This window comes from Perca flavescens, chromosome 13 (assembly GCF_004354835.1).
Source record: "Perca flavescens isolate YP-PL-M2 chromosome 13, PFLA_1.0, whole genome shotgun sequence".
Classification (NCBI taxonomy): domain Eukaryota; kingdom Metazoa; phylum Chordata; class Actinopteri; order Perciformes; family Percidae; genus Perca; species Perca flavescens.
In genome coordinates this window covers 17,924,858-17,996,946 of record NC_041343.1, presented here as the reverse complement: position 1 = coordinate 17,996,946, position 72,089 = coordinate 17,924,858, and the positions used below count along the sequence as shown (strand labels likewise).

Sequence of the window (72,089 nt, the reverse complement as noted above, 5' to 3'; positions counted from 1 at the left end):
CGCTTCTCCTAGAACATAATCACATTTATACCAAAATAAATGCAGCTGATTCTACAGCAAATCCCATATAAGCCAATGCCACGCTCATCTGGACTTGTTTATATTTTATGCAAATACAATAAATTATTTCTAATAAAACCTACTTAGTGACTGAAGAATTTTAATAATTGGAGACAAGACATTAATACAAAAGGGTTTTAAAGCTGGTAAGTCATCAGTTATAATACATACCTATATTTAATTCAGAATGATGTCTTAAATCATGAATTACAGCATCTTCCATATCTTTTGAAGTGATTTTAAATTATGTTCAAGCATTTTTGTGAGCTTTATTTTTTCATATTTTATGTATGTATTACTGTATTGCGAAAGGAGTAAAACAAATTAATACACCTCAAGGAAATGTGTTTTGTTTATTTCAGATTCCTTGTTAATACAGCTTTAATTTGAATAACTACTTTTGAGACATGTAGATTATGGATTTTATTTTGAAAGTGTTATCCGGAAGCCATTTCTGTCGCTCGCTCCTGTTGGTTTGAAATGTGTGTAGCTGCCTGAGGCTCAGCCAGATTTACCCAGCAAGTGAGGTGAACATGTTGATGTATGCAGGCATTCGCACACCCATGAAAGTACAGAAGAACTCTCGGAAACTGGAATAAGGACTTTCTTAAACCACTTTTTTATTGTTAGGGTTTTTCTTTCCGGTGATATTGAAGTCCACGGTAAGCCAGAATCATTTGTTGTCTGTCAGACAAGTTCTCTGAAAAGGTAACAGTTTTAAAAATCAAAACCATTTGCTGTTTTCATACATTTAATGCTGGTATAAAGAATACATGTGTAAACTGGTATTTTAAATGTAAATCTGCTGTCTAGAAAGGACTTAAGAAATGCCATAGGCATTTGGTCTTTGTTATTCAGGTTAAACCTGATGGGTTCGCTCAGGCTATTTACAACCTGTCATAGCCGCCAACATCAACATTACTCACATTCATTCATCTACTCTGCCGTAATGCGGTCAGAGTACCTGTCAGTTTGGAGAATGTACTCAAGTTTCCTTTTCTTTCTTTCTCACACCTGCTTTAGCTGCATTTCTTGGTGACAGGTAGCCTACTCTCTCTGTCTCCCATTTAATTAATTGAAGTGGTAATTTTCAAAACCATTAAGCCTAAAAAACAAACCGTAGTACACCAATAACTCATTCTTTAATATGTGTGTTACAACCTGCTAATGTTAGTTATATACATATTGTTTTTGGATTACTGTGAAAACCTTGAAACTGCTGTTTTAACTTTAGTCTAGCTTGGAGATAGCACTTTGGATTTCCTCTGAGCCTCCAATCTTTACTTTCTAGTCTCCGTATCCTGTCTAGCCTACTCCTCACTATGACTGAGCCTGCTGAGCTGCTGCTCATCAAGGACCAGTATGAGTTGGCGTTTCATTCTCTGAGCCGTGGGCTGACTGCTGAAGAGGCCGGGAAAAGAGCAGAGGCCCTGGTGTATTACAGAAAAGGTCGACAGCACCTTACTCAAGGACTGGAAGTTCCCACTGGAGCGGAGAGGCAGCGAGGAGCGGTCTGGGACACGGCCAGGCAGCTTCAACAGAGGATGAGGGACACTCTGAGGACTGTCAACACCCACCTCTCAGACCTGGAGACCTCACAGCTGACAACAGGATACCAGAGGGGCTGCCTGTTGATGGATCTTCCTCCCAATCTTTATCCAGACCTGGCACAGAGCAGCCAGCCTCCCCGAAGCTCCCTCCACCATCTGTACCCCACCGTACTGGCTAACACTCAGAAGTCAACCCCAACAGTCCCTACCTGGCCTCCTTCCTCTGCTGTTCTGCACATGCACACGCTCCCTGCAGCAGCTCCAGGAGATATAGCCATGGCTAACCCAGGGGACCAGCCTCCAGCCTACACACCACAGCCAACTATTGGCCACCGCAGTCTGTCTTACGGTTCTGCCGGAGGCAGCCTTGGGTCAGGAAAGCAGACCGGAGCAGCAGCAGCAGAAGGAGATGGAAACATGCTGCTTTTCATCCCCTCTGGGGTGCAGATGTTTTTTGTGGCACCAAATGGTCAGGTCAGCTCCCTGTCTCATCCAGGCTACCTTCGCATCGTCGCATTTGACAGTCAGCACAAGGATTCCACTGCTGGAAGACCCTCAACATTTCTACATGTGAGTATACAGTATGTTATAATAAGTATGTCACGATAAGTATCTGTATGCTTCCTGTCTAGACCTTGAAAAGATCCGCTACTCAGTTTGTAACTCAGGTGGGAAGTTTCAGAGGGTGTGGGGACCCTTTCTGAAATACTTTGAGTCTTCAGTCAAACTGAAGGTTTTTTTCTTTCCTCTGTTTCGCTTCTTTGCTTGTCTTTCAGTCAGCTACATAGTCTGTATTGGTCTGTCTAAATTCACCTTCTTCTACCCATATATTATTTTTTTTTTAATCAACTTATTTTAAATTTTTAGTATTTACAATTTGCAATTTTGTACTTGACTTCCAGCAGATTCTTGCAGTGCTCCAGGTACAGTGCTCAGTGGGAGGTGTCGTTTGTGGATGTGGCTAGTGGGGTGGGAGGGGGGGGGTTTGTGCTTTGACACTTTGAAAAAAAAAAAAAAAAAAAAAAGAAATTAAAATGAGCATTTCTGTGTTTGTGATTGAACTTCAATAAAATATCGGAGATAAGTATCTGTATGCATGTGGGTGTGGGTATGTCAGCAAAGCTTTTTCCTTGGGCGTGTGTCTTAGAAGTGAGTATGTGTGAACAGCAAACTACCCCAGGTTAAACCACTACATCACTATTAGACCAGGTAAAACTAGTTATGAGTCACTATGTTATAAATTATGTTTCAAATGAGTACTAGTCACAAAGAATTGTTCTGCTTACAAATGATGTTGTTTTTATCTCTGGGTGATGTCCACTTTGAGTTTGACAACACGTGCACATGTTATAATAAAATATATTATATATATAGAAATGGAATATATATATATATATATATATATATATATATATATATATATATTCAATTTACAATGATACAAAACGATGAGAGAAGAACCATTGGATTTTAAACATTTTAGGTTGAAAAAGATTTTATTTAGAAATGTATAATCAAAAATAATCTTGAGTTAGTAGACAAATCAATTAATGCCATTACACTATAACAGTGTTTAGAATATATTTGGGTGATGTGAAACTTAATAAATGTGCAGCTTAAATTGATAACATTGAGCTGTCCCATTGTTGATATTATGTTTAAGCAGTATTACTCTCCACTATGGCAACTGTATTCTAAGAAATGGAACTCCGTTGCTTAATCCCTTGACTTTTATGGCACAGGCTCCCATCCATAAGTATGACTTTATCTGCTCTGACCCTGTGTGTTTATTATTCGTGTGGAGCCTTCTGACAATCAACCCCACTTAATTTTTGTATTGAGTCAATATAGAATGTATAAAGCAACATAATGTATTCTGGCCCTCAACAAAGCGCGTATTATGCTGTGCTTTATACTGCAGTGCAACCCATGACTCTGTTTCTCTCCTGTATTCTGGCCCTGCTTTGTTTCCCAGCAAGACAATGGTCCCATTAACAGATGACTCTGCGCTCCTGTTGTGCTGCTGGTCAGTGTCCTGCGCCCTCACAGGGTTCATTCTGTCAGGCGGCATACCAGTGGCACGATGCAGCAGCAAGTCAGTGTCTGTATTATGTCTGTGTGGATGATTGACATAAGTCCTGATGGGGCTAAAATCCTGTAATGTGTCTTTGAGAGGGGAGAACATTGGGTCAAAAGGAATAAGTGACACTGTGCTTGCTGGGAAATGACTCACGAGAAACTACCTTTTTACATATGAAGTTAATTGTGAAAAAAAGCATTGGACATGGGATGCTTTTTAGTTGACATCTTATGAACTGGAGAAACAAATAAGGACTTAACAGAAGCCACCATGTCCTGATTTGGGGTCAAATTTCAAAGATCTGAGGTTATTGATAAGAATAGTAGATGTGAGTGTATGTCACACTGTGAACATTTAAAATGAATGCAACCTTATTTGGTTATGATGGTACATGTGTGACCTTCATCATTCCCCAACCTCCTTATTTTTGTCTGTCTTTGTGTTTTCAAGGTGTGTGACTGGCAGTACCCGCTGACAGCAGAAACTCCAGTGCTATTGGCTAACTCTGGGATCTTCATGTTCCCGGACATCTTGTCAGAGATGCCAGGGTCCTACGTGGGAATAGTCTTGTCCTCCGAACTGCCTGCTGTCCACCGAAAGACGTTTCAGGACCTCCTTTCACAGCTGGCTGATCTCAGGGTCCAGGTCAGTCTTTACTGTGGAGCAAATGTAAGGATAGGTATGCATGTGGTTGGAGTCAGTGCTGTGGAACAATATATTGAGGCAATTTGTCTCTATTTGGAGAGAAAAGTAGGTGGTTGAAATGAAACATTAGTTAATAATGACTACACCTTCTTGTAGAATCCAGTAACTCATAGTGTGAAAATCTTTTTCTCTTGACACTGCAGGAAGAACTAAATAGTTGTTGGTAAAAACATTCTTAGCAAGCTTAGTCATGGCTCACAGAAATGTACGTCACATGTTTGGGTATATGTACACATTGTAAAAGCATCTTTAAAAGCATATTACCTCTTATGGTTGTTTAGCAATATGAGTTCATGTATTCCCTGACAGGGTCCAGAGGGGGAAGGGTCAGAGGTTGTCAACCTGAGTGAGAAAATCCCCCTTGGTCCCACGCAAGAGCATGAAGGACTGACAGTACCAACAGGGGAGATGGACAAACCACCACTTCCTGGTTGGAGTGAGAAGATGGCACAAGGAATCTTGACAGGTGTGTGTGTGTGTGTGTGTGTGTGTGTGTGTGTGTGTGTGTGTGTGTGTGTGTGTGTGTGTGTGTGTGTGTGTGTGTGTGTGTGTGTGTGTGTGTGTGTGTGTGTGTGTGTGTGTGTGTGTGTGTGTGTGTGTGTGTGTGTGTGTGTGTGTGTGTGTGTGTGTGTGTGTGTGTGTGTGTGTGTGTGTGTGTCCTAATAAAGGAAAAAAAAATCCCAGTGTTATTCAAAGACTGTATGTTCATCTATCTACAAAATGACCACTAGAGGACATTGTTTACCTTTGCAGCAATCTCTCTTGAACAGGATTGAGTGCAGGAAAGGAAAACCTTGTCCAACCACCTCTTTATTTGCCTGTAATAGATATTTTAACAACACAACAATCAATGATATTGCTAATTTACATTTAACACCCCATATTTTTTTGTCTGTAGGAGCTACACGCTTGAGTTTAGAGTTTGTAAAAGGAGCTGAGGCCACTGGTAGGGCCATTCATAAAGGAGCAGCCAAGATCCGGGACCATATCACGCCTGAGGAAACTCCTTCAGAGGTCAGCCCCCGTGTCACAAAAGGTCTGCAGGTGGCTAAACAGGCCACCGGGGGTGCTGTGCGAGTCAGCCAGTTCTTGGGTAAGGATTTAAACCAATATAGGAAGGATTATATTGGCAACAATGATGACAAATATTCAAAATGCTTTTGGGTGGTAATCGAACTTTTCCTATGGCTAAAGAAAACTAAAGACAAAAAATAAACACTTTTTTTTTTTTTCTTTCAGTGCATGCCATTAATCACCTGTACTGTAAACTAATATGACTGATATGTATGTATATTTACAGTTAATGGAGTAAGTATGGTGGCAGGACATGTGGCAGACAAGGTGGCTCCCCATGTGAAGAAACAGGGTGCTAAGCTGGTCCCAGAGTCTATAAAGAAGAGCAAAGATGGTGGACTTTCCAACTGGGATGGAGCCAAGTTTGTGGCAGTCAGCAGTGTACAAGGTATGTACCAATATAATAGAAATATCAGGACCAAGCATAAAGTTACACTATTGCATATATCATAGCTCTATGTAACATAAAATGTCAAAATATTGTGTCATGTTTTGGCATTTGGAAATGTGTTGGCATTTGCTCAAAGATGGATGATCCTAGTCTTTCTTTCTTTAGAGTACTCAAACTCTTTTTAACTTACATCCAAACCAGGTTTCTCTACTGTTTGGTCGAGTCTGGAGACCGGAGCAAAGCTTGTTGGCAAAAGTGTTGCAGCAGAGACTGTCACAACTATGACATACAAGTAAGTGCTGACATTTCCGCTTCTTTATTTAATTGATAGAACTTTCTGATAAACTATTGTAGCTCTTGTTTCCAGCCTATTTCTAATTCTATTTGATTTCTTTGAACAACAGTAGAACACTGGATCAGAAACCAGCTTACTGTGTTGCTTTCTTCTTGGTACGTTGGGAAACTGATCTACTTTTACACCCATTTCTTTTCAGATTTAAGGGCTTAGAAAATCTAATAAAAATGTCCAGCAACATATGACTGCACGTGGGAGTAAAGGCAAAGACTTGTGAACTAACAACTGATCAACTCTTTCATCTACACTCTTTTATTAACCCAGATCAAGTCAGAAAATAACCCTCAGTAAGACATTTTCCAAATCTAACGCAACAGCTAACACAGAATTGTTGTTTATTTTTCATCAGCTTTCTTCAATTCATTTATATCTAGATAAGACATAAAGTATGTGTTTTGGGTTCTTTTTTGACTTGATGTAGTTTAAGCAACTGTTATGTGTCTTTCTGGGTCTGGAAAACTGCAGCTGAATGTCTGCTTGTGTTGGGTGGTGCTGCTCTTGCTATTCATACTATCTGTAGCCCCTTTTTCCTGGTGTGTTACTAATAAAACCACTACAAAGTGAAATATGACTGTTTTTCTTGACCTTCAGTGTTTTTGATGTAAATGACAACAGTACCAATATTACATATCACATTGCTCCAGCATTTTAATTCTGTACCCACCACATTTATGTTCTTACACCAAACCACTCTTCCCCAACCACCTAACCATATTATTCGTGGTGAAGGTATGGTAACAATGCAGGCGAAGCCACTGACACTGGTCTCAAGTCCATGGTCAATGTTGGTGTGACTGCATACAACTTTGACAATCTGGGCATCCTGGCCTTCCTGAAGACTGTAAGCAAGAAGACAGCCAAGGTCACTATGGAAATCCCGGAGGGACAGCCAGCACAAACTGAGGGGAAGGAGGCGCAGAAACGAGACCTTCAGGCAGAGACAAATGGGAAAGTGAAGCAGAATAAAGAGGAGGAAGAGAAAAAACAATAGATTCCCACAGGGTGTTCTATGCTTTCCTTTAAGGTTTTTGTCAGATTGATGGATCAACTTCTCATTAGCAGATATAGGCTACTCATTTCCGGAGTGGATATTTAATTGTAATAACTGTGAATGTAAAAACAACAAGGCTGACATATTGGAATTAGCCTAAGTTAAGTGCACTTTTATTTGTATATATATCACTATACGTCAAGGTTGGCTGCATTGTTTTGTTTTACATGAATTATCTTTTTGTGGTATTATATGCTTGTCATTTTATTAATGTGTACATTTTTTGTGTATGTTTTGTATATGACAAAACATTCCAGTAAACTGACTTAATTGACCACCTAGGCTATATGATCTGTATGGAAGTGCAATAATAATGTAAAACACATGTTTTTCATAAAAAACTAATTTACGCGAGCAGCCTACCAGACATACATTTTTTCTCGAAAGGTGTTCTGATAAAGGGAGAAAAACAAGTTGTGCGCTTGCATGTTTGTTTTTCCAGTTATAATATATTCTGCGAGATAAATCAACTGGCATGTATCTAGGCCAATAATGTTAACTGTTGAATTAAGGAAGTCAATTTTCCTACCTGGACCTAATTAAGCGCGAAATAAGCTTCATGGAAATGTCTGCTTGCAAGAAAACCACTGTATGTGACGAATATGTAATTTACGAGCTATTTATTTGTGTACTGTCATATTTAACCGAGGAAGAGGTTTTCTTTTCAAACCTCCCGCTAATCTGGGCCATTATGTCCGAGGCCGCTTGAACGAGCCGGAAAGAGCTGTCTCCATGGAAACCTCGAGGCACAAACTTTTTTTTTCAGTCGATGTCAGTATTTCACAAATATGAATGGAGATAGCGACTACAGCAAATACGATTTGGTACGCCTGCAGGAAGAACTTGAGCAAGAGAGGGAAATGAAGTAAGTTTGTATGAAGGAAATGTATCACTTACAAAGCTATTAAGGAGATTAAATGGATTTTTTTTTCCACTGCAAAAATAAAATCGTCTTGACTCTTGATAGAGAAATGCTTGAGGAGTCGGTGTCTGATCTGCGGAGCACCATGTGTGAACTGCAAGAAAGACTGCACAGTGTTGATGGGGAAGGTGAGTAACCTTTAAGTGAGTTATTATTATCTAGCTATCTGTCACCGTCCTTCAGCCACATTGGCAAGATTACCAATCAATCCACTGGTTTCTATCAGCCCAGTCACTCTTCAGTGCCGTTTGTAATTTTCCCTTCCCCAAATGTGACTAGCTATTAGTGTGACAGTTCCTCTGTTTATTCTGTTCCAGGAAATGAGTGGAAGACAAGGTATGAGACACAGACTGAGCTAAATGGACAGTTGGACAGACAGATGTCACTCATTCATGAGAGACTGGAGGACCTACGAGGAAACCCCATGGGTGAGTTGAGTGCACAGGCTCGTGCTAGCTTTTAAAAGGGGTTTATGCTGGAAGTACATTTGTTGTGTTTTTATTGGAATCTGTAAACTTAAAATCAAGCTTTACACAAGAGTCAAATACCTCAGAGTACGGTATGGTTTACTTTCTCATCACCAAGATTGAAATCATTGCAGTTCTACTTTTTATTACAAAAAACACTTTCAGGCAAGCTCAAGATTACAGTAGATAAAGCAGCTCAGGGCTGATACTGACTGACACTTAGTCTTAATGTCATAGGCTCCTCTGTCTGCTCTGAAAGAAGAGGGGTATTGAGCAGGATTGGCAGGATGTTAAGCTTACCAACATCCCATGAATGCACCGCCACTGAAGACTCTTTAAGTCAATCTTTACTTTCAACTGTATAGTGTATAAAAACAACTTAAATGCAAATAATTAAGAAGACCACATGTATATATTCACCCCTCTCAAGCAAATTCATATTACTTTTAAAGCATGCACACATAATGTTCTCTTCTTTTTCACAGATCGATTGGCCTCCATCCGAATTTATGATGACATGCTGGTAGTGAGTACAAACATGTTGATTTTCTATTGAGCTTTTTATTGGTCTGTTTTGTATTTGTGTTATTTAGTAAGTTTTTTTGCAGTGCAGATTAACAAACAGAGCTAGAAATGTGTTTAAGGTAGAAGCACATACCAACAGAGAGAGCCAAAGTCGCAGAATGAGGGGAGAAGGGGGGCAGAACAGAAAGGATTTTAATGCCAGCTGCTCACCATCCTCCCGATGATGCAGGCTGAATCAACCACAGTTTAATCACAGCACTACAACCACTGCATTACAAACCATGGGAGAGTAGTAGCCTGCCCTACACACTAATTACAATGCTTCAACACACACTACACACTAAATGTTGTACAATACAGTCTAAATATGTGTGTCTGTGTGCCTTGAGGCAGAAGTCTGTCCTCACCCAGAAAACAACCTTATGGGTCGATCTCGCAAGCAGCTCATGACGACTTACAATTATGTTTCTTGTTAGGCAGCAAACCTCTCGACGCTGTAGTAATAATCATGATAGCAACCGAGTAAATGAAGAAAAAAAAAAAAGTACAAGAGTCCCAAATTCAAGGAGACAGGTTGGGGTGATGGAGGGGTCAGACAAATACAGGACTTTCACTCAGGAGAGGAGAGTCCGTTTCCCATGTGAAACCAAAAGTCAACTGTCATTTTGAAATTAACCAAATTTTACCGACCTTGGTCCGTGATGCAATGACGTCACATTACGTCCTCATTTTAGTAGTTAGGGTTAGGTATCTTAGGTAGTGACTCATTTTAAAGTTATCCCTGATGTTTTACTAACACTAAGTATCTGTGTTGCCTTAACTTAACTAGTTCCATTTCACAATGTTTACTATGGATTTAAAGGTCTCATGGCATGAAAATTTCACTTTATTTTTTTAGTTTTTTTAACATTAATATGCCAGCCTGCCTATGGTCACAGAAATGGCGATAGGTATAAACCGAGCCCTGGGTCTGCTGCTTGCAGGTAGGACTTTTAGTCATTGAAATATGTTCTCAGGGCAGCATTGCATCTTATTGGTTCTCTCAGCCGACCAATCAGTGCCAGGAGGAGGTGTGACATGGATTATTTGAATTTTTTAGGAGGCGGGGCTTGGATTATTTGAAGGAGATTGCAAATAAAAGGAGATCGTTGCAGTCAAGGTAATTGTATGTTTTATGTTAAACTACATTAGAAGATGTCAAGATATTAAAGCATTTGTATTAAAGTAAAGCTTTGATTTTCTATCAACCTGTTATTTAACTAGCTACATAACTAATGTAAGTAAGCTAGCTTGCAACATTAGCTAACTAGCTCTAAGAAATGACAGGATCATAGCTAATGTTAGCTTATATTCTATTAATTACCTTAGTCTGATGAAATGTGTAAGTTTTAATGGCTATGATAGCAAGTTACACTGCTCTCATTGCACATTATGTTAGGTCTAGGGACATTTTTGCTGCTGTATTCTTGCTGCTCTCAGGTCATCTTGTCATAGCTACATGCTAGCTACATGCAACTAAATTATTGGCTGCTCTCAGTGCATTTTTGCTGCATAAATTCTAATACTGCTGTTAGAGCACCTTGTAGTATCTGCATGCAACATTCATTGGCTGCTCTTAGGGCAATTTCTCTGTATATATTCTAATACTGGCTGCTCTCAGGGCACCTTGTAGTATCTGCATGCAACATGAATTGGCTGCTCTTAGGGCAACTTCACTGCATATATTCCAATACTGCTCTCAGGGCACCTTACCGTATCTCCATGCAACATTCATTGGCTGCTCTAGGGCATTTTTGTTGCAGATTTTCTTATGCTGCTCTTAGGGCACCTTATGACATTAGGTCTGCAATTGGCTGCTCTAAAGACATTTTTGCAGCATAAATTCTAATACTAGAATGCAGTACTAGCATATGATGTCCATAAACCAATAGATTTTCTTTATAGAGTTTAGCTAGATATCCCACTTTGTATTTTTCCTTGTTTGGTTAACCATGTTCCTGGGGATTTGGATAATTTCATGATAGAGCCAATGGTAAAACCTAAACTGTAATATAACTGAAAGAACACCAGAAACTGGATTGTTTGTGTCAGGTTTTGCATAACTGTTGTCATCAGAATTTAGTCTTCATTCCTTCATATAACATTCTGTCAGAAAATGATGACATGATGTCTGTTTAAAAAGTTGTAACGTTATATACAATTTCACCACTATAATAAAGAAATTATATGCTTTCTTATTTGCTCCTTAAATAGTTATTTTTTGAATTAATACAAAGTAAACTGAACAGAAAAAACAAGTATTTTGTTTTACTTTCTTTTCTTCCAGTTGGGGCTGAAGGGCTCGACCACTGTTGAGCTGCTGCATCATAGCAGCACAGTGTCTTATCACCAGCTCATGAAAGCTAGAAGTCACCCTGCTGCTCCAGATCTACCTACTGTATGGCTGGCTACAGACTACAACCATCTGCAAGTTTTGTTTGTAGTGAACATCATCAACAGCTGCACTTAAAGTCTCTTGGGGTCATATGGGACTCGGTTGTTCTCCATACTGCATCATACACTATATTATTTTTCTGTTTTGTTATTAGTACAGACAACACTAAGTATCATTATTTAATCACAGTCTATATGATTCTGGTGTACACTGTTGACTTGACTCCCTGCTATTGATTATATGTCACTTTAACTTGCCACTACCTCATAACTTTGCCTTAATTGCTCTTGTATAGTTAATTTATCTTCTACTAGTTATATATACCTCCTATTTAATTTAATTATTCTTAATTTGCGTTGCAATACCTGAATTATCCCTCTTGTGAACACTTATCTTTATTTTAGTTCATATCATTAGCCTGCTCACAACTCACCTGCACCTGGGTCATCTCTCAATATCAATGTTCCTGTTACAGTAAATCCTACCGGCAAAGTGTACTGCTTCACAGGAACACAATACACTTTTTAGGTTTTGTGTCAAATATTGTGCAGTTTGTTACTCATTGTTTTGACAAGGTCAGTTAAAGCCATTTACCAAGTGTCTGCTCTGGTAAATTTAATTGTACTGTTTGTTTTTTTTATAAATGTTACAGAACATGAAAAACCAATTTGCCTTGATCAGGGTTTTAGTTTGTTGCAAATATGAACATGGCTTTAATAATCTGTATCTTATTGCTCTGAAAAACTACAATGATTAAAGAAATATCAGTGATACTTAACATTTATTGAATTGATTGTATATGTCGGCAGACATTACAGGCACCTATTCGTGTAAGCAGAGAAAACAATAGTTTGTTCTCTCTTTTATCACTTGGATTATGCAGATGATGGTGCAGAAACAGAAACTAAGAGCAGCCAAAGTGCAGAAATGGGTGAAGTCCTTGTAGATCTCTGGAACGTTGGGGACAGACAGATCCAGCAACTCTCCACTGTTGTTTTTGTATAGTGTGCTCCTATTTAAGACAAATTCATAGACATCAACACATAATATATTAGGTGTACATAGCTTTCTTTAACATCATTACTAGCTTACCTTACCTTCTATGATTTGGTTTGATTTGATTTGACAGTCATTTTCTCTCCCGGGCCTGGTTGTGCACCCTGTGAATTTAAGCAAGATAAATAAATGATAAGTGAATGTAACATGATGTGTGTGTAGTTGTAGTATTTTAATTACAATTACATTATTATCAGACTTGCCAACAAAAGTGCCGTAAGCGCAGCCAATGAATGTTCAATGGAGATACTGTAAGGTGCCCTGAGAGCAGTTTTAGAATTTATGCTGCAAAAAATGTCCTTAGAGCAGCCAATTGTAGACCTAATGTCATAAGGTACCTTCAGAGCAGTATTACAATGTGTGTAGCAAAAATGCTCTAAGAGCAGCCAATGAATGTTGCACTTAAATACGACAAGGTGCTCTAAGAGCAGTATTAGAATATATGCAGCAAAATTGCCTTAAAGGAACACGCCGACTTATTGGGAATTTAGCTTATTCACCGTAACCCCCAGAGTTAGACAAGTTGATACATACCCTTCTCATCTCCGTGCGTGCTGTAACACTGTCTCACGGCTCCAGCATTAGCTTAGCCTGAGAGCAGTATTAGAATTTATGCAGCGAAGTTGCCCTAAGAGCAGCCAACGAATGTTGCATGCAGATACTGCAAGGTGCCCTGAGAGCAGTATTAGAATATATGTAGGGAAGTTGCCCTAAGAGAAGCCAATTCATTTTGCATGCAGATACAACAAGGTGCCCTGAGAGCAGCCAGTATTAGAATATATACAGGGAAGTTGCCCTAAGAGCAGCCAATGAATGTTGCATGCAGATACTACAAGGTGCCCTGAGAGCAGCCAGTATTAGAATATATGAGAGCTAGTTAAATTACAGATTGATAGAAAAACAAAGCTTTACTTTAATACAAATACTTTAATATCTTGACATTTTCTAATATAGTTCAACATAAAAGATACAATTACCTTGACTGCAACTATTTCCTTTTGTTTGCAACGATCTCCTTCAAATAATCCAAGCCCCGCCTCCTAAAGAATTCTAATAATCCATGTCCCGCCTCCTCCTGGCACTAATTGGACGGCTGAGAGAACCAATAAGATGCAATGCTGCCCTGAGAACATATTGCAATGACTAAAAGTCCTACCTGTATCCTGCTCTGCCTTTAAGAAAATGAAAGCTCAGATGGGCCGATCTGGAATCTTGCTCCTTATGAGGTCATAAGGTCCATTTTATCTGCTTTGCCCGCCCAAAGAATTTGGCCCACCCATGAGAGAGACACATCATGGCTTTCAAATGAGCAAAGTTGGTCAAGGCCACACCCTCAGCCTCTACCTTGCCCCCCTCTTTCTCTCCTCTTCAATGGCTACAGACACAAAAATGGCACATACTAAGGAAAGCTCATTGTGGGACTGGCTCTAGTGGCTGGCATTCTGCACCAAGGCTGAATTTTGGGAAAGAGACTTCAGATACAGTATAAGGGGAACACTAAGGTCTATATAAAAGCATCCAAAGAGCACCATTTAATGACATGCACTTTGGGTTAGTTCCTTTCCTAGCATTAAAGGAAATACTTAAGTAAAGTACAGGTACCTCGAACATGTAGTTCATTTCCATTACATTAACAATTTATACCCTTTCTGTCCAATAAAAACAGCCGTTTTCACTAAGCTGAAAAAGCTGTTTTTCTGAGCTCATGAAAAGTTGACTTTCTGGAGATACGCCATACTTATAGGAGATACGCCATACTTATAGGACAGCAACGCTATACAAACATATGATGCTCTTATAGCATATGATGCATTGCTGTAGATTTAACTACCCAACAGTATATAAAGGAGTTAAATGGTTTCAACCATAAACATAATGTATACAGCAGTAAAATGCAACATTAATGCAGCAGTAATATTCATCCAAAAACATCATATACAATAGTTAAACACTGTCAGGGAACAATTTTCTGCAGAATGAGAACTTTTACTTTTGATAATTTTAATTTTTGCTGATATGAATGCAGGACATTTACTTGTATTATTTTCACAGTGTGGTATTACTACTAAGCAATTTTACTTAAGTAAAGGATCTGAATAGTTCTTCCACCACTGACTGTAACATTTAACTATTTAACTATAAAATACAATACTCAGCAACTGGCTGATCCACAAGTGTTGAACTGGCATGATGCATGTATAATGCTGCATCTTTAAAGGAACACGCTGACTTATTGGGAATTTAGCTTATTCACCGTAACCCCCAGAGTTAGACAAGTCCATACATACCCTTCTCATCTCCGTGCGTGCTGTAACGCGGTCTGACGGCTCCAGCATTAGCTTAGCCCAGCACAGATTCTGCAGGTAACTGGTTCCAACTAGCCTACTGCCCTGAATCGTGACAAAAGTGACAAAATAATGCCAACATGTTCTTATTTACATGTTGTGATTTATAGAGTCACAGCGTGTACAAAAAACAACGTAACATGAGACACAGCCGTCTTCTAACTGTAAACAAACCGGGAACTATATTCTCAGGCGGAAGAATATAGTACTTGGGCGGAGTGATATGCTCGCAGCAAACCTGTATGAGAATATAGTTCCTGGTTTGTTTACTGTTAGAAGATGGCTGTGTCTCATGTTACGTAGTTTTTTTTGTACACGCTGTGACTATACAAATCACAACATGTAATTAGGAACATGTTGGCGTTATTTTGTCACTTTTGTCACAATTCGGAGCAGTAGGCTAGTTGGAACCAGTTACCTGCAGAATCTGTGCTGGGCTAAGCTAATGCTGGAGCCGTCAGGCAGCGTTACAGCACGCACGGAGATGAGAAGGGTATGTATCGACTTGTCTAACTCTGGGGGTTACGGTGAATAAGCTAAATTCCCAATAAGTCGGCGTGTTTCTTTAAACACGCTGCTTACGGTGGTATTCATTAAAGCTGACAGCAACTCTTAAAACTTTTTTTTAAGAAATGGTTCCAAACCCACATATCAAGTCTCATTGCTCTGCTCTGTACCAGAAATCTCATCTAGCCTTACCATACCCCAGCTCTAATATGTTAATTTGATATTGAATAATACATGAGCCTAATCCATTTTTGTGCTCATGTTTTCTGCATGGGTTATTCTGTTATTGTTTGATTTTAGTAGATATCACTGTGTAATTCAAGGACAAATTGATTTGTAATTAGACATGCAATAAAACACCTTTTATACCTCTTTGTTATGAAAGTTGCTAATTGATGGAAACACTTTGCCGCAGGAAACATTGAGACAGCGTCTGAAGCTCCTGACTCAAGAGAAGTCTGACCTCCAGAGTCAGCTGATGGACTGTCGCAGCAGAATTGAACAGGAAGGAAAGGTGTGGACCGTGGCGGTTCCACAGCTCAGTTAGAAGAATTTTGTGTCTAGTATTGCTGGTTTACATTTTTATTATTTCTCAGGCAAGCAGCTTTACATTTTTCTAGGTAATACATATTTCAGTAGCAAATGACCATCATTAGCAAAGGATTGAACAATATTTGGCTGATATTTTTCTTTTGCTTTCTTTGTTTTTAACAACCATTGATGCAAAATTGAACCCCAACCTTTGTCCCGTACTGCTACGACTAGGCCGATATGCTCTTGGTGACTTGGTTCTTTGTTTATTGTTCTGCTCAACAAACAGTGAGATATTAGTTGAATAAAGGTTTAACACGCAGCATGTGCAGCCAGTAATCCATGTTCTAATCTGTTGCTCATTAACACTGAAGACCTCCTGAAATACACTCTAATGCACACAGGCAGCAAACACATAACAAGCACTGCACTCTGAGCAGACAGATTATTACTGACAGTTAGAACAAGTGTAGTCCATGAATGGAAAAATGTGACAATAAAGGCCTCTGTTTCTTTCAAATATCAGGCATTTCATAAAACCAATGATGAGAGGCGGGCATACCTTTCAGAAATTGCTAAGGTAAGCATTCCCTTTCATCCATGTCAGAAGTAGTGCTCATAACATGTAGTTGAGCAAGTAGCTCTCAAACCAAACCTATTGACTACTAATAAAATATATGCCACACTGAAGAATAGCTGTCATGGCTAAATGCTACAAAAGGATAATTCAGTGTAGAGAGCAGACTGGTGTGCTCTCTAGCTTTTCTCTTTCAGGCCTAGTTATAACTTAGTTCTCATTCATCCTCCACTGCTGCTCTATCTTGTTATATAATAGGTGAGTCTCTGTTCAACCACAAAAAGTGAGTCAAGGACTTTCTGCCAACTGCTGAAACATTATTGGTTCAAGCAGGTTTGAAATTAATGTAGCTGCAATGAAACTTCCTTTCTCTCTCAACATTTTAGCAGCAAATCTTTACATTCAAAGTGACATCATGTGACTGGCTCATGCCTGCCATGAACACAAAAGCACACATACATGTGCATACAGCTAAACCAGTGTTTATATGTCTGGCTGTCTGATTGTCATTACTCATGAATTGTCACAGCTGTCCTCCACCCTTGAAGCCCAACGAAAACAGTACTCCGCCCAGCCACAGAGGGCACCCAAGAGCAAACAGAGGAGGTCAGTGAGGCACAACACACACAGCACATGTGATAGACACAATAATATGAACTGTGAACCAACTCAAAAATGACTGTAGAACTGAATTTATAAAAAAACAAAACATAACATGAGCTTCACATATTCACATATTTGTTTGTTTGATTTGGTGTCAAAATGTGTTAATTTGATACCAGCTTTTTTTTACATTTTCACTTTTTATTTGATTGATTTATAAGGGACTGTGTTCGATGATATTAGATGTATTTTAGTCTTAGAGTTAGCAAAGTGCTAATTTTTATCTGCAGTCCATTGTCAGACCACAATAAAACAAACACAAAATTGCACTTGTACAACTAAAAACATGGAACTAAAATGACAAAAGTACATGTAGAGCAAAAAATGCAGAGTCAGTAAATAACACTTAAAGGAGAGCTGCATGAGTGGTGGCTTTAATGCTGACTGCACAAATGCAGTGCAACAAGTTGTTAGGGAAGATATTGAAGGATGCCCTCAGAATTAAGTCACATTACAGAGGAGAAACCAACATTTACAATTTTTTTTTTAACAGTTTATGCACAAGACACACTAAAATCTCTTTTTAGACATCCATGACTCTATAACTACATCTATCATGACATGTAAATTGATTTGCTTTGCAATCAGACTTAATATTGCAGTGTACTGTCTTGTTTTGTAGTTAATAAATAAAGTAACGGTGCTGGACAAATTAACTAAGAATTAATAAATTCTAAATAAATCAAATCTTCTTAGACTATTCATGTTACAGGATTTTTATTGAGAAATTCAGTGTTATTTTATCTCTCTGAAGCACTTTAATAGAAAACATTGTGTATCTGTTACATGTAAATTAACTATATTTTCTGATTACATAGAGAGAGGCAGACCAGCAGGAAGGCAGAGGCTGATTCTAAGAAAGAAAAAGAGAGAGACAAAGATGGAGGAGGAGCGTGTTTGAAAGTAGGAGGTGGTGGTGGTGGACCAACAGCAGAGAGAAGAGAAGAAAAGAAATCTCAAAGGGGGAGATGGTTACCCAGCCTAAAGGACTACCTAAAACACAATCCCTAACTCAAACCTGGTGTTATAACCCTTTTTTTTTAAAGAGGGAACCCCTCTTCTGGGTATGCTGGAATGATTGCAGTAGAAAATTGCCATACCCTTATGTTTTCGGTGCAAGAATGTACTTACATGCTTCCTATGGATTTGTTTCCATTTCTCAAAGGCTGATTGTAAGGAAACAATGCTGTTCCTATGTAATTTGATCAGTTACACTTTACTTGAAGGTATCTACATAAGATTGGCATGACACTGTCATGAACGTGCCATAAACATTATAAACAGTCATAAATGTTTATGACATAACACTTCTGTCATTACGTGTTGTTTGGTTTTTGTCATGACAAGTTAGGGTTAGGGTTAGAGTTAGGGTTCATGTGTCATGACAGTGTCATGTCACTCTTATGTAGATACCTTCAAGTAAAGTGTTACCAGTTGATCTACTCATGTGCCACAGTCAGTATTGCAATTCAGTGATTATTTTACAATTGATGGCAAATACAGTGGTATAAAATGTTACATTAATGATTAAGTCTGGCATTGTTATTTCCTTACACGTTTCTGTGTTTCAACAAAACAAGTAGCTATAAGGAGAAATATTTAAGAGGGAGGAATATTAAAGGCTTTGATTGCAGTAAGGTTGTTTCCTAATGTGGGAAGCCTGCTGAGTCTGACATTTCTCGTGTCACTGCATTTTTTTTATGACTTGCATTATGTAAGCAACATCCACCACTCTCTCCGCATGTAGTTCCCACCCAGTGACCGCCTTTACAAATGTAGGTGTAAGAAAACTGCATGCAGTAGTAAATAGGAACATTGCCAGAAGCTGTTTGTGTTTGTGAAGAAGTGTGGAGGAGGGTTCAGTTCTTGTCAACCTCAGAACATTGAATTGAAATGTTATCTTATACCAAAGACATGGTCTCATAGGCAAAATCAGCATGAATTCATCATTTTGTCTCGTCCCTTAAGCTTTATCAATGTAGCAGTTTTCTTGTTCACCGAGTGCAATGACATCATATTAATTAGCTCATGGATTGTGACCTAAAATTGGGTTTTGAGACAAAGAGGTCATAGAATAATTCATAAAGGTAAATTATGCATTACCTACTCAGAGACTATATGTCCAAGGCTGGCATGGCAGTGTGTTGTAGTGACAAGGGAACTGGCCTTTAACTAGAAGGGCAAAGATCAAGCCCCACTGTCAACAAACATGGCACCAGTTGAACTGTCCTATAGCATGACACTGAATGCTCAGCCCCCTTCAACTTGCTGTGAGGAAAATGTCCTTACATTAATTAATGGAAATATATTTTTAGTGACAAACATGGGTTTAAAAGTATGAGTCCACCCAAGATCACTTCAATGTGATGATTAAAAAAAAAAGTCATCAGACGCATATGAATATGAGAATGTTTCCTTTAAGCTCTATATTTGGATCCTTTATCCTTCAATTAATTCAGTAAACCAACTTCTGTAACACTGTAATTACCAGTCCCGGGAGACTTGATTTGTTTGTGTTTGCTGGTATTGACTTTAATGTCTTAAATCATTGGAACAGCGCAGTGTGAATTCTGTTTGAGGGTGTACTTTACCTTTAGACATCCATTCATATTTCTGATATGGTTGGCTGACTCTGTGTACAATCCTAAATGTGCTGCAGTGACAGGGTTGTTTGTCTTAGATTAATGACTTAATTTAAAGATGGCTGGCCCATGTTTCCTTTTGAAAGAGCACATTTACAGCGCACCACTCTTTTCCTCCTCTCTGTTTCATGCACAAGCTTTAGTACAAGTCTGCACATGGCCCATGAATCACTCTGCCACAGAGTAACCACCTAGATGTCCTCTGCTGACAGGTGAAACACGGTGACAAATTCCGACAGTATCTGTCAAAACACAAGTCACCCTAATGCACATGCTAATTGAGTAAGTTCTGTGCGTGTGTATACTGTAAGTGACTCATTTGCAAGTGTGTATGCGTGCATTCACATGATGGACTACCTTAAAACCTGTAAACTGTCAGAGAGAGTGACAGACTTACGGCCGTCCCTATGTTCCAACACCATATTGTGTTGTGTGGAATTGTAGCATAAAGATGCAGTGATTCATGACAGAATGGAAAGAGTATCTTTGTAGCATCTGTCAACTGTCTGAGTGGGTTTTTTAATTTCTCTCCTGGACTGTGAAATTCAGATGCATTTAATTTTTGGAATTATTCCAGGAGGGATTCACCACAATACGAATCTATCTATCCCCATCTGAATGAACTTTGTGTTTGTTATCATACAGAATGTGTTCACAGAGATGTGCTAAATTGTGCTTTTACTTATGAGTTCTTAGTGTCTCTGAAACAACTTTTAGAGACCAAAAGTCATGTCATAAATTACTGAGAGATGGTCTTGGCATAACAAAGTAATCTCTGTCCTTATTTTGAGGGAGAGCAGATCATAAAACCCTCACACATTAAATGTGGCCACTAAGGCACTTTGATTGCCTTACACACAAATGCCAAAATTCTCCATATCGTCAATTGAATCTCAGGAAATTGCCTTGTCATGCTCAGGAGCAAACGCTATGAAGAATTGCACCCATTTTATTACTTGTATGGATCCCAAGCTTCTATCATTATGATTTTATTTGGGCCAGTCAGTAATTATTTAGCTGCAATGCTGATCCAAATGTGGATGCAGATTAACTGTTATATTCTGTATGCTTGATTACTTGGAATTTTATCCAATATCTTACAGAGTTGCACTCCAGACTGAATCTGCTTCAACCTCTAAAATGGTACAAATGTATTCACGGCAATGCTATTATTTAAATACATGTGGACGTAACAAATATCAGATTTGACTTGCAAATTATTAGGCATTAAGAATGGAAATGTGACCATGGTCCTGCTGTTAAATCCTTCACTGTGTCCTCCATCTTTCTTGGTCTAAAGAAACATTAAATACCATGTGTGCTCTGTTTCCCCTGGATTCATTTAGACAGAACTCCTTGTCAGCCCTCAGTTTGTCACTGGGTCCTTGTGTGTGTCTCCCCAAAATAGAAAAATCTGTGAGGAGGAAAATATTTTTTTTTCACTTTTTGTCACTGTCTCAGATTCTGAAGCATTCATGTGCATATAGTCGAACAAGCAGGTCTGCAATCACATACTGAATTTGACCATTAAGATGTCAGATATATTCATGTAAATTCTGGATTAGCTAAACCAAATGGTATTATGATATGTGACCTTTTAAAAGAAGCATCAAACTAATGTCACAAACATTACATAAATACAAAGAAAGTGTAAAAATCAGATTTGTCACACGACATTTGGATCACTGTGAAAGCTGCTCTGCATAGTTTTGAATCTTAGGTTTTAGCTGCCTTGAGACCCTTACACATTGGAGTAAGTGTGTTACATAACATCTCGTGCAAATATTCTTGCAGGTTAAACATAATGCTGCTCTGTGCTTATAGTCTCATGGTTTTGATGAGATGTGATTGGTAGCCTATACACACCAAAATATGGATTATACTTTGTGTTTTGATGAAAAGTAATTCACATTTGCAACATTTACATAGGCCTAGGCTATAGCGAATATGTGAAATTAAATTAAAGGTAATACATAGATTAATTGAATGATGACTTGGCTAACAATGATCATGGAGTTCTCCAGAAATATTTTTTTTTTGTCACATAGGTTCAAAAAATTAAAGAAAAAAGTATTTTCTCTTGATTTTTGCTCATCTTAATCGAGCGTCGAAGTATTGAAGCTTTAAGGTAAAGGCTCTTAAATTGCCATAAAAGAGGGGAGATCGACCCCCTCAGCAGACGCATGTCTTCGGGGCTGGGGGGTGGTTGCAGGACAAGCAGCATCCCCAGCACGTGTGGGAAGCGTGGGTTTGCATCCTAATGAGGGGTGGGGGCGCTGAATGGAAATCACGACAGAGTGACGTGGAGGAGGAGAGAGAGGAGGTGGGTGAACATAGAATGGAAGGGGAAGCAGCTGCTACCTGCTTCATTTCCAGTCCAGCCTCTGCTTCTCGCTCACCATACACATAAACACACACACACGCACGCACACGCACACACACGCACACACACACTGTTTGGTGGTGGGGCACGTCAACCGGACAACAAAGGGACTCACAGGGGAGCTCACTGCAGCCAGGATAGGATCACAATTACCACCATCCAGTGTCAGCGACCAGCTCACTCAAACTCTTTTTTTTTCATATCCACTGGGAAATAAAGCATCAGTCACACTGGAGGTGACCGTCACAGAAGCGTTAATTGCTCACGTAGGTAAGCTTGTCAATGCGCTCATTACAGATGATGTAAAAGTGATTGGTAAAGGCTATTTAATATCATAACACGTCTTACACAGTTCTCCTAACGAGTCACGCCTCTTGATCTACAGTATGGACTAGAAAGTAAATATAGGCTATATAAATAGTTCATATTTTAATCATTGTTTAAGTGATAATTTTTTGCTTCGCAGTTTTATGTTGGACAGCTCCCTTTATACTGTTGTTCCGGTTGAGTGTGGGGGTTCTGAATATTTATGAAATAATAAGGCTATTATTGATTCGTGACTGCCGCTCTCTCTCCATCTATCTGCGCCTCAGAGCAACTCAGGCGCACTCTGACAGACAGCGTGGTTCGTCATGAGGCAGGCTGTCCACTGCTCGGCTTAAGAGCACTTAATCTGTCATTAGGGAGTTATTTTCAGACAGAGCACCAGCGACGGACACCGGCTGGCTACTTTGCCAAACCTCGATCTCCTCGGCTGGTTTCTTCCTTCTCGGCACCGCTTGTTTTTTGTTTACTTATTATATTGAGAAAACTTTTCACCGCAGCCTGATCCTCCTCCTTGTTTGTCCTCTCAGACAGTACGGCCGTACTTGTGAGCCTCGGCAGAGAGATGGAGATGGAGCATTTCGACGAGCGGGACAAAAGTCAGAGACACAGCCGGTCCAGTGCGAAGATGAACGGGGTGGCGAGTCCTACACACAGCGCCTACTGCAGCCTGTACCGGACCAGGACCTTGAAGACTCTGACCACGGAGAAGAGAGCCAAGAAGGTCCGCTTCTACCGCAACGGAGACCGGTACTTCAACGGGATAGTATACGCCATCTCCACAGACAGGTTCCGGACCTTTGACGCACTGCTGGCGGACCTGACCCGCTCCCTGTCCGACAATGTCAACCTGCCGCAGGGCGTCCGGACCATCTACACCATGGATGGCTGCAAGAAGATCACAAGTATTGAGCAGCTGGTAGAAGGTGGGTAGCCTACATTACAGCACACCCGGGGGACTCATGGCCTGATCAGCAACTCTAATGTTAGGGGATCTAAAATCTAGTGGGACACGTCTGTCTGTAGGCCTACCTCTCTTCCTCTCTCTTAAAGAACAAACACTGCCTGATCTGTCAGCTGCCATGTTATGTGATCTTCCCTTGTTAACTTCCCTGTTGAATAGAGTAAAGTAACAAACCTGAGACTATGGAAAATGTGAAGTGAGCAGTAATTTGCAGGTTTAAAATCAGACTCAACAAGATCTTTTTTTATAGGCACTGCTATAAAACTGGCTAAGCACATTGTAGATTATTATTATGAAGATTATATTACTCATTTAATGACCATATGGTGATACAGACATATGTTTCGGCTCAGATTAGCTCTATTTTCCTCGATCTGTTTTACTCTCTAAGAAGTGACATGGGAAGAGCTACAAGTTGTTCATCATCAGACATCATCTTTGGTTGACATGTGATATATACATATATAGGCCCTATATAGGCCTATAGCCTATAAGAAGTATGAAGGAAAGCATGCTGCACAATATCCCATATCACTATACTACATTTTAATCTAATTATTAATGCATTATGCTGCCTGCTGCTAGAATATCAGTGTTGTTGCTTGGTTAAGAGATGCTGCACAGAGATTCTCATCTATTTTGTTATTTCTGAAGCACATCTCATTTCCTCCAGTGTTTCTGTAAGTAATCTGTAATTGCTTTCTCCTCCTCATCCCTAACCCCAACAGGTGACAGCTATGTGTGCAGCTCCATCGAAGCTTACAAAAAGTTGGATTACACGAAAAACGTGAACCCCAACTGGTCGGTGAATGTCAAGGCCTCGGCTGCATCCTCCCGCGGGCCCCCCTCCCTGGGCAGCGCCAATGCCGGGGCCCCCGAGAGCCGCGAAATCAAGGACTTCATACGTCCAAAGCTTGTGACAGTGGTGAGGAGCGGAGTGAAGCCCCGCAAAGCTGTGAGGATCCTGCTGAACAAGAAAACAGCCCATTCCTACGAACAAGTCCTGACCGACATCACTGATGCCATCAAGCTTGATTCTGGAGTGGTGAAGAAGATCTTCACACTGGAGGGCAAACTGGTGAGAAATCTTTTGTAAAAAAAAATCATCATCATTGCAATGAGTGGACTGAATGTGTCAGAAAAACAGAAAAAGCACAAAATTTGATGTTTTTTTTATGGTTGTAGAAGATAGGCAGTGTTGCTAGTGTTGTGGTGGGCAACTCTACGCCTTTTCGTGGTATTAGAGGACATCAGGCATATCTTTGGCTAGGTAGCCAAGGTAGCAATGTTTCTAAATGATTCTAAAGCTTCCTGTCAGAATGCTGTCTCATGTGATCCAGTGGGAGCTGATGTTTTGTTGCAAATGTCACATGATGAGTGGTTCCATTTAGAGAAATAGACCAGACAAACACTGAGATAAGAGAGCGTTCATGTATTGCTGTTTTGGATGTTGTTTTATGTGCAATAGAGAGACTAAAAATCAAAGTGATTTACAGCCATCCTTCTTTCATAAAAGTGGCAGTTTTGCATTGGTGTTGGTTGATGAGGGGAAATAAAGATCAACAGGCTGATAAGGAGGATCACAATGGTTAAATATTTTATAACAACACTCTAATTTTTCTTTCATGAACTTTCTATGATAAAGAACGTTTGTGTCCCCGTTCACAGCCAGAGCTGTGATGAGAAAGAGTGACACAGAGACCAGAAGGGGTCGAGAGAAGGTAAAGATGAAAGAAATCTATGAATGGAGTCTGGGATCTCACCCACGCTGCAGCAATGTATGCCAGGGAATTGCCTCCGAACACAGAGATAAATCAGAGTCCCAGCCCCCTTGATAGTCCACCCACCTTTTCAGCTCCCTCTCTCAGCTGTGGAGTGAGACGCTATAAAAAGAACAAGCTTCAGAACAGTACCGTACACGCACGTACGTATGCATAGACCCATGCACGTATTCTCTACTACAGCACTAAAATGAATGTGGAAATGGCACTGAACTTGGCCTGCGCTGCAGTTTAATGAGGTCAGAAAAACTTTCTCTGCGCTGGCACATGATCATGTTTGTGAGGGGAAGGCACAGAGAGAAAGACAGCGTCTCTGCCAGCATGTCAGGGTTTCAAGTTATATTTGTGACATGTTTTAGCTCTCTCGTCTCTTCCTGTTTGCCTTCATTTAACCTCTCCATCTTTCATGCCATCCTCCATCATCATTGTTTCTGTCTGTCTGTCTGCTCCACTCTCTCTGCCTCTCTCTAGGTCATGTTGTAGCTCCAAGTTATTTAATGTAGCACAACACAGAACCACTTTCCCCCTGGCAGCAGCATCAGAACAACACCATTATTTTGAAACAGATTGTCTTTGATGTCGAGGGCGTCCTGCCATTTTGTGTCGCACAGTGGTAATCATCTCCTAAATGGCCAATTTGTGACTCATCTTCATGAATATGGTCTTTGCCCTCTGGGCTTTTCATTCTTAATTGCCATTTTAGTACTCTGTGTTAACATTTATCCTACTTCTAAACATTTATCTTCATGTGTTGGCACTGGCAACTTGTCCTGTCTCTGAAGCCATGCAGTCTATTTAATGATCCACTGTTAACCCAATAGGATGTCATTCCAGATTTCCTGACCTGACCTGCTGTTAGATCCCAGCACCAGCCAATAAAATCCCAGGATCAGGTTTTCCTTGAGAAATCTCCTGTTGGGGATTAAACTCACGCTTTTGCACAATGCCTGCTTACTCTGTGGTCGCCATTGGTTATGATTATCTTGGAGATTACACAATGCATGCTGCTCTCACCCAGTTCAACCCTCTGCTATTGAAAGTAAGACTATTATGGTAATGCTATTTTTAGACAAGGTATTGATTGGGCCTGTAGGCATGGTAACATGCTCACTGCCAAATGCGTTGGGCTGGGCTGAGTGCAGAACCAACTCTCATTTTTGTGTGTACTGTATGCGTGTGGGTTAATGCGTGTGGGAGAGTTTGCAATTATGTTATTAAAATAACTGAAAAGTAGAGAATGAGGGACTCTGATAAAAGATGGGAATTAATTATGAAGAAACAGATTTGAAAGTAGTTAGTCGACCTGAGGAAATCCTGGACAAGACCTGGACAGCCTACTGTTTCTGAATAGGATAAATGTCTCAGAAAACACTAGATAAGCTTGTTGCAAATTTAAACCCTCTATACAATGTGGTTAATCCATGTTAATTTGAGCATTACAGGGAGAGAGAGAGAGAGAGAGAGAGAGAGAGAGAGAGAGAGAGAGAGAGAGAGAGAATCAGGTTTATAACAAAAAATAAACCTCAATACCACCTCAATTACATAAACTATGTATGTACTATGTCTAGATATACATCTGAATGAAGAAAATCGTAACAATACTATATGTACGAGTGAAGGCAAGAGGGATGTGATGACTAGTGAACAAATGGCATGTTCATGAAACTTATATGTCATTAACACACACACACACATATATATATATATATATATATATATATATATATATATATATATATATATATATATATATATATATATACATACAATATACAATATTGAAAGTCAGGAGTGCGCTAAAGGTAATTACCTGATGCTTGTGCACCGGGATAAGGTTACTTTAAGGGTTAAGTAGAGTACGTGTGTGACTGCGTGTGCATAGGTGCATTCATGTGTGTGTATGTGTTTTTTGTGTGTGAGCTGCTGCTGTCACCTGAGCTGTGTCAGTCAATGAGCCTATGGCAGAAGTAGGTTTCTGGGCCTGACTCTCCAGTTATGTTGAGTCCCAGCAGAGGCACAGAGCCTAGAGAGAGAGAGAGAGAGAGAGAGAGAGAGAGAGAGAGCATCTGAGCACCGGAGCTCAGGCTCCTTGCCTTCATTAACCCCTGTAATGAGGCCAGAGACAGTGGGCCAGGATGGTAATGTACATCCCCAAAGCCCTATTCTTCTTCTCTAACTCTTTGTCTCCAATCATTCTCATGAATTGCAGCAGCCTGCTATACATGGATTCTTTTTACGTACTATTAATTTATTTCATTCTTTTTTCAAACCTTTTTTTTTTTAGAAGTACAATTCATTTGAAAAATTCCGCAGCATGAATAATGGATAATGTTTTTGTTATTTGAAGTTGAGCTAAGGAATTTAGACTCCAAGTCTTCAATCAAGTATTCAATGCCACCTTTTGACACATGATGTAGGCCAGTGTATATGCCTGCATGTTTGCTATAAAAGAGGTTTTAATGTTTGTTATCACTGTTACTGCATTTCCTATTTTGCAGTATTCTGGAAGAACTGATAATGATAATGAGATGGAGATAGAGAAGAGACAACATATGACTGTGAACAAGTCTCTGTTATACGTGCCATATATTCTGCCTGCTTTGTCCACTGGGACCTTCCTCTACTGTGATCATTTTGGATATCGTGTTTCTGTCTGTAATACGAGCGACTGAGTGAAAAGAATATATCAAGTTCCACCACCACTGCTATATTGATTCTGCCCCTGTCTCAGGTCTCACTGTATCTGATAGGTGATATTTTTAGCTCTGTCCCCTCTCTTTTGGGTTTACCACAACCTCATATTTCCCGGCAAGCTCTTCACATTGGCCAACTTCTATGATGATTTTAACCAGTTGCTTAAGAACTGCCTGACCAGCTGTGATGTCATAAAGTAGCACAGTGTGATGGTGTAGCTTGATTGGTCTGATCAAGAAGATAGACGGCCCATAAGTGGCTTAGAACACGGACATGGCTGGTCTATTATTACATGTAAGCTCTGTTTACACACATGGACACAGACACGCACACATACAGACAGACACTATGTCGGACCCCAGCTGCCAGCTTTGAGCCTTGCAAGGCTCACGCACACTTAGGCACGGATAGTGACACACACTCTTTTTAATGGACTCATGTAGATTTCTGCTCATGCATCACTAGCCATTAACTGTAGGCGATTATCAACCAGTGCATGAAGGGATGCCACTTAGTCATCTCTAAGGTTGGTTGCATTTTGTTTTTGAGTATCTCATTAATGAGTTCCTTTAGTGTATCTTAGTGGGTTTAGCATGGGCAAGAAGTACCATTCCCACACTGAGGGCTTACACAAAACACTTATAATTAATCCGAATGTCAAACATTGTATCCCCCTTTTTCTATAGTGGTATATATGCACATAGTTTTGTTTTTATTTGCCCAGTTTTTGTTTTAGCAATCCCATTTAAAGAGCTACTCTAGCTATTTAGTAGTGCACTTCCATAAAGTTAGGGGACTCAAAAGATTCAAGCAGGAGACCTTTTATGTCCCTAGTATGGTTCCAAGCTCTAAACACTCTGGATCTTACAATTTCCATAAAGCAAATCAATAGACTCTAAACCCATCATCAGGGTTATCTTATCAAACATTGTGAGCAGTTGTCATTGGAACTGTGTCTGGATACTCTGAATAATACACAGTTTATCCAGAGTACCCAGGACTTTGTCTTTGGAAAGAGACATTGCTGTTTTTGTAATTAACTTTAAGGTAACTAAATCACTATTGCAACCAATGCTACAAAGGTGGGACAGATACTGTGAGATACTGTATGAATCATATCGTGCTGTGACTGCTGTTCTAGCTTTTAGCCATGCTAGCACTTAGGTCCAGACTAAAATATCTCAAAAGCTTTAATAGATTGGCATGAGATTCTGCACAGACATTTATAATCCCCCGGATGAAGCCTTTTGTGACTTTTGTGATCATCTGACTTTTCCTCTAGTGCCACCAGCACACTAACTTCTTTGGCTTTTATTGAATGGACTTTATTTTCTTTGGTTTATGACCAAAATCCCATCAGGAATTGCTAATTAGCAAAATGCATGCATCCTTACACAGTAAACTAAGATGTTAAACATAATACCTTCTTAACATCAGCATGTGAGCATTTACATTGTAAGCATGCTGATGCTATCATTTTGCTCTAAGGCTTAAGTACAGCCTCACAGAGTAGCTAATGTAGCTGAAGGCATGCATTCCTTTATTTTGTGCATGTTGTCTGTGTATTAAGTATTCTCGACATCAAATAAATTACCTTTTTTTCCAGACTGATGCACCTGACAACTGTGGAGATGAATTGACCTTGTTAGAGCTGCTTGTTGTCATGCACCGAAGTGCTTACTACCACTGCATATGATGTTACTTGCCATTCAACTTTCTATGATCAGTCCTTGTAGCAACATTCTTAATAGTAAACAAGTTACTTTAGCCTTTATGTCCTTTTCTGTCAAGCATTATTTTTTGTTCACCCAATATTAGACACCCATGTTACATGTTTTCAAACTACTTAAATAGCACATGTTATATAGTGTTTATATGTGGGAGGAGAGTGTGGGGGAACCACTTGTTCACTATCTGCAGTGCAGCTCTCACGTCTGAAACCGCATTGCTGGCCTGTTCTTCTCGTTGGCAAGGCTGAAGAGCTTTTCATATCCTTTTATCTTCTGTTTTCTATACAGCCTCCTTCTTCTCTCTGTCTCCCATTTCATTTTCTCTCCACCCTTAACTGTTTCTGCTACTCTCTCCATCTGCATTATTATTTCTCCTCTTATGTAATGTTTTGTTTTCTTTCCTATCAACAAATTTGCTCTCCTCACATCCATCAGCCTTCAAACTTCCTCTGATCTTCTTTGTCTCACCTTCCTTTACTTTTGGTCGGTCTGTCTCTTGCTGTCAACATGCCGTTGTTACTACAGCTATTTAGTCCTCATTTAATTAGCACACTCGGCATGCACCCCCAAATCCTAGAGCTGCAACATATGGCATCGCTCTCTCTCATCTACTCTCTGTCTCTCCCTCTCTCCTCCCCTCTCCCTCTCTCTGTCTTTGTGTCCTCCGCCACACTATCCCATCTTCATTTTTCATCTCCTTTTCATTTTCTCAATTTGTCTCTTACTTTTTCCTAGTTGTGTTCCCTCCCTGTCTCCTTTGTCGTCATTGGCCTGTATCCAGCTCTGCAGGGACTGTAGAGAGGGTGCTCTGGCAACATCACTGAAAACACTGCGTATTATGAAGTGCAGTGATTATGTTCAGCTCATATACAAATCATTCAGCTGTTTTTTTAATGTTTATTTGATTTATTGTAATGATGATGTCACTTTTTGTTCTGCAGAGGAGGATTGTGGGAAGCAAAGTCCATCTGCTCCTGCTGATCTGCTGAGTCACAGCTGGGAGGGGGGGAGGAGTGTATGAGTGTGTGTCATGCACCTAGTATACAGTGTATATGCCATACAGTGTATTTGCAGTAAATTACATTGATAATGTTTGTAGAGCATTTCAGCAGAAATACTTAAATTGCTGTTTTTGTCTGTAAACAGGTTATTTAGGGAGTGTTGTTTCAGATTGTTTTTCTTTCTGTCTGTCTCTTTTTCATTAAGTCAATTAGCGTGTGAGTCTCTGTTTATCAGCAGAGAGTGACTGTGGCAGATTGGAGGGCTGTCTGTAGTCAGAGGACCTGCTGCCAAATTAGGATCGATGGCAGATGTTTCCAGCACTGGCAGACTGTTGAGAACCGAGTCACACAACTTCATCACACACACACACACACACACACACACACACACACACACACACACACACACACACACACACACACACACACACACACACACACACACACACACACACACACACACACTCACTCAGTCTCTAATCTCTCTCAACCAAATCTGCATTTGAAATATTTTGTCCCAGATTCATGCTTTTAGTTGCTTAAAGAGCGGGACCAACATATCTCAACTGTCAGAGGTAACTAAACTAAGAAACCAACTCACTCACTCACTCACTCACTCACTTGCTCACTCACTCACTCACTCATATTATGTATGTCTTCTTCTGTAAATAATCAATATTCTTGTAACCTGTGTACTTACACATTCAGCTCCTTAATTCAGCACACTTATAATATATTTGTATGCGCACACACACACACACACACACATCAATAACAGGGGAGATGAAAGTAAGCAATGAAGGAATGAGGTTAGGAGAGAGAGAGAGAGAGAGAGAGAGAGAGAGAGAGAGAGAGAGAGAGAGAGAGATGGATAAAAGCAAGACAGCATGAAGACGAGAGATGGGGTAAAACTGAAGAGACCCTAAAAAACTGGAACACTGGAAAGAAAAGGCTTGGAAGAGGGAAGTTGAGGCTGGTGCTATGTTGTGTCTGATATATGTCCTTCTGGGAACAGCGCTGCATAATTCATTATTACTTGTTTTTTTATTAGTTTCATGATTGGCTCCCTTTAGACACATGAAGGACAGGAAAATGCACACATCAACACAGATACAGCTCCAAAAGAAAGTTTGCACTCCCCCTGTGGAGAGCAGAAGCTGTTACATAAGTTGTTATGCAACAGAGTAGCCAGTCTGCTGTGCTGGTTTTAGGCCAACGCAGTAACACCAGCGCCAGCTCAGCCCCACTGCACAGCTAATTGGCCTCATGTCATTGCTGCCCTCTTTTCCTCTATTTGTGTTTCTTCCTGACTTTCCTCATTTCCCGACCCTTCCTGTCATTCCCTATCCCCTGTCAGTCGTCTCTACGTGGCATGCTGATAGAGGCAGCACGAGGTTATGCGGTTTGTGAATTCTCCCTCAGGGGTGCAGATGGTTTTATCCTTCCCTCATGCCTCTTTCAGATCGATTTCTGTCTACCTTTCCTATTGTCAGTTGGTGTGGCTCTTTGTCTGCCTGTGTCTGTGTGTCTCCCTTCTGGCCTGAGGTGATTATTTAAATTCCCCTAGAGAGTAAGAAAATGCATTTTATCAGTTTCATTTTGAGAGTGAGAACGAGAATCTTTCTGCAGATATTTCAAAATGCTATATATTCCTTCTTTCTTCTTTAAGGTTTATTTAAATAGGGACAGATACAAAAAACATAGATAAACTTCAACAGTCATCTGATGTATGTACCATAGTGTTTGTAGCCAAAGCTAATTCTCGACACTTGTTCCTAGTAGGGCTTTTCCTGACAATGACAAAGGATTTGTTTGTGCTAACCCTACATAACCTCCAATGTCAGCATATTTTAAGTGCTGTACTGGAGTCAGATTGGTCTATAGGCTCTATGGATGTTAGTCAATGTATTCGTCAAAAATGGGCATGTGCCATTCATTTACTTAAGTAATCATCACAATAACACAATACAAGACAATATACTCATACAGTGAACATACAGTATTTTAATGACTAGTAAATGTAAATATATTGACCTTTTTTAAAGCAATTAAAGCGATCACTGCTAATTTCAATAAGATTATTGTCATTTCAGGACAGAGAAGAAAAGATTTTGCCACAATATAAAATACTCAATGTTCTTTGCAAATTAATGTTAAATCCATTTAGTTATATTGATTATGCTCGCACCCTTAGGCTACATACTGCCCGCAATTCTGAAACACTGATGATGTCTGTCGCAGCCCCAACACGCTGCTGTGTAAATATTAAAGCTTTGTCATTCCTTTGCACCTTTTTAGTCCTTCACCTCAAAGGCTCTGCATACTTGCAACAAATGCTTTGCCCTTTCTGTTTCTGTCTCCCTTTATCTTGTATTAATATACCCATCTGTTACTCTATGAGTCTTTGGGTATCCATCTGTCTGTCTCTTCGGTCTCTCTGTGGTTAGAGTTTCAGAGCAGCACAACGTGCCCTGCCGGCCAGCTGCAGTTGATTCAGCACCACGGACAGCTCCACGCAGTTTATCTCCCCTGGCAGAGTGCAGCGACAGCTCGTCCCTCCAAAATGTGGTCTTTCTGTGGGCAGGATAATGTTGACCTTACCATGTCCTCTGTGTAACCACTGTGAGTCTATTGTGGCGCAGGAGATTAGTGGTTGAGTCTTCAATCTCTTTTTCTCTTTTTTTTTTCTACTTCTTCTGGCTCTGCAGTCGTCTGTTTGTTTTAGTCTTAGAGAGATACCTCTGTTTCTTATTAGAGAAAGACCAAGCTCACACACACACACACACACACACACACACACACACACACACACACACACACACACACACACACACACACACACACACACACACACACACACACACACACACACACTTCTTCTTACAATTAAATTAAATCACTACTTTTCCTTTCACATCTTTTTCACTGTATTGTGACCAGGGTTGCAATTAATTATATTTTTCATTAACGATACATATTTTTGTATTTTTAATTGATTAGTCTATAAAATGTCAGAAAATATTGAAAAATGTCCATCACAAATTCCCAGTTCCAGTGTCTTCACTTGTCTTGTTTTGTCCAACTAACAGTCCAAACCCAAAGATACTTAATCGAACACCGAGAAAAGCAGCAAATCTGAGAAAATTTGAGAAACTGGAACGATTCTGAAAATTGTTGCCGATTAATTTTTTTTAATTGATTAATTGTTTCGGCACTAACTATAACTAACTTACTTTTGTTTATTTTCTTAAGGTACACATGTACCTTCTCCTAATGGCTGTCAGAAACTCCAACTAAAAAGCGAGGAGCTCACAAGCCCTCAAGTACACCTGAAATCTGACAGGGAGACAGAAATAGCCGATCTACATGAGCAGAGTGATCAGCGTTATCACTGATCATTTGTTCACAGCAGCTGATTCACAGGAGCTGCTGGCAAGAACCAGACGGACTGTTTGAACACAAAATCTAAGATTCTGCACCACTGGGGTGCTCAGAAGGTAGTGCTGGTGTGTACTTAGCTCTATAGTCATTTGTGCATGTCCTTACAAAATATCAGATAAGATTGTGTATGGACATATGGCCATGTTTGTGTGTTCTCATAGTGAGTTGAGATAAAGTTCACAGTATATCTATTTTATTTAACTGTTACAGCTGTTGGTCTCCTTCCACATATTACCCCCCCCACACCTAAAACTGCACCGCAGCTCCACAGTCATCCCTCATGACATACACCAAACAAAGAGCCGCTCAGATTGACAGATAAAGACTAAACATATTGCTCTGCAGAGACCCAGATTTAAAATGCTTTAATCTGTCTGCTGCTGTGGTTGCCTTACTCTAATAAAACCACATGTGGTTTTAAGTTCCTGTGTGATTCACATGTTGATACTTGATCTTTTATGTTGTGTATGGAGCAGAAGTTACTGTATCTCTTTATCATTACTTATCTCTATATATCTCTATATCCTTCTCATTTTGTTTGATCCTTGACTTAAAATCCAGGTGGTAAGTGTGTCTCTACACCATTATAACTTGTCTATCACCATGCTTTTCTGCTGGGACTGCAATTGAGTATTTGTTGTGTTGCCTGTTACAGTAATCTCTCCACACCATGTAGTTATTAAACAGTGCCACCATGTGGCGGCAGTGATTGTCTGCCTCAGTTTGAGCTCCGCCTTTAATGATGTGCAAAGAATATGACTGGCAGTTTCATATCTGCTCTAAACCAGTTGGTTTCTTAAATGTGGTTTGTATTTAATCTCAAAGAAACGTAGAAAGATAAGATGAACAAACAAGGGAAAGAGAGAAACAGACACTCTAGTAGGTATTTGGTTATTGTACACTAGGTGGCGTAGTGAGAACATAAATGGTTTACTGAGAAATATTCATAGTGAACAATCATTCGTTGTATAAGACATTTTCAGGAGCAGATGATGGCCACATCTATAGGTCAGACCTCTTTGTTGATTAAGTAATATCTTTTTGTACTAGCCTCTCTGTTATTCTTGTTTTACTGTAACTAGATAAATATATAACAAATGTCCTTTTGCCCTTTTGTTATGGACAGCAACATGATACAATAGATAGTCAGTCATGGTGGCAGTGGAGAATAATGGAAGAGGATTGTTTGTCGGGCATGTGAGATGTGACACACAATCCGTAAACCTGTCAAACCTCTGCCTTTCTCCTGCAGTCTTGATTCTGTTTTGCTCTAATAATGCTTGAATAAATCGATTATAGATCCTTTTTAATGCAGGGAAGTGCTTTGATCCATTTCGACAACCCAGTATTTGAGCCATTTTCATACTTTAATAAAGATGTGTGACAGAGGTGAGGCAGGGTTATGAACTTGCCAATTTCCACACTCCTCTGCTCTTTTCTCATCAAGTCCCTCTTTAACTCTGTTTGTTTCTTCCTGTTCTTGTTTTAGCAGCGGTGGATGTTGTGTAACCGCGCTGGTTCTCTGTGAGAACGCAGCACCAGAGACATCAAAGCGGCTTGTTTTGTCATTGGGCTCAGAGAAGGGCTCTGAGCAGCAGTCAGGAATAGATCTCTTCCTCGGTTGCTTGTTTCCTCTGTCTGTTTGTTTCCTCTCTAACTCAGGGGATTTGGCTAGTGGTTTCATCTTTGACTGTTTGTGTTTTATTTCTTTTTTCATCTTTTTTCACCTTTACCAGTTCCCTCTCCTCTCCATCATTCACTGGTCTGCATTTAAGGAGAGCTATTCTTCTTCTTCTTCTTTGTCTCAATATCATGTTTTTTAAACAGTAGACATTGCACAAGTATTTTAATATTAACCAGGCCATGTGCCACTTGTATGTGGATTTGTGTGAATGACACAGTTCTGTAGAGTATCGTGCCCATAGTAGATAAAATATGAATGATAGAGCTCTCTATCGCAGTGTGCACATCGCGCAGTCAGTGGCACACACCAGCCATGCACTAATGCCTAGAGGGCATTATCACTATGGCAACCATACTTTTTCACACCCCTCTCAGTATACAGTATGTGTTTGTGTGTTGCTCCATATTAGTTTACAGCTTAAAGGTGCCCTTAAAGGCTGCCCTACATGAAGACCGTCCCTATTTCCCCACACTTTCCTCTTTCTGTCCATCTCTTTGATAACATTCTGCATGTGTTCTTTCCTCCCTGTTTACCCAACATTGGTAGTGCTACAGTTTCTATCTCGGGATGAGCAGCTTCAAAGGGCCTCATTCCGGCAACCTCCTCTTGGTTTCTGTTGCTTGGTTGACTTCAGTAGCAGCAGTCAGACATGTTTGAAACACATGTTCTGTGTAAGAGCTTAAGTGAAAATGCCCTGTGCTCAGTGGACACAGCAGATACTATGCAACAGCAAGCAATATAACATTTATATAAAGATGAAAATAATGTGAACTTGCAGTAAAAAAAAACAAAAAACCCAGCATTATTAGAGGTAGAAGCGGCCGAGGCTGTCCATCAGCGCTGACACACTGGAGAAACGTTACCAGCACCAGCATCTTTATCACAGTTAGCTTGTTAGGAAGTGGAGCCGCTCACCCCTGAAATAATCACCAACACACTGTCAGGGGATATCAGGGAACAAAGCAATATGCACTCTGTTATGAAACTGGTATAATATCCCTTACACACACACACACACACACACACACACACACACACACAAAATAAATAAGTACCTGTATGTGCCTGTGCAGAATCGGGTTTTATGTGATGTGCAGATGAATGTGCAGATGTTACAGGTCTCAGATTGAGAACCCGTAAGTAGATAAGAATGCCTGTAAAACCGGAGAAAATATCAGACAGGAGACGAGTACTTGCGTTCAATGCAGCTTCGCTCAGCAGAATCCTTTACTTGCTAATATGCAAAAATATCTCTATTTTTGTTTCTCTTTTGCTTTTATACATTTAACATCAACACAAAATCCAAAACAAACAAAGCAAAATACCTTAGCTAGTTAGCCTTCTCCTCAGCTTTAAAATGAAACACAAATTACATTTACATTTCGATTATAGATCCTATAGACATAATTTCAATATGTCCTACTACATTTATCCTCATTCAGTCCTATAACTGAGCTAGCATTTCAGTTGGTTAATAACCACTTAAAATAAAGTACCATTCAATAAACATAGCATCTTTAGGCTGTTCACTTTAACCTCACCTCTTAAAATGTGAAATAAAGAAAACACACCTTTTACATTGCCACACACAGCTGTCAGTACTGTACAATTGCTTGAGCTGAAGACTGGTAAAGTTTTAGCTTGTCAAAAATATACATCAGACAAAAACAACATATTAATTGTGCTATATCATCACAAATATGCATTTAAAACCAACCTAAAATGCGCTGGAGCCAAAAACTAAGAAATATTTCATTCTTACTTCACTCTTTTGATCTCAACGGAAAGTTCACTGCGGGCGCCATCTTGAGACAGCTGCGACAACTTTTTCTCTACTTGTACACATATCTATCTTCCCTCCACCAAACCGAGCTAACATTACAAATGTAATTGCTTAACAAGATCTGTATTAAGTATACATGTTTTAAAGCTTCACAAACATGTAAAATAGGAGCAAATATCAGACAGGAGACGAGTGCTTGTGTTCAATGAAGCACAGCGCCACACTGCCCCCTGCCGGCAGCACCGTAATGCTGTATTATAAAGAGCCTTGTACTCTTACCAGAAATAAATGCTTAACCCAGTGGCGTAACGAGCCAACACCGGGCCCTTATGCAGGATTATCACGGCGGGCCCCCCTACTACAGCACGTGATGATGCAATGTCCACGAGTAGGCTACCATGAATAGGACAGGATAGAATCATAGAGACACCGCATATAAGAGATGAGATGACTGACAAAATCAGGAGTAGCCTACGTGCACCACAACAACAAAAAACACTGGTGACGGCGCACCATAACACATTGTTACTCACTGCTATGACTACACACACATAGGCCTAGGTCCAAATACATTAAAGATGCTCACTTGCATTATAGTGGCATTTTCGAGGCTTTCCTCTGTGCAAAGTTGTTGATTAAATCCTTAAGATCCAGATGGCGCACACAGGCATTCTCAATTGACAGTATGGCAAGTCCAGAGAGACGACTCTGTCCCATTGAGCTCCATAGAGAGTGTTCTGACTAGCAGCATCTCTCTGTGGCACGAGAGCACAAACACCTAATGCCTACCATACACTAAAAGACTTTAAACAGACTTGAAAATACTAAAATCTGACACCATCTCACATCTAAAGACAGCCATCTAAAATGTAACTTTAAAGACTGTCACACATTGCAAGACTACAACTAGATTAGTTCTGAAAAAATATAACCTAGCTAGCTAGCTACAGCTAGCATTAGCTGGTAACTTAAGGGAAAGTTTGCAGATTTTCTGTTCTGCCGTACATGCAAATGAATGGCGGCGGAACCCGGAGGTCCTCGTTTATCCACCAGTAACACTCCCGTTGGATGACACTCTCAGAAGGGATGAAAATTGGCACCTCTCCCTCTTTAGCACTTAGCTTAGCGTGGCGCCATAGCAATTGTAAACCACACGGGGGTTGCTTCCTGTTTGGAGCTGGAGGGAGTGCACCCATTGGTTGTTGACAATGTGAAAGGGCGTGTGATAGGGGGCCCCAGCTGTCAATCAATATCAAGGCTAAGCAACCGCGTACCCTGCTTACCAATAGTTACGCCTGTGGATTAACCATTATGGCTCTTATCAAACGTTTTTCTCTCATATAAATAATATCCCACAATAAAACAGACACAATGACATCAAATGTGACCATACATGTTGTGTGCGTCACACAGACACGCACACACATACATACAGCGAGCCTTGATTTGAAAAGTTAAATGAAAATTATCCATACTCCACAGAGAGTCTGAGTCTGAGATTATACTTGTTTTTTGTCTCCCCAACAGCCCATTTGGAGTCTGTGGGGGGTAAAGCAGGATGACTCCCATCTACACATACACCCACACACAGAATGGCCTCTTCTTTGTTTATTAGGTATTTCGTTGATAATGTTAGATTAGCTGTGACTTTCTTTTGGGCTGTTGATCTGTGGCTAATAGGAATCTAAATGGATTCTAGGATGTTAATTGCCATGAAAATGCAATAAAGGTAGCTTTGTGTTTATGCGTTAACTCCAGGCAGTGCTAGACATGCAGGCAGCCTAAATTGTCATAGCTCTTAATAGGTTTTGCAGTGAGATTTGTCATAGTGGATAAATAAACTATTGTCTTCCCATAAATCCCTATCTGACTGTGCACAAAATATAATTTGGAATATTGATAGCTTGGGATTGCAATGTGATGGTTGCCTGTGGGGTGTAATTAAAGTTGTTTGAGTAAATCATGCAGAGTTTAGATCAGATATGTAATAAGCTGTCGACTAAATCAAATAGAAAACAATGAAGAGCTGCTGTTTCTTGGCCTATTTGTCATAACAAACACCCTATTGCTGAGATGTCTTTGTGTAGAGTAAGGGTGAGTTTAGAGATTAAAAAGCCGAATAACAGCTGTCTTGTGTGGACAGAATCAAGATGTTTAAAGATTACATTGAAGATTTATGAAGAATGTGTTACACAAAATTATTAAAATTCTGCTTGCCAACTATTTTACCAAAAACCCTTTCTTATTTAATGATCCTGTTCCTGTTGTGTTGCATTTAGTGACCCAATGTTTTTAAATCTATGCCTGTCAGCGTGTCACTGTAGGTTCGGCATTAGCTTCACAGTATAGAGTCTGTCAAAGAATGACAGTGACTCACTAAGATGGCGTTTTTTTTTCCTGAGTCAAATATAGACTCCCTCTCTGTCATACCACTTTTTAATCTCTCTCTGTAGCTCATAAACACTCTCCCTCTTAGGTTCCTCTCTCTGTTTCTATTCGCTCATTACCATTCGTAAGATGCTCAGGGAACAGACCCCCCACTTGCTTACTCTGGACGTCCGGTGCACGTGCTGCAGCACATCAGTAAATTTGTGAGTCAGCAAGGTCTCATTATAGTCGCTGATAGACTGATTAACTGCAGAAACAATACTGTGCTGAAGCTCAGGGACATGTAAAGCATTCACATAGATATTCACATTCACCAATGAGCATGCAAACAAAACAATCATGCACAAACAGACTCCCCTGCTGTTCAGTGCATGTGCCTTTTCACGTTGGCACATGGAGGGAAAGTCAATTTTGTGAGCATGTGCATGATTGTGTCTTCTTCAGTATGCAGTGTATATGTGTGCACGGTATCAGCCTAGAAGTAAGGAAGATAGACATTTGACTAAAGACTTTTATAAATTTGTAGACCAGCTGGTAAAATGCTGTTTCCCTCAAAAAATAGTTGAGGTGCCATTGAACAAGGCATTCAGCTCCTAACGGTAAAAAAGTAAACGAGCGTGAGAGGGACAAAGAGTAAGTGTGCTCCACTTCGATAATAAAGGATGTGGGAAAATAATAATTGAACTCATCTGCCTGTTTTGTCTACAGGTGTCGTGTCTGCAAGACTTCTTTGGTGATGAGGACGTTTTTGTTGCGTGTGGACCGGAAAAGTTCCGCTACCAAGATGACCTGATGTTGGACGAGAGTGGTGAGGGGACTCGTAGGTCCTCCATTTCCATGCTGACATTTCACATTTGACTGTTCAGTGTGCCCCTCTTATGTTCTCCCTCTCCTTCCTGCCCCTAGCTGTGTTTTCTGATTTTTCTGACAAGTTGTTTTTTGTGTGTGTGCTATTTTCAAGGGTTGAGCAATTTATTTAGTGCAATTACATTGTGATAAAATAGGAGTTGTTTTAATACTAATGTCATTTCAATAACTCTTCAAATTAGGGAATAATTAGTTTTTACATTGCCATGTAGCCTAGTTCAGTGCAGTGGGCAACAATTTGGCTATTTAAAGGTTGTCCACCAGAGAAATACACTGCTAGACTTCTCCAAAGATTATTCTACACTACCTCTTGTAATTAACACATTTTCTATTTCCTGTTTACAGGTTCCACCTATAATGTATTTGTTCGGATGCTCGTGTGCAAGTACTGCTTTTTTAAACCCTTGTCAATTGAGAAATTTTATTTCCTTACAAACACTTTTTTGGAAAGCTGCTACTTGATCCCATAGAACAGGGGTTCTCAATTTTTTCAGCCAAGGACCCCTTATAAGATAACGCATGTATATCCCTTGGAATAATTTCACATAGCCTATTTTTTACATTTCTATAGCCTTACTTAGGTGAAAGAACAACACAAGAGAAATATATTAGAAAGATATTAGACATGTAATAAACACATTTGCAGATTCTAAGACTTATAGGTTTGTTAGATCACAACATAATCTATCAACCATTTTAGATTTAAAAATTTAAATATTATTTGTTGAACTACAAAGCTTAATATAATTAACCCAATTTAAATGAATGAATCTGAAAACTTTTTACAGACCCTCTGGCAGAGTGCCACAGAGCCCTGGGCATCCCTGAATTTGTTTCACACTGGTGGACAAGTATTACAAATAGCCCAATGTGGGTTTGAGTACAGTATCGTAGCAAATCATATAACTACATATCAAAGCCAAATCAATGTCCTACTTTCTGTTTATTAGTCAGAATATGGTTCTCTTCTACGGAAGATTTTAAATGCCTAAATGAAAACAAATTAAACTAAGAACTGAAGTGAAATACAATACACATTGGTATATTCATTCCCCGTTTATATATGCATTGTATTATGTATAACTATGTTATAATTAAATGAAAAACATTTCAACATGGCATAGAAAAGTCAACAATTCACTTGTTAAAGACAAAAAGCTAAATATTTGTCATTTTGAAATATGTTTTTCATGAATTATAATACAGTAGATGAAATAAAATGGAAACACGTTTGACAATGTGCATTGTTTTTCACTTTATTTCTTTGTTTGATTTGTTTTTAATTAAGGCATTTTAAATCTTCCATACTCTTTAGGTTGACTCCTTTTTCCGCCTTTCTCTGTTTTTGTCCCCCATTTGTGTCTTTTCAGTTGCATGGTACTCCTTGTCTTCCCTGTATAAGACACATCTCCCTGGTTCAGGTGGCAGAGGTCTTTGTAGGCTGTCCAGTTTATTACGCTCCGTTGACTCCTCCTCTCCTCTTTTATCCTGTGCTGCACTTAAGCCATCGTCTAACCTCATTGTTCCTCGTCTCTGCCTGTCTACCCACTGAGGTCTACTGAGGATACGTTTTGTCCTCACTTCACCCATCTGTGTTTCACTGTCTGAAGACTCCTGCCATTTAGTGCTCATCTGTATTCTCACCCTCTCATCTCTCGTCTCCTACATGAATAAGTGTGCAATGGCTTTTGTTCAAAGGTTTATTCAATTCATTTGTTTCCCCTGTATCCCTTCATCTGTTAAATAATATCCATCCCACCTGGGTTGCCAACCTCCATCTCCTTCCCCCTTTTGTTTCTTTTTTCTCTTTTTTTTCCTCCCTCTCTTTCCCAATACTGTCTTTCATTTGAAATATATAATGGATAGCTGTTTCCATTACTTTCTTTTTGGTGACCTTGTTCTCTTGTGAAATTCCACAAAACAACCTCCTACGTAGTAACCAGCTATAGACAAGAAGTCAAACACCTCTTATGGTCTGCAAGTTAAGCTCAAATTTCCCTTTCCCTGTCTGTGTAGCCTCGGTGGTCTGTGTAAAGTAAACGTGTGAACATGAAAAACCAAAACAGTGCAGCAAGCATGTCCACTGTTTTCCACTACTTTGGAGTATATTAGGGCTATTTTCTTGATGCATTTAAAGTCTTTAAAGTCTGCCTTTCATGGCAGAATACATCATAGGCACTTGGGATTGGGACAATCCCTCCTCCGAATGTGGCTGAGAAATGTGGCATTCTTTTTTTAATTCAAAGGAGACAACCGGTTTATCTTTTATAGCCCTCAATTTCCCATAATCCATTGTAATCCATTGCATGCAAAATATCTGCATTTATATATCCACATTTGGCTTTAGGTTACGAATTTCACGAATTTCACATTTCTAAAACAGTATACAATGTATTTATAAAATAGGCTAAATGCTAAAAAAATGCTATTGTACACAAATTCAGGCCACGATCATCGTATTAAAAAATAAATAAATCAGCTATGCCTAGTCTTCACATATATCTTTCTTATCTTTTATAAAGTATATAACTCTTTTTGGTTTTGTTATATTGAGGACATACTTTCATCACTTTCTTAAATTCTCTGGAAGCTTACCTTAACCTCAACCATAACCTCTAAATTCCTCAACCTTAACCATAACCTTCACCAAATGCTAAGTCTTAATTTTTAACCCTAAGGTAAATGCTCGTTGTGGGGATTCGTCCCAACATTATCAGTAATACAAACACACACATATTAAAAACATTGTCTCTGTCCCAGATGACAGAGAGCGATTCAGTGCAGGAGGGAAAGCAGAGTGACAAATGTGACAGAGAGACAGTCAGAGTCAGAGCTGCAGACAACTTCGCCTCCTCCCAGCATCACTACAATTATCGCCTCTGCCTCAGCTCTGGCACACTGTCATCATGTTAACACTCTGCATTGTACGTTAATCACTGGGCCACAATGACTGCCATGCAAGCAAATAATAACAAACACACACACACACACACACACACACACACACACACACACACACACACACACACACACACACACACACACAGTATGTATAATTTCCTCTAAAGTGGTAATGAGCTATGTATAATGGGGCTGGGTTAATGAACAGGAGGGGAGCAAAGTTTTGGGGATAAAGGAGGCAGGGAGGGTGTGTGAGTATCATCGCATGGCTCATTTATCAGGATGTGTGTGTCTGCAAACTATCAGACCTCTGTGAGTCAAAGCTGTCACTCCTGAAACACCACAATAATTGCGTTTGGAACGCGAGCCCTGTAAAGGTCAGAACTCATTTTTGCAGGGGACCTGAAGGTAAAACCAATTACAGCTATGTTGATATGTTAGTGGTTTGGTGTTTCCTTGCATGACTAAAGGTCAAAATCAATCAAAATGTTCAAATTTAGTGTTAAAAAAAATTAGAATGTTCAGTCAAACAGAAGTGAGATGTGTTTCAGATGTTATTGTTTGTGTGTGTGTGTGTGTGTCATGTCACAGTGACACACTTAATATTCACTCCCTCAGAGCATCATCTTGTGTGTGCCAACAGCAGGAGTGCAGCAGTTTTCTCTTCCTTCACTTTTAGCAGTTCAGTTGCTACCTTGTTTTGATTTATAACACTATAGGCCCTGGATTTGTAGACTTTTCTAAAATGTATAGGTTTTGGAGACTATTTGGATGAATAAATAAATGTGAAGGAATTTGAGATTCCCAAATAGTTTCTGTCTTCTCTTCGTGCTTGCAGAGTGTCGTATGATGAAGGCTGTGAACTATGGGAAGGTGTCTGGCTCTCTGAGCCGAGGCTCCCCCAGGACTGTCATCCAATCGCAATGCAGCAAGTCCCCTGCATCTGGTAAGTTTATTTCTTCTTCTTGTCTCCCCCTTCTCTCAAGGAACCCATTTGTTAATGGAATTTGGCACAGTGTCATTGTCCATTAAGTATCCTAGCTTCTGCGTGTTTGTGCATGAGGAGTGTGTGCAGTGCCTCAGACCTGATGGACACAGCTGGGAGTTGTTTGTATCCTAATACTTCCTCATGTGATTGCTTAGTATTTTCTAGCTCATTACTAATCAGCGTTGCAGAAAATGAAAACAGTATGAGTAAACACTGCAATGATATCAGAGCTCTGCTGAGTGTCGGGCTGTGTTTACTCTCTGTGTGTGTGTGTGTGTGTGTGTGTGTGTGTGTGTGTGTGTGTGTGTGTGTGTGTGTGTGTGTGTGTGCGCGCGCGCGCATGTGTGAGCTGTGTCTCGTTGCATGCAGAATATGATTTCAAATGAGAATAATTTCACAAGGGAGTGGAGAAAAAGGCAGATAGGGATGAGAGAGGTAAAAAAGAAGGGGAGTGAAAATGAGAAGGAAAGAAGAGGGAAGGGGGTTGGTGACTCAATCTTGCAGCTCCCCACAAGATGTTCTTCACCTGACATACTAATGAAAAGCTTGCACTGCTACCTGCTGCATTGTTTGTACCTGGTAATGATGTTTTTCAGAATGTTTCAAAAAAAGTAAAAACACTCCTTTTGATGCAACAGCAAAGCACAAAAATGGGCTCAAATAAAATAGAGCATTAATTCTAACAATTGAATGCAGCTTTCACGAATGCACAAGTGTGTGTGTGTGCGTGTTTGTGTGCGTGTGTGCGTGTGTGTGTGTGTGTGTGTGTGGCAGACATTCAGTCTGGCTCAAAGCTGTGAGCGCTTGGTGATTTTCCTGATTGCACAGCTTGAGCTGTGGATGTGTGTAAAAAAGCCTAGTTATGCACAGCACACTTGACTTTTCATTCTTACTGGTATTATTTTGGGATTTGATTACACATAGACCATTTGGGTTAGGGATGATTCAATGGGTGATGCAACATACAGAAACTCCCTAAGAGGAAGTCGTTTCACCTGCTGTTGAAGCACAGGAGCATGCACAGACACAATGCGTGAAAAACCACCAGCAGTTCATATGTTTTGTGTCCCAGGAAAAGGTGAGGCAGAGTAAAATGGCTAGGGGGTGAGAAACAGCTGGGGTAAACAGAGAAAGTTCTGGATGCTGATGGCTTGAAAACTTTTGGTAAAAAGAGAGTGAGTCATATGCTATCTGATCTCATTGGCTGAAGCAAGTCTGGAATGAAAGTGTATATGTGTGTGTGTGTGTGTGTGTGTGTGTGTGTGTGTGTGTGTGTGTGTGTGTGTGTGTGTGTGTGTGTGTGTGTGTGTGTGTGTGTGTGAGAGAGAGAGAGAGAGAGAGAGAGAGAGAGAGAAAGAGAGACAGAGAGAACAAGACACTGAGACAGAGGAGGGAAAAAAGACTGACTCGTCTTGGTTGCCATGGAAACATAGCACAGTAGGAGCATATAGCTACAGACACAATAGTCTGTGACAGCCATATATGGCAGTGACTTCCTGTGAAATGGCCTGCAGTGGAGAACGGAGCTGACTGACGCTCGTTCCTCGCTGGATCCCTGAGACAGACCGTCCCAACATTTTCACTTCTGAGAAATGTTCCCATTCTGGCGCTGCTTCCGCCACTTAACACCATCAGATGTTCCCAGATTGCTGTTGACTGTTGTGTATTTATCCAAGAAAACATCCTCAATTTTGGTACATAAAGAGGTCAGAGTGAAGCGAGATGGAAATGACAAATATTTGATTGATCTGCTGTTTGAAGCCTGACTGTCAACAGTCAATATTAGTTACTTAGTTGTTGTTTCGCTTTAAAAACACACCATGCCCGCTTCCCTTGAGGACAATTTGTCCTAGAATTATGCTCAACAACAGCTGATACTGTGTGCTGTACCACATAGCTTATAGAGGTGCCCATTCTGTTATTCCATGTGTTCACAACAAGGCCTCACTGGAGTCCAGCACTGAAAAGATAGTGTGATATGGGAAAGAAACAACACAATTCTTATTACAGATGCGCCTATTAATTAACAAAATGCATTATAATAATTAATGGCCGCCATCTAGTGTAGGTAATACACTGACCATGGATAAGTAAGCCTACCTTATCCAACTACACTATCCCTTAATGTTGTCTAATGCAACTTAAAGCACACTAACAACATGTTAATCTTTTGTAGACCAGAAAGATATTAACCTTAATTGATGGCACTCTTGCCAAAACAGAGCAGTGTGGTTTGTTACATCACTGTGTTCATTGTATTAAATATAATAATGTAAGGTTTTTAGCTCATTAACTCTGCAGAATAATGCATTTAGATAAAAGATGATTAAGTATTCAAAATGTTATCGCTGCATCCGTCAGTTATTTGATTGCAGCTACACTCAAAAGCTCTTTATTTGAGATCTTGGCAATGAAATTCAAAGTATAGATGCAGACAAAAAAAGCTCTGCCTATTTATTGATATTTAGAAACCAGGGCTTGTAGGATTTATTCACAGAGCACAATAAACAACACCATTCATTTTAAACCTTGCTGCAGGTCTGCAGGTATTTGAAAAAAGCAGCCTTGAAGTGCCATATTCATTTTCCATTCAGCCAACACAGGCATTAAAAATATTCTTTATCACATCTAAAAAATCTGGACCGAAGGCGCCGCACAGAGAAGATGTGAAGCGTGAAGCATTTTGTCTGAGATAGTGAAAGAGAGAGAGACGAAGAGAGTGAGAGAGCATGTAACACAGCACATGTGCTGCCAAACACCACCTGTTGTCCTTATGCATGTCTCGCTGCTCCTCATTGTGTTTGTTTGAAGCTTCGACCTCAACACCAGTGAGGAGAAGTGTGTGTGAGGGATGGAGCTCGGTGATGAGGGATGGACAGACTGGTGTGACTAACAAAGAGACAGTTGTTTTGTAACATTGGACATTGACACTGACATTGACGCATCTACACTAAATTTTTTCAAAAGTGATATGAAATTTTAGGTTATATTTAACGCAAAATCCAAAACAAGATTTACTATGCGTATGTAACGTTTCAAAAAATATTTAAATTGTTGAAATATTAAACCTAAAAACCCAGAAAAAAAGCTTTATAACTAAATGTTCTTTTTTTTAATGAAACTAAGCAATCACAGTCACTTCACCTGTTTAATGTGTGAGTACCTCAGCCCATTTATTGCATCACGGCGACAAATGTGTAACGAAACGTCAGTGTAAAACATTACATATGCTTCCAAAATTGAGAGGAAAAGATGCAAAATAAAGGAAAACGTTTCTATTGCAAATTATGGATACAACTCAAAAACTGTCAAATGATGAAATGAAAAAGGACTGTGAAACGTTTGCTTTGTTAGACAAGACATACACTACTACTCTCGTCTAGTCTGTTTCAAGAACACAAGCCTTCTGAGAAATATGCTGAATCAATTTAGAAATGCAGTAATAAAACAAAAATATCAGGCTGCGTCCCAGCCCAGGCACAATGGAACTCTCCTTCCTTGTTGTTATTGAAAAACATCCAGACTTATGTGTTATTCAATAACACATTATTGTTATTAAAAAACATCCACACTTATGTGTTATTGGTATGTTTGGTAGGTGAATCGTACTGTAGGCCTAATGTAGTCGATGAATCATAGGTCTTTATCTAATGATGCATGCAGTAATCAATTCTGCTATAAATGATGAGCATGAGTTAGTGAAAACGTGACACTAAAATGCATCATACATTAATTAATTTCCCCGGATTAAATCTTGAAATAAAATATAAGACCTAACACGCTTAACTCACATTAAAACTTAGAAGGCTTTGAAGAATCTGTGCTAGATCCTTAATGTGGATAATAATATCCAAATTACCTTCATAAAATATATCTTAAGATACAGATTAGATCTTGACTTTTTCTGACCGACCTCCGTTGATTACGACGCTATTAAATACAACATCAGTCACCTTTCATTTTCGAGGTAACAGAGAAATCTTTCAGGTATCCACACTCATATTTTTGAGGGTCTGGTGTGGCATTATGTTCTCTCTGGTTGGTGTGTCTGTGTGGGTAGGTTGCTGCGTGTCAGACTGACATTGTCATCACCGAGCTTCATTCTGTGATGATCTCACAACCCCAGCTGAGTGCCTATGTAGACACAGACCGAAAATAATGTGAGAAAACAATTTGCACTCGTACATACTTTCTCTCCCTGTATCGCCATCTGTCTCCCTGCTCTCCTCTGACGCCTCATGTCAGCTAAAATTAACAGGGAGGTGCAGATGGTGTCAGCATGCATCACTTCAGGGTCTCACCTTTCTCTTTCTCTCACAAGCAACTTCGTATGACGGGAGAGACTTTATGGTGAAGTGTGCGGGGCGGCCAACCCCACACATAAATCCAGTGTATTTCCAGAGGATTAGCTGCTGTGACAGTATGAACTGCAATCGCATAATGTCTACAGCCTTCATGAAGGTATAAGTTTACTTTCTGAAAACAGATAAGCACAGGGACCGTAACAAATAACAGATTAAAACAAATAACAGGCAGCAAGAAAAACAAATTAGCAGTAGGATAATGACATGCATCCAGGCAGCTTTGTCTCTATGAAACATTGTTAAAAAAATCCACTCTTTCAATCATGAAATGATGTTTGAGTTTTGCCTATCTAGAAGCAATTATCCCAAACATGTGTCATGTGGCATACTTCAGCTAAACTCATGTATTTCATGTGTTGAATTTCCCAGAATACCTTTGGACAACTCTTATAGACCCATCACAAACTCCATATATTACCATATGTTTATATTAAGAACCATATTGGTTTGTCATTATACATGCTCCATCTTTACTATACAGTAAGTGTATAAAAAGGTGTGATGATGTTGCATGTGATACAGGGCACATATAATAAGCAATGTACAGGGGAGAGCGTGATTAAGACTAATTAATCCATTAGGGCTATTATGTGTTAAAATGGAGAAGAAAACAACAAACAGCACACTTCTTTTGCATAAAAATATACCAGTAGCCTAATTTTATTTTAATCTACTATTTTTCTTTTTATATTTCATTTATTCAACCACACTGCCTGTCTTTTTGCTTCCGTCAACTTTTCTCATCAGCCTTCACAAATTAGCTTTGTAGTGCAATCCTGAGTGATACTGCCGTTCAATTCTAGCTTTACAGAGTTTTATGAGCATGTATTTCATGATTCATGTCACAATATGTAGCCTATGTATGATACAGGGCCAACACATGGGGTCCTTTTCCATATTCATTGCTAGCACAGCTTCCTTGCGAAGTTTTGTGCAGCCATTTAACACAGCAGGTGGGAAAGAAGCCAAAACACACCATCTTTGGTTGCTGCATTGTATTCTGGTTAAATTAGTATCTTTTTCCTCACCGGATCTCTCCATTTTCCTCACCGGATCTCTCCATTGTGTTGACTGTTAATGCAAGAAGAATATAGAAAGAAAGCATTACATCGGGGATCTGACCACCAACCCTACTATTAAACGGCTGACTGGCTCTACTGCTGTACAGCTGCTTCAAACTCTTGGTGATTCTCTTCTAAAACATTACGTTTCTGATTATCTTTCTGCATTCAACCATTAAGCTGCTTTGCGAATACCTCAACACGACTTTCCATCTTCTATCTTGGCCAGATAACTGCAGGAATAAGAAAAAACCTAAAATGCAGAGCATGCAGCCTCTATAGCTGTTGCTTTGGGTGAATATATTCAGTTTAAAAATAGCAGCATTTGTTTCTTGAGGATGTTTGGACAACGAACAATAGAGCCTTCAAAGTCCATGTAGGACAGGCTGCCTCCCCCTGACCATCCCAGTCTCCTTAAACAACTCTCTCTACTGTATATTCTCTCTATCTGGACTAATTCTCTCAGTTTATCTCCCAGTTCAAAAGCTCAATGCAATTCTCTAAATCTAATTATCTAATGGAAGTAAAAAGCCAAAAATATCCAAATCATAGATGTATTCTTTTGTTTCTACCCTCTCTCTCTCTCTCTCTCTCTCTCTCTCTCTCTCTCTCTCTCTCTCTCTCTCAATTTAAGTCAATTTTCTAATGAAAGGGGCTTTATTGACATGCAAGTTTAAATAACAATGTTGCCAAAACATCAAAATACTATTTGTCCAAATATTCGGACAGTACACAATAAACAAATCTCTCTCTCTCTCTCTCTCTCTCTCTCTCTCTCTCTCTCTCTCTCTCTCTCTCCCCTCTCTCTCCCCCCTATCTCTCCCGGTGCGCGTCAGAGTTTGCGCAAGCAGCCTCGCCTCCCTGTGTAGTACAGCTCTGCTCCGTCTCTTCCATTCACCGCAGTTTACTATCACACGGAGCGCGTGCAGAGGTGCTGTTCTTCTTCTTTTTCTCTTTAGCCCGCGTTGGATTATCACTGTGTTTTTCCATCATGCTGGAAGTGGAAGGTAGGGACCTAAAACGCCATGTTTTTATCGGCTTAATTACGTAAACGGCGTTTGTAATTGTCTCCCGACAGTGTAAACTTTACGTGTTCCGCTTGCGCCTAGATACATAAGAGGGTTTTTTTTTCCACGGATGCGACTTTGAAAACCTTTGACTTTGTAGCATGATGTTAATGAGAGATGTCTTTAAATGTTAACGCTTACCGTTGTGTAACCGGAATGAGGGTCTCTCCGTGTGCGTAACGCTGATGCTGAATTTCATCAATGAAAATGTGCAGGAATTGCTTGAACAATTAGCAATGTCTTTATTTTATTTTTCATGGCCCCGTTTAAAAAATAAGAATAGGCTACTAATGCAGTGGCTGTCGGTGCTATATGAGTCTACCGTGGGCTTCATCATTGAATCATTCTGAAAGTTCTTTGATCTCGGCAGGGGAATAAACATTATACAGTGATTGGTCCACTTTGCTCCCACAGGTTTCACTTTTCTGCTGCTTCAAAAATGGTGCTCTCTTAAAATGTTATTAGGTGATGAAACATTGTTTACATGTAGCAGTACTTACCCTAAATGCTCAAAATGGCAGTAATGAAAGTATTATTTAAAATGTAAAAAGTATTAATCTGTTTTTTTTTTGTATTTGTCCAGTCGATCTTTTATATTTACATTTTTTCTCTTAATACTATGGAGGAGTTGCATTATTGGCCATATTTCAGTACAGTATACTTTAAATACCTTTCACCACCCTACAAGGCACATCATTTATTTAACCAGCTGAAGTTCAATCATAAAGACCATCAAAGCTTCTAGCCCCCCAAATGACATATACCTCCTCAAGGAATAAGCAATTGTTTCTGTTACCAATTATGCATTCTCTAATTACTGCAGATTCATGTTGGACAACCTTGAGTTGACTTGAGGTGAAGCAGTGTCTTGTTGCCAAGAGACAATAACCTAAGACAATAACAGGTTCATGTTTTGTGTGCAGGTTAATGGTGCCATTAGGCTTTTTTTTTTTTTTTTTTTTTATCTGGCTTTTGCTTGACCACACACAGGATTCGGGCTCAGCGTTGATTAATCAAGTGTTCTTGTTTAATGTGGTGGTGCCGTTGGGTGTTTTGTGCTGTGCTGCAGCTGGAAAAGTAGACCGAGCCGAGGTCACAGGTGCATAGAGAATCTGGTTGAAAATGAGGACAGCCTGGTGTTGTGTGTTGACTTCCAGCCATGCACTTGAAGCCTGGAACATGCTGTAATTATTCCGTGTCCGTATATTTAAAGGTTTAGGTTTGACTGGCTTGTTTCAGGCAAATTTTGAGCCACAGATTTGATTTTGGCGGAAGTAAAAATAAAATAAAAAATAGCAGTGTGGACTTCAGTGCTCTTTTCCTTTCTCTCTTACTCCCCCTCTTGCTCTTCTCCTCCTCCTTCTCCTCCTCCACCTCATTCATGTGAATGGAGAGATGCTGATGGCGGAAGTGTGGGCTGCTGCTAGACAAAAAAAAAAAAAAAACTGGTCTTAAAAACACGTGTTCACATTTAAAGGATCATCTAGATTTCAATATTTCTCACCCATCTCATGCACCCTGCTCCATTTTCTCTCTCTTTTTCTCCCTCCAGTGAATGGGACGCCGGCCAGTCAGCTGTCCACTCCTCATTCGGGAAAATCTCCCAGCCCCTCCCCGACCAGCCCAGGCAGCCTCAGCCAACGCCGGGTAAGACAAGAAAACACACACACACACACACACACACACACACACACACACACACACACACACACACACACACACACACAAGCACAAACAGTCACCCATAACATTTAGTGACACAAAATTTTATAACACATCTATCCTCTATGTTCTCAGGAAAAGGACAAATCCGTGACTGAGCATAGGCCGACTACTTCTTAGAATCACTAGAAATACGAAGAAACCACAACATCCCAACATCTTTAGTGTCTCAGAAGGGGTGGGTCAATGACCTTTGACATCGTGCAGTGCTGCTCTGGGATTCCAAGAATGGCAGGCTCATGTTAGGATCCTCTAATGTTACAACTCTTATCTAGTGTTAATACATTTTCAAGGGAAATTCCTCATTTTACTCTGATTTTCTGTCACATTCCCACACAAAGGTCTTTGTTTGTTCCATGAAGTCTATCTGCCTTTGGTAGCTCAACAATTAATGATGATATCACTGACTATTAGATATCTGCCAGTCAGTAATTTGTGCAGTATTTGATCTAAAAATGAGACTGATGGTTGGCTTTGTGAGCTCCAATCTTCATGTCGGTTTTCAATTCTTGGAAAAATTAGATTGCATCCTCTCTTAGCCACCAAGCAGTAAAAACAAGAAGACCCAATCAGTACCGACTGCTGATCTAGGATTACTTTTTTTATCAAGTCATGTCATTTCGTACATGTCCTTTTGTGAAAATAATTTAGAAACACATTTTATATTAGAAATCAGATTATTTCAGTCATCTTTTTATCATGTATTCTGTCATTGACCTGGGTTTAAAAAATCCCTGTTAAAATCAAATCATAATGTATTTTTTGTGTGCATAATCTGTAGCTAACAGATCTGAGATGCAAACACACTATGTATGTACACTGTAAAGCTGGTAGTCACTGAAGAGAAAATACTATTGTGCAGACAGGGAGCATGCAACTCAAATGGAAAAACCTTGACTTCCACATTAGAGGGTTGTTGTGTGTTTGTGTGTGAGCATGTGTTCAAGATCAAAGTATTGGTTAATCCAGTCCTTGATAGTCACGATGGTGAGCTTTAATATCAGCCTGAAATCCTAATCAGGCTCTATTTTCTTGCAGCGGCTCTTTAATTTGCAGGAACTCTAAGCCTGCTGCTGATTTAGTATCTTCTCCCTTGTAAACAAATACTCGCACACTCGTTTCACCTTACCACAGCAGTATATGTGAACCTGTCATGTATTCTGCCTGCACTTGTCTTGTGTGACTAAGCAAAGCATACTAAGCATGTGTTTTTTATTTTGCAACTATTGAGCTATTTATTGGTGCTTTTTTTTTAGGGAAAAGGCACAAATGGTGTCAGAGTCAATACGTTTTAATAGGACACAGAATATTGAGTGGTTTTTCAATAATTTCTGTACACAAATGAGTGTGTATGAGCTAAACTCAGCATAGCATAAATAATTCATCTGTTGGGCTCAGTAGCTTCAGTCTCGTGCTACATCCGATGTGCCAGGAAGAATTAATGGATGGTGGAGAGTCTGGCCCTTCGGCTTCTGAATTATTAGTTATATTGATGGGATATTAAGGGCAGCCAGGGTCAGATCAGGAACAAATCAGATTTGGGATGAGAACAGAACAAGGTGCACTGGAACTTCCACAGTCATCTGTAAAATGAAAGCGGGTCACCAGAGATTTCAGTGTTGAAAGGGAAAGAGGTCGACAAGTACACACATTTATAAACTCTCTTTCTTTCTGTCTACTTGTCTCTGAATGGACACATTCAGGGCAGTTAATACAGACAATTACAATGCCCATTTTCTGCTGCTCTGTTCTTTCCTCCTGGATCATTTCCACAGTTTCAGAGAGAGACGCGGAAAGTCGGGGTTAGAGAGGTGAAGGAGGGCTAACCAGATGTAATGAGAAAAGGGAAAAAAATTTATTGTCCCCTCCCTCTCCACATTCAACCACACTGCCTGTCTTTTTGCTTCGGTCTCATCAGCCTTCTCAAATTAGCTTCGTAGTGCAATCCTGACCTCAGTGATACTGTCGTTAAATTCTAGCTTTACAGAGTTTCATGAGCGTGTATTTTTCAACAAGAGATTATTTGGGTCTTTGTACTCGCTGACACTCTGTACTAAGCCTGCAATGGCTTGGCTGGAAGGAAGGGAGGATGCCTCACAGCCCATTATCTCTCCTCTTCACTCTTCACACATTTCAGCTATATGATGGTGTAATTCTCTCCTCCACTTACTTTTTCTATCTGCCCTGTTTGCAATTCACCCTCTATCCCTTCCCTCCCTGACAGTTTCTAATTTCTCTTTTACTCCACATCTCATCCATTCTCAACCCCCCTCCCCTTCTCATAACTTCACAGGGAGAAATTATATTCCATCATTTCCCTTGTAGATTAATTCTTAGTTTCTTTGAGAAGTAGGCGCCAAGTTTCTGACACTATATTTGGACATTTCCTTTCCCTTTGGCAAGCACGTAACTTTCTCACCCGTTAAACTTAAAACGCATAACTCAATCTAACCAAACCAGGACTCAGAAATAACCCTTTCCTTTCAAATGAAACCTGAATTTTAACATCCGTGTTCTTAAAAGAACATCTGGGGCTAAAAAATGACCTAAATATTTTTGAAATTTCAGCCTACAAAGCATTGAAAGCTACCATAAATCCATCTTCTTAGCAGCCACAGAGCCTCAGTGACCTACTACGAGTAACGCATTTAAATAGTTCACCTCGCTGGACCCTGCATTTAAACACTAAGAGGCACTTTGCTGCCTGATGTAGGTTGCTTGCATAGCTCAGACCATCCTAACCTATTTCCCTGAGCAGAATACACAGCCATAGCATTGCACTGTGGCTTTTCCCTTGCACACATACATAGCTGCAAGCACTCAGACGGGCACACTTCATGGCAATTGCACACAGAATCACTTACATGTTCATGTATGCTTCAGAAAACACTTTTATACATGAAATACCCATTTGTGTACAGGCAGTAGACATCAGCTTGATGCACACTTGCACATGTTATGTGTTTTATGCATTTAGTGCATGCTAGTATGACCCGTTTTAATGAATTAGCAACAGAAGCATGAAAGACTGGTCTACATTCATGATGCCATCCATCCCCCTCTTCTCCTTTTCTTTGGAGTCCTTTTAGGATCGCTTGCCTCACTAAGAGCACCCTAGCTTTCCATATTCATATTGCTTTAGTATTTTATATTATACCTACAGACACACGGATCCACGTAGAAACACACCCTGAATTTCATTTTCTGTCTATAACCGCTCTAAAGCACGTACAGATGAATCGAATGAGCTGGGGAGGTGCCAACTCTTCTGTCTGTTTCCTTCATTAGATTTGAAAAAAAAAAACAGACGGGGAATTAAATCGTAAAAAAAACAATATGCAGAGAGTAGTGACCAACACATTAAAGGAAAGACAAACGGAAGGTCTGTGATGCCAATACAACAGCTGCGATTCAGTCAGGTAGCTGTTTGTGGGAGCGAATGAAAGAAAGAAAGTGCTAATTCTCAACCGTAGTATGTCACCTACATCCTCCTCTCACCACTGAGTCATTCACGTCCGTAATCCATTGAATTGCATGCTCCATCTCACATTACCATCCATATTTTGTTTTGGGTGATTCATAATTAAAGTGTGTGTGTGTGTGTGTGTGTGTGTGTGTGTGTGTGTGTGTGTGTGTGTGTGTGTGTGTGTGTGTGTGTGTGTGTGTGTGTGTGTGTGTGTGTGTGTGTGTGTGTGTGTGTGTGTGTGTGTGTGTGTGTGTGTGTGTGTGTGTGTGTGAGAAAGAGGGAGCAAACTGAAAGTGTGTATTATGAAGGTTCATTCTTCTCATCTCATCCATGTGAGTGTGTTGCTCCTAAAGATTGTATTTGGATGTATTATACTTCTTATGTCATGTTGTGTTGATGTCATTAGATGGCTTGTCCAATTTTTGTTTCTGTATCTGCCAAAAAGACTGGCTGCAGCACATGAGGAAACTGTGGAAGATTTAGCAATTGTGGCTTAAATTAAACATTGTTTCTTGAACATTTTATTCCTTCAAATTGTTCACAAATTATTCAAATCCAGTTCATATTTACATATCTTTAGTCGGTAACATGACATTTTGCACTGCCATTTACATACATGTAAGATATGTAAATATAAAAATTGTGTGCTCTATCACATGCAAATTAAATTTGATAACCTGGCCATATTTTAATTTTTGTCATGCAAGGCCGCCAGCTCTTCTTGGCTCATTTGTTTCTATTTGTATTTTCTTTGCTTAATGTATTAATTTCCATTTGTTGATGTCATCATTAAATCCATTGTCATTTCATTTTTCATTTTGTGTTTTTCTTCTCATAACTGTTGATTATCATATTCATCACATACAAAAAAAACAAACAAATAATTTCCAGCAGATGGATGATGATCGGTTCTCCTTTGTTAAACTTATGTCTGTACTCAGCCAAGCACAGAAGAGATTACAACACAAACTCAATCCCAGAGGTGCGTTCATCTCCCCTGTCCCACTGCTTCGGTTCTGGGTGTTTTTTGTTTTTTTTTACTGGCTTAGGCAACCCAAGTCTCCCACTATTCAATTTTCCATGAAGCATTTAATCATGTTCTGTGATTTCCCGGGATTGCGGTGCATAAGGATCGTGATTAGAACATTTCCCTGTGTCCAACTGGAAGTGCAGAAAGTCAGAATCCCTAAAGACTGTTGATCTCTTCAGATGACAGTCAAATAGATTATGTTTCCTGTCTGTCTAGACACCAAAATGAGAGCCAAGAAATATTATCTCCTGTACCTTGTGTCTTTTATGAGACAGTGTGGGAACTTGGGACAAAACAAAGTACCATGTTTCTATCAAATCTTATTAGATATTATTCTACCAAGAAATCCTGCTTCTGCTGTATATTGCCTGACAGTGAAAGTAACAATACATGCTGCTGGAGAGGTTTGGTTCTCTCAGCCTGAGGGCTGGAGAGAAAGAAGGCTTTCGGATGTGTGTCGTAATCGGATACAAACAGGGTCATTAGGGACAAGGCTAGCATTACTCTTAAGTCGGTTTTGTAAATGTTTGGTGCATTTTTAATGCTGATTTCTTGACCGACTGCCTTTTCATACTTCTGCTTCTACTTGTCAGCATCTCAATACTCAAGACAATACTCCACGTTTAAGGTCAATCATGGAAATCCTGTTTAATTCACATTTATGCGCTGATCAGTAGTCAGTCGCTGAGTGTTGCCCCTGCCAATTTGAAGAGCAGTGGCTCCAGCCATGATGTAAAAGGTTTGTCAGTGTTTTTTAGTTTTTTTTTCTGTGGTGTGAGTCATAGCCAGAGCAAAAGTGTAGAGATGTAGAGCTAAGAATGGTGTATGTTGTGTTGTGCAACATGGAGAAAGCTGGATGGTCTAACAATAACATGGCAGTTCCTGCCAAATGTAATGATCAATATCAACCAGACCAGACTCCATACATCTTTCTTACCATCTCTTTGTTTCATTTTCTCCATCTCTCGCTGCTTCTCAGTCTCTTTCTCACTCTGTCTTTCATGTCATCCGTCTCCATAGTAGAAGAGAGACACAATGTTCATAGAAGGTTAAACATACCTCCCAGCATGCAGACAGGAAATGGCCATATATAGGCTTCTGTCTCCACACTGGAAGTCTCATAAGCTGCCTCTCCTCTCTCCTCTCTGTGAACTATTTCCATAGCAACAGTATTTTGTTTCCCTCGGTGACAGGAAGAGAGAGATAGGAGTTTAAAATGAGAAACCGAGTAAGGATCGGGCTGGATGTGTGATAAGGGCACGAGAGAGGTAAATATAAGAGATGGCATGAGAGAATAAAAGAGCACAAGAAGGATGTTTTGGATAAAGCACATGAGGGTCATCGGCTTTATGGGTATTAAGTGGGTTTTCTTGTTCCGGGATGAGTGCCCGAGCAAAAATAACATTACATAAACCAAATCCAGCCTGACTCACAGCTACATCACCTGGGCGGCTTTCAGGTCACAGCAGCAGAGATGAGTAAACGAGCTGACAGTTACTTGAGCGGAGATACAGGGCAGCTCCGCTTTGTAAATAGTTTTCAGATCTAAGTCATTATGATGGGTGGCCTTTTCCTCTTTTTGCCATGACAGCAAACTCTAAGAGACTCTAATAAGAGGTTATTATTTCTAGTTCCCAGCAAGTATTTTTACATAATTTAAATGTTGATCTGCACTGTTGTTAAAAGCCCACTTTGTAAAATCTGAATTATTATATCAGATGTCATTTGACACAGTTTCAGAAGTTTGAAAACATTTTGTTTCGTGAATCATTTGTTGATACCAAATTTGGCCTCCTTGTTACAAATGCTTGCTAGGTTATTACCATAACAACAGGCAGCATCCATTAATTCAGCAACACTTTTTAGGATCTCATCTTTTCTAAGGAGTCAGGACTGATTGATGTGTGAATTATACTATGTGGTGTGAATTCACCACGAGAGAGCATGAAAAATACTACACCTGCACTAAAATGAGAGATGACAGAAAAATGTATCATCAGCGAGACATTAGTCACCAACAAACTGCTGATGCACTGCTCACAGTTGCACATGTAGATTGGCTAATGCATCACACACACACAGTGCAGACCATTTATAGTGCAAACGGCACTTGTTAATAATTCACTTTGGCCAGCTTATATTTTAGAGGAATTATGACTTCCATCACTGGCCAGGCTGCATGTGCCAGCTGCACCTGCAGGATTTATTCAAGCACTGGAAACCTCCCAAACCACAAAGATTGTTCCCTTACGTAATGAAATTATCAAAATGTAGTAAAATAATTTGAAGCCAACTGCAGGTTTTGGAGAAGAGGACAAAAAGAGGAAAAGGAGTGGAGGAAAGACAGAAATAGGAGAGATAGAGGGGAAGATTCTCATTTACAGTACTGGCTAGTTCCTAGCTCCCCGCCCTTGTTGCTTCCATGACAACCAGACAGAAGGTTATGAGGTGGAAGGCGTAATGAGTTTTTGTCTTTAGACAGATGCCGACGCTGCATCTCTTTTTCCCGTTAATGACCTCCTACTCACCAACCACATGAAAGACAGTATTCATCCGCATTTATCAGTGTCACCAAAACCTGTTTTTAGGTGGTATTAAAGGTAGTAGTGATGAGTAAAATAAGATAGGAATGACTTAGGAACTAATTGGGATGCAATTGTCTGTCCAACGTAGACTTATTCGGTTTACTGCCGAATAAGTAACCAGTTTATATTCAGCTCAGTAGCTTAAGTAAATCTGTTCTGTTTTTTTTGTGTGAGCACAGTGTACACACCGCACAGGGCAGCACAATAAAACAAGACAGACATGCAAATACAAAGACAGACTTAAGGATGTTCTGAGGATGAGATGAGTTGCAAAATGTCCTTTTGCTTATTTTTGGACATACATATTTGTTTTGGCTGGGATTGTAGCAGAAGGGGACTGCTTCATGGTGTTTTGTTGAGTGTGGATTGGATTACAAACTATTTTGGTGATTGTACAGATTTAAAAATGATAATTACCATCCTGCACTCTGTCTCCCCCTGTCCCTCTCTGCAGGGGTCCCAGGGTTCTTCCACCTCTCTGTCTTCCACTAAAGTTTCTAGCTCAGTGGAAGACGGGGATGGACCTGTCACTGAAGGTGAGGAAAATTATCATTGCAAGAATGTCCCATCTGTCCATCAGTGGGCAAAGGCGGTGTACTTGCAAATACCATGCATGTCTGAATCATATTCATGACCTTTGATGAGTCTCTCTCCCTCTCTCTCTCCCATCTCTGTGTTGTACATCCTGTTCTCATCACCTCCTTTTCTCACACTTTTCCCCCTGCTCTGGTGTTTTTCACCATCTTTCTAACTCCAAAAAACTCGGTGACACTACAAACGATGTTTTGGTAAATTATGTGAAGGTTATACCAAGAGTCGTAGCTCTTTTATTTTAAGTAACAGATCTTTGGCAATTTCATTCTGACATCTTCATCTTTGATTTAATTTATCTTTATAAGACCCAGAAAACCTTCTCAAATGTTATACATTGATTAATTAATTCATATTTCACTCAACATTAATTGCATACATTTGCAATTTAATCTACCAGGTAGTTCTGTCAGATGTAGCTAGAGCCCTCATTGATTTTCATCAGCATGTTCATTCATGTCCTTTTCAATATCAATGTTATTAGATGTAAATGATTTAGCCTAAAACAAAGCTCTTTAGGTCCTCTGTACAATGAATCCTTATCAGCCTGAAAAAGGGTACAAACCACTTGAGTCCCTCAACCACTCTAAACCTCGTCTTCCTCCCTGTAGCTGATGTTCCAGTCGATGAGGTTCCAGCAGTGCCGTCCTACATATCGGACCGATACAAGGTGGGACGCATGTTAGGCGATGGAAACTTTGCAGTCGTCCGGGAATGTGTGGAGCACTCCACAGGACGGGAGTATGCTCTGAAGATCATCAACAAGGGCAAATGCAGAGGCAAGGTAAACTATGACTCCAAAGGCAAAAGAGTACTGTGCAAGGCTACCCCACTCAAGTAGGAATACTGTTGCTTGGCTTAAATGTTACTAGGAAAAAAAAAGATAACTTGCGTTGAGTACTGCTCAAATAGTCATTTTTAAAAATAGCTATTTTGAAATTATTCAATGTCAATAAAACTAAAGAACAGTGAAAAAGAACTAAACAGTTTGCAATTCATCAGTTTACACACTTTCTATGCAGGATTAGTGTAACCATTCAACCACATTTTTAGGCTAATTAATCTAAATCTGTGTCAGTTAAAGAGCAAGTGAACACCATCTGAAAATCATGTTTTTGCTGACCTCCAGTGGTTTAAATTCTCACCTTGCTGCAGCGATATAGAAGTGTACTTCAGTGTGTGTCAGTACACCATGACATCATTGTTAAGGTGCACCAGAGCACACGTCTTACCACACCCATCACACCTGGTGTTAAGTTACTCTTTAGTCCTTTTTAATAAATGTGTTTCGCTTGGCTATACAATCAATTTCAACTCTTATTTCTAGGAGCACATGATCCAGAACGAGGTGGCCATCCTCCGCAGGGTTAAACATCCAAATATTGTCCTGCTCATAGAGGAGATGGACACTTACAGCGAGCTCTATCTGGTCATGGAGCTGGTCAAGGTGTGTAGCCATGTTTGTATACTATAATTACAAGGGTTTTTATTATGTGTTTGTGGGTCATTCTCTCCTGGTTATGGACAGGCAGGGATATTTGGCCTAATGGATAGATGTATTCTCTATATATGTCGATGATCATTATCTCCAGCTTGAGCGCGACAGAGAGGAGCAAGGAGGCAGAAACGGCAACAGAGACTGAGCTGCAACATTCAACTAGTGAAGCAAGTGATAAATTGATAACCAGTCACACACTGTGGGATCCAGAGAATTGGTCTGTGGCCCGAAGCGCTCGTGTGTTCACATTCTTTATTCTCTCTTGCTCTCTGAGTCAAGAAATGTTTGTGCATAATTCAGAAGCCAGGAATGTGATCCATCTGTTCATGTTGTGGTGTGGAGTACTACAGAATATAGATGAGAGGCGATCTGTGGAAGAAGTGTGTGTACGTGTGAGTGCTTCCAAAGTAGGAGGATCGAGAGGAGGCTGTGAATGAATGAGGTGCAGAGAGTCTCTGCGAGAGTGGCAGGGACTGAGAGAGGGAAAGAGTCAGATGGATGCATTGAGAGGGGAGGCGAAGGGTAAGAGCAGCGAGAGAGGGAAACAGATCATACAAAATACAGCCAAAAGTATGGCATACATTTTGTGTTTTTTGGTGCTGTTTTGGGCTGGGTCCTTTAGTTTCAATAAAGAGAAAACTTGATATTTCAGACATGCTTCATCACCCAACGCCCATGGCCGACTTCACTAACTCACTAGACTCTCTGCAGCTAGATTCCAAAATCTTGTGGAAATCTTGTGCCTCCCAAGAAGAATGGAGGATGTTATAGCAGCATATTAATGTCTATGCTTTTGGAAATGATAAGTTCACCAAACACATATAAGTGTAATGTCTGTGTGTCCACATACTTTTGACCACACAGTGGGGGTAGAGAAGTGCAAATGCACTGGTTAGAGACTGACAGTGCTCATGTTTAAATAACTGTTGCTGTGCAGGCCGGACGTGTGTCTGAGTCTGCCCTATTCCTAGTCCAGCCCTATTTTAAGCCTCTGTTCCATTTAGTCCACTCAGGGAGAGAGAGGATGAGAGAGACATAGAGAGAGAGATAAGAGGAGGGGTTTTCATACAGAATAATATGAGATCTGAAAAAAGCCTGCAAGAAAAGGTGAAATTACAGGATACATTTAAATGAAAGGGAAATATTAAAGACGGGTAGGAGGAGATGTTTCAACCTAGGGGAGGAATGAGGAAACAGTTTACCCCTCCAGCTGCTGAGCAAACGAAATTCCTCTAAATCCACTTTTTAGTTAACTCTTTTCAGCAGAAAAGATGAGATAATTTGAAAACTTGGAAGTGAACCTGTCAGGTTCTGTATGTGAAAATGCCAAACAAACCCCTGTGACATTGTTCCTAATATTGACATCCCGTCTGCCCATCATGATTTTTCCGCAGGGGGGAGATCTGTTTGATGCCATCACCTCCGCCAACAGGTACACAGAGAGAGATGCTAGCGGCATGCTCTACAATCTGGCCAACGCCATCAAATACCTCCACAGCCTGAACATTGTGCACAGAGACATCAAACCAGAAAACCTGTTGGTGAGTTTACACAGAGTGGGTCTGCATGTGTCTTTATTGTGTGTACATGGTGATATAACTTACTGCAGCATTAGCCACCCTCCTTTCTGAATGAACAGTGAAATAATATCACTCACTCTGGACTCTCACAGAGACGAGAGATGAGTCATCCCTGCTGCCCTCACACCTCCCGCACACTCCTTCTCCAGCCTGCCTTGTATGTGTCTTCCCTCCCTCCTTCTCCCTTATGTTGACCTCCTCGTTGTCTTCTCATCCTCTTCCCTCAACCACTGTTCTTAATCCCCTCCTTTGCCCCATCCACCACACAGAGTCACTCCTTACATGTGATGGTCGGGCCTGACTTGTGGAAGAAGATGTGGGCCATACACCCTAAACAATGAGTTGAAAGATGCTGAAATGTCTGAATATTAAAATGTGTTGTATATGTTTCACAGCAGCTTTAAGGTCATAGATTGTTTGCAGTTATACTATTTTATAAGGCCACCCCTCCCTTACATACACAAACATGTACAGTACGAGCGTTAATTGCAAGTCACTGGAAGTGTGTACTTGTTTAAAGCCCTATGTGTAGGATTTGAAAATGTCAGACCTTGGTGCCCCCCAGTGGTGCTATCAAAAAGAACACTGTAGCAGACATCACTGCACACCGCTAACCGCCAATCCCCCCCACAGATTTGACCCGGGACAGGATAGTAAAATTTTTGTACAAACAAAAACTATAAACTTAAAACTATGTGCCTAGGTGTATGAACATGCAGACGGCAGCAAAAGCCTGAAACTGGGAGACTTTGGATTGGCGACTGTGGTGGACGGACCTCTCTACACTGTCTGCGGGACCCCGACATATGTAGCACCTGAAATCATCGCAGAAACAGGGTAAGAGCATCAGTAGCAGAGTTGAGGTTTCAGGGACAAATCAGAGGAATGACACACAGGCCACACTCAATGTGTGATGAATCATGTCTTAATGCAGTTAGGCGGCAGGTTACAGATATATTAGAAAATATTTCGTACTCTTGCAAATACATTTTGTCTTAAAAAGACAAATGCTGCGCTGCATGTTCCCTTGTTTTTCTTTATCTTTGCCTTGAAGTCATTATATATCTTTGTCTTTGTGCAGGTATGGCCTTAAGGTGGACATCTGGGCAGCTGGAGTCATCACCTACATCCTGCTTTGTGGTTTCCCACCTTTTAGAGGGTAAGAACACTTTTAATGCTTTAAAAGTCACTCTCGAAATAATGTCACACACGGAGTTGTGGATGAGTTCCCTGAATGGCATCTTTACCGCTGTGAACAATGTTAATCAGAGCAATATTCTATTGTTTGCAGGAGCAGTGACGATCAGGAAGTGCTTTTTGATCAGATACTAATGGGACAGCTAGAATTTCCTCTACCGTACTGGGACAACGTGTCAGAGACTGCCAAGGTGAATATTGATGTTAGTAAGACCGATCGGTTTTCCTGTGTTGTGAACAAATCCCCACGTTGGAGGAAATTGACTTGACTCACCAATGTTTGTTTGCTGCTTAAGGAACTGATTCGATCCATGCTGGAAGTGGAAGTGGATCAGAGATACACTGCCCTCCAGGTGCTAGAACACCCTTGGGTCACTGTAAGTACAGAGATAAGTGAGCTCACAAATCTTGAGAATCACATCTATTAAGTTGCTATATTTTCACATAAGCGCTGAATTTTCTTCGTCTCCTTTCCCCTTTGCTCGACACAGGATGAGGGTCTATGTGAGAATGATCATCAGTTGTCAGTAGCAGGGAAGATAAAGAAGCATTTCAACACCAGTCCGAAGGTCAATGACACCACTGCAGGAGTGTCAGTTATTTCTGTAAGTCACCACCACAAACACAACCACACATAATTCAATTGTAATGTTCATATAAAGTTGTAGTTGAAGTGGTTTATACGGAGGTCTACAATTTTCTGCGAATTTCTTTCAAGCTGATTTGTTCTGCCTCATAAAACAGACACGGCTTTCCGAGTGAAGTTTGTTCTGTTTTTTAAGTGAGCTGGTGTTAAGATTAATTGTACTGGTTTCTTTTTATATTCAGTTGGACGACAGTTTTTCTATGCAGAGATCTGGGTCGTTGGATTTCTACCAGCACCCGGCCATGTACTGGATAAGGTACGCCAGGTTTCCATAGAGACACAACCAGCAAGAAATCAAAACAAAGCAAAATAGTGTCTCTGAAATTGCTGCCTCCCTGCTTGCAGCCCTGCTGACTGGCTGCTGTTGTGCTTCTTTGACAATGTCGTTCCTGCTCTGTGGTCTTCTTCCCTTTCATCCCTCACACATATTTCATGCATCCTTGTCATCTGTCTTTTGCCAAAGCCTTGTCCTCTATGTTGTGTCACGGTATATCAATGTCTCCTGGATTTCTAAATGTGTGTAAATAAGGAAGTGAATGTTACCCTTAAAATTAACCTTGTGAATGTTTCTTTTTCTCTGTTGAACATGTACTCATATCTTTGACAACAAAGTAAACAAACTGAGCTGAGGTATTCACTGAGTAACAGTCACTTTCTGATTACAATATTTCTTTGTGAATGCTGCCTTCCAAAGAAATAACCCTGCTCCTCTGTAGGCTTTTCACAATCAAGTGATGTAGGATTGATGTCATACTCCCTACCTGGCTGCCTGTACGAATACCTGAGCTTGCTATTCAAGTTACAACAATAACAACAATTTAGTGTATTAATCCAGCTGCAAATGTTGATTAATAATAATTTAAGAACTGTGATGTTGCATCACAATCTTTCATTTAGGTATTCATTGACAGTTTAATTTAGGTATAGTTTATAGATCCGTTTATAAATTTACAATTTAATCCCTCTTCTGACTGTCCAATAAATATCAATTAATAACTTAATACACATGTGCAAGGCTCTCCTGGTCCTCCATACTGGATTACTGGCTACTGAATCCCTGCATCAGAGGATCTAATCATAATATTCTCCTGTTCCATCCTCATTCAGGCCACCCCTCTTGATAAGGAGGGGCAGGTTCTCAGACGAGGACGCCACCCGAATGTGAAGCCACTGCCTTTGCAGATGATGCTGACAATGACAACAGTAACGACATCAACAACGAAAACACTATGGGCGGAGCCTCCCAGTTGCCTCCCTGGCCTGCCCATGGCCCCTCCCTCTCTGACCCCTGACACTTGCTCTGACCCTTCCCCGAACCCCAGCCTCCCATCTGACTCTGATGACATCTCCATCAGCTCAGCAAGCTACCACCACTCCCCCAACTCGCCTTTCTAGAGAAGAGGCGGAATGGAGGAGGAAGAAGCGAGTGGGGAAAATCCTCATCCAGCTCCTCCCTCTATATGGAGGAGGAGGAAGAGGAGACGTCAGCTTCCCCACAGTCTTCTATCTAAGGCTGGGAGTGAACCGGGGAAAACTGTGGAGGATAAAAAAAAAGTGAAATCAGAGATAACTTTTAGCTCCCCTGAATCCATCTTTCCAAACCTGTAGGAGAGATAGATCAAAGGTTGGATAGAGGAAAAGAGGGTAGAGAGGTTGGGAGAAAGACTATAGAGGCAACAAGACACAAAGAACATGAGGGAAAAGGCGGAATGGGGCAAAATACTTTTTATTTATTTATTTTTAACGTTCTCTCATCCGAGCACATGTTGCCAAGCTTAAGGAGCGAGAAAGGGCGACAGTATTGTTTACCCTTCAGTGATGATCCAGGCTCAACATGGAAACTTCCTTATGGTGGAGCAGCTCTACAAGGCAATATGAGAATATGGACCAATGTTCATGTTTTATTGAACCTTATTTAATCATTCCTTATTCACTGCATTTTTTCTATGTGTTTCCCTTTCTCATAAAGGATATGTTTTTGTTGATTTGTCCTAAGAGCTTGGTGTAAAGAAAATAATTGAAAAGTGTGTAAAAGTAGAGCTCAGAAATGTTAGGCTACTGGAGACTAATGTGGGAAGATCAGAGCTACAGTGTGTAGAGAAAGGAGTTTTTCTTACAAATGTGTTAAATACAGTGTTCATAGGAAGATAAATCATCAAAGACAGCACTTGTGCTAAATTATAATTCTGTGCTCCACACAGTATTGGCGTTGCCTTCCTGTAATGTTGGATTGCAGTATTGCAGTTTACATTTTACACAGACTGCTATTAAGACAACAATGGTGCATTTGATCCCTGCTTGTAATTTTGTCAACTGCTTCATTCATGACATATTGATACACAAAATTCAGCAGCATTCAGGTGCTTGTGTAGCAAACTCAACATTTTTTCATTCATTTTTTCACAATCATTCTGAATTGATATCATATTAATTTTGATATTTTGTGATGCTCATATTCACATAAGCCTTGTTTACATTTTCCCCAACACTGAAGGCTTATTTCATCCACATATCCCAGCAGTAAAGAAAGGTATAATTGCTGCAGCCTAGGTGTACCAGTTGTATGGGTTTGGAGATATGTTTTAGGTTGTAAATGTATACAATTAACCGTTTATGAGGGCAGCCTATTTGCACAAAGTACTGCAGTCTAGGTGCAGTCAAGAAAGACAGTATGGATGTCGGAGAACCAGCAGCACTCTTGGAAAGCAGAACAGTTTAAAGGAGAGAAGAGGATATATTTTAGCTCTGTACAACCTCATTCATGGCTTCATTTATTCAGATGAAAGCATGCCAGACATACAGTAGCCTATTCTTATAAAAACAAAACAGTTTGTGATGAAGTATTGTTTATATGTTATGTAAATAACATAATTTCATTTATTTTGATAGTTCACAATACAGTATATTTCTTTACTAGTAGCTAAGTCTTTGGAAACTGTAAAAAACTGTCATACATGTGTATCAGTCAGTCAACAAAGAAAAAAAATAACCTAGAGGAGATCATCAGGTTGAAATGAAACAATACAGAGAAGTTGGAAAAAAAACAAAAAACATTTCGACCTGACGTTGTACTGCCTGGATAGATATACACAGGCAAATAGAAGAAGGAGATACCTACATCTTTGCTTCTTGTTAGACACTGGGAATGATGTCACTTCCTTTGCAAAAGCCACCGGCAAGGGATTTCCAGTAACTGATGTGAGATAGCTGAGAGGAGTCCTTGCAATCGTCACATTTGTCTGTCATTTTCTGTATTTATTCTCATCATCACACATATACACTTATGTGCTGCCATATTGACTAGATCAGTATGAATTTGTTGTGCTGTTGAAATCCACTCTCTCCAGCACAAGAGCACATGTGGTTTACCAAAGTGCTCTCACTGCTGCTCCACAGTATTACAATATGTTGCAATACCAATACCTGTATCTCTGTTAAACAATTGTCTATCAATAATAAAAGTAATTGAAAATTGTTTCAAAAACTAATCATCTGTGTTGTTTGAAAGCTTTAATATGTTTAGTTGGTGTAATTTAAAAAAACAACTTTAAAACAGACATGCAATTCCTGTGGCAATGGATCACCAAAGATCATACAGACATCATGCATACAGATTTATTTAATTGTAAATTTGTCCTGTCAAATAAATGAACATCCTCCTACTTAGTTTTTGTTTCTGTTGCTATCTACAGGGTTGCACTTGATTAGAGGATTACTTTTGTAGTTAAGAATCCCACAACACTTGAAGTCAGAGACATGGCACGTACAGGTGATATGATAGAGGGAACTTTCTCAGACCTATATAATAGAATTTTTGTTTTGCTTCTCCACGATTGCATAAAAAAACTCTTATTAGCAATACAGACTTCATACACAACAGTTAAAAGCGGGACATTTAACATTTGAGAAATCGCAGGTGGCATTAAAAACAGATAAACATCATAACAATAGAAAATGTTTTGTCCCCCAGTCCTATTGTCCCTTTCAGATTAAACCTTGCGAGTTGAATGTGCTTCATGGTTTTCTGCCTGTTACAGAGCAGATACTGGCTCTCGCACAGCTGCCTCTGTGTTTTCCCTATGATCTTGTCAGGCATATTCCCAGACCTTGACACTTTATTTCTATTCATATCTGCAGAACACTATTATTAACAGTGGAGACATTGCAGGTCTGAGCACTTTCTGTGAAACTTTTGTAACTGTAAAGTATCTCTGCCTCCAGAAAAGGTGGCCACCTTTCTAAACTTTCAGCTAGTTTAGTTTGTCATACAAAAATCTAAATAACATGCCATAAAAAATGTCATACAAAAGTCATAGTATCGTATGCCACACACATTTTTACAATATTTCATTGTATAGTACTTCATAAAGTCATAAAAAGTCATAGTGTAGTATGTCACAAAAAAGTAATTAAAAGTTATATTGAAATATGTCATGAAAAAGCCATAGTATAGTATGTCGTAAAAAAAGTCATAGTATATGGTATGTTGTAAAAAAGGTGATTAAAAAAGTCATAGTATAATATGTTTATAACACTCATCAAGAAGTCAAAGTATAGTATGTTGAAAAAATTCATACAAAGTCATAGTATAGTATGTCGTAAAAAAAAGTCATAGTATAGTATATCAAAAAAAGTCACGAAAAGTCATAGGATAGTATGTCTACAAGGAAAACAAAAGGCTGGTGGCTCGGTGGTAGCGTTATTACCTCATATGCGTAAGGATGGCAGATCAATCCTGGGAAATTAAATTTTTTTAAAAGTCATAGTATAGTATGTTGAAAAAGTTTTTAAAAAGTCATAGTATGGTATATAAAAAAAAAGTCATAAAAAGTAATGTATGTCGAGAAAAAAGTCATAGTAGGGTATGTCAAAAAAAATTATAATATACTATAAAATAGTCATAGTATAGTCATAAACTCCTCCCTTGAAGTTTCTTTAAAAAAAGTAATTGTATAGTATGTCAAAAAACGTATAAAAAGCAATAGTATAGTGTGTCGAAAAAAAACTGAAAAGTAATAGTATTGTATTTCGAAAAAAAGTGACAGCATAGTAAATCAAAAAAAGTCATTAAAAGTCATAATATAGTATGTCGAAAAAAGTCATGTCGTAGTTTAGTTTGTCGAAAAAAAAGTCATATGATAGTATATGTCGAAAAGGTCATCAAAAGTCATAGTATAACATGATGAAAAAAGTCATGGTATAGTATGTCGAAAAAAAGTCATAGTATAGTATGTCATATAAAAAAGTCATAGTATAGTATGTAAAAAAAGTCATAAAAAGCCATATATAGTATAAACTCCTGTGAAGTTTCTTTTTTTTTTTTATCAGTCGATAGTATGTCGAAAAACCCCATGAAAAGTCATAATATTGTACAGTACAGGCCAAAAGTTTGGACACACCTTCTCATTCAGTGCGTTTCCTTTTTATTTTCATGACTATTTACATTGTAGATTCTCACTGAAGGCATCAAAACTATGAATGACCACATATGGAATTGTGTACTTAACAAAAAAGTGTGAAATAACTGAAAACATGTCTTATATTTTAGATTCTTCAAAGTAGCCACCCTTTGCTTTTTTATTAATAAGGGAAAAACTTCCACTAATTAACCCTGACAAAGCACACCTGTGAAGTGAAAATCATTTCAGGTGACTACCTCATGAAGCTCACTGAGAGAACACCAAGGGTTTGCAGAGTTATCAAAAAAAGCAAAGGGTGGCTACTTTGAAGAATCTAAAATATAAGACATGTTTTCAGTTATTTCACACTTTTTTGTTAAGTACATAATTCCATATGTGTTCATTCATAGTTTTGATGCCTTCAGTGAGAATCTACAATGTAAATAGTCATGAAAATAAAGAAACAAATTGAATGAGAAGGTGTGTCCATACTTTTGGCCTGTACTGTATGTCGAAAAAAAGTCACGAATAGTAAATCGAAAAAAGTAGTATTGTATGTCAAAAATAGTCAAAAAAGGCATAGTATAATATATTTTAATAAAAGTCATAGTATGTCAAAAAAAGTCCTATAAAGTCATAGTATAATATGTCGAAAAAAGTAATAAAAAGTCATAGTATAGTTTGTTGAAAAAAGTAATAAAAAGTCATAGCATAGTATTTCGCAAAAAAAGTAATAAAAAGTATGTCATAAAAAAAGTCAGTGTAGTAAGTAAAAAAAAAGACATTAAAAGTTGTAGTATAGTATGTTATAAAAAGTCATAGTATAGTATTTTGTAAAAAAAGTCATAGTATGGTAAGTCGAAAAAAGTCGTAACATAGTAAGAAAACAAAAGGCTGGTGGCTCAGACGTAGAGTTATTATGTCATATACAGAAGGATGGCAGATCAATCCCAGGCTCTTACAGTGAAGTTTAATTTTCAAAAAAGTCATGGTATAGTATGTCGAAAATGTTTTAAAAA

General features: G+C 39.6%; 4 protein-coding genes across 9 annotated transcripts in view; all 4 read left to right on the top strand.

Annotated features, from left to right (window-relative positions):
- ccna1 (cyclin A1) overlaps positions 1-142 on the top strand; it is a 26,397-nt gene extending 26,255 nt beyond the window's left edge. For all 4 annotated transcript variants that reach the window (XM_028596256.1, XM_028596255.1, XM_028596257.1 and 1 more), the window contains exon 9: positions 1-142. This exon is cut by the window's left edge and continues 75 nt beyond it. The gene's annotated coding sequence lies outside the window, so the exon portion shown is untranslated.
- A 393-nt stretch (positions 143-535) lies between these two features.
- Positions 536-7,410, top strand: sparta (spartin a). 2 transcript variants are annotated; one of them, XM_028596000.1, is made up of 8 exons: positions 536-722; positions 1,352-2,180; positions 4,141-4,335; positions 4,705-4,861; positions 5,294-5,488; positions 5,696-5,857; positions 6,062-6,152; positions 6,945-7,410. In XM_028596000.1, the coding sequence occupies exons 2-8, from the start codon at positions 1,383-1,385 to the stop codon at positions 7,204-7,206; spliced, it is 1,860 nt and encodes a 619-aa protein (XP_028451801.1). In that variant the 5' UTR covers positions 536-722; positions 1,352-1,382; the 3' UTR covers positions 7,207-7,410. The 2 variants fall into 2 exon arrangements, with proteins under 2 accessions (XP_028451801.1, XP_028451802.1); XM_028596001.1 differs by lacking the exon at positions 6,945-7,410 and adding an exon at positions 6,355-6,729.
- Positions 7,411-7,956: 546 nt separating this feature from the next.
- ccdc169 (coiled-coil domain containing 169) lies at positions 7,957-18,552 on the top strand. Its single transcript, XM_028596333.1, has 8 exons — positions 7,957-8,131; positions 8,234-8,316; positions 8,506-8,616; positions 9,141-9,181; positions 15,938-16,036; positions 16,580-16,633; positions 17,160-17,236; positions 18,112-18,552. Exons 1-8 carry the CDS (start codon positions 8,055-8,057, stop codon positions 18,302-18,304), a joined length of 735 nt encoding a protein of 244 aa, XP_028452134.1. The 5' UTR covers positions 7,957-8,054; the 3' UTR covers positions 18,305-18,552.
- Positions 18,553-23,106: 4,554 nt separating this feature from the next.
- On the top strand, positions 23,107-67,017 carry dclk1a (doublecortin-like kinase 1a). 2 transcript variants are annotated; one of them, XM_028595399.1, is made up of 16 exons: positions 23,107-23,568; positions 24,335-24,684; positions 40,817-40,916; positions 44,715-44,822; positions 52,909-53,003; positions 60,614-60,695; positions 61,362-61,534; positions 62,078-62,197; positions 63,643-63,789; positions 64,532-64,665; positions 64,910-64,987; positions 65,120-65,216; positions 65,322-65,402; positions 65,517-65,630; positions 65,854-65,927; positions 66,779-67,017. In XM_028595399.1, the coding sequence occupies exons 1-16, from the start codon at positions 23,208-23,210 to the stop codon at positions 66,834-66,836; spliced, it is 2,172 nt and encodes a 723-aa protein (XP_028451200.1). In that variant the 5' UTR covers positions 23,107-23,207; the 3' UTR covers positions 66,837-67,017. The 2 variants fall into 2 exon arrangements, with proteins under 2 accessions (XP_028451200.1, XP_028451201.1); XM_028595400.1 differs by lacking the exons at positions 23,107-23,568; positions 24,335-24,684; positions 40,817-40,916; positions 44,715-44,822 and adding an exon at positions 51,133-51,296.
- The last annotated feature ends 5,072 nt before the right edge of the window (positions 67,018-72,089 follow it).

Coding starts and splice junctions, on each gene's coding strand:
- sparta (XM_028596000.1), top strand. CDS start 1,383: ATGACTGAGCCTGCTGAGCTGCTGCTCATCAAGGACCAGTATGAGTTG. Junction 2,181..4,140: donor GACCCTCAACATTTCTACAT/GTGAGTATACAG, acceptor TGTGTTTTCAAG/GTGTGTGACTGGCAGTACCC. Junction 6,153..6,944: donor GTCACAACTATGACATACAA/GTAAGTGCTGAC, acceptor TTCGTGGTGAAG/GTATGGTAACAATGCAGGCG.
- ccdc169 (XM_028596333.1), top strand. CDS start 8,055: ATGAATGGAGATAGCGACTACAGCAAATACGATTTGGTACGCCTGCAG. Junction 8,132..8,233: donor GAGCAAGAGAGGGAAATGAA/GTAAGTTTGTAT, acceptor GACTCTTGATAG/AGAAATGCTTGAGGAGTCGG. Junction 8,617..9,140: donor CCTACGAGGAAACCCCATGG/GTGAGTTGAGTG, acceptor TCTTTTTCACAG/ATCGATTGGCCTCCATCCGA.
- dclk1a (XM_028595399.1), top strand. CDS start 23,208: ATGGAGATGGAGCATTTCGACGAGCGGGACAAAAGTCAGAGACACAGC. Junction 24,685..40,816: donor TCACACTGGAGGGCAAACTG/GTGAGAAATCTT, acceptor TTTTGTCTACAG/GTGTCGTGTCTGCAAGACTT. Junction 53,004..60,613: donor GCAGCCTCAGCCAACGCCGG/GTAAGACAAGAA, acceptor CCCTCTCTGCAG/GGGTCCCAGGGTTCTTCCAC.